General features: G+C 44.3%; 2 protein-coding genes across 2 annotated transcripts; one reads left to right on the top strand and one right to left on the bottom strand.

Annotated features, from left to right (window-relative positions):
• The first annotated feature begins 18,673 nt into the window (after positions 1 to 18,673).
• palb2 (partner and localizer of BRCA2) lies at positions 18,674 to 37,540 on the top strand. Its single transcript, XM_084198830.1, has 16 exons — positions 18,674 to 18,926; positions 19,143 to 19,216; positions 19,342 to 19,401; positions 19,614 to 19,797; positions 19,950 to 20,595; positions 28,198 to 28,385; positions 28,503 to 28,679; positions 29,513 to 31,050; positions 31,414 to 31,464; positions 31,579 to 31,731; positions 32,495 to 32,577; positions 33,072 to 33,221; positions 33,307 to 33,423; positions 33,812 to 33,899; positions 34,807 to 34,958; positions 35,962 to 37,540. The coding sequence occupies exons 2-16, from the start codon at positions 19,169 to 19,171 to the stop codon at positions 36,170 to 36,172; spliced, it is 3,846 nt and encodes a 1,281-aa protein (XP_084054956.1). The 5' UTR covers positions 18,674 to 18,926; positions 19,143 to 19,168; the 3' UTR covers positions 36,173 to 37,540.
• A 3,354-nt stretch (positions 37,541 to 40,894) lies between these two features.
• On the bottom strand, positions 40,895 to 61,581 carry LOC311124710 (myosin heavy chain, fast skeletal muscle-like; the record flags this gene model as incomplete). Its single annotated transcript, XM_084198815.1, has 40 exons — positions 61,535 to 61,581; positions 61,176 to 61,403; positions 60,712 to 60,858; positions 60,171 to 60,327; positions 57,542 to 57,569; positions 57,178 to 57,286; positions 56,921 to 57,013; positions 56,685 to 56,745; positions 56,360 to 56,458; positions 55,919 to 56,022; positions 55,492 to 55,630; positions 55,009 to 55,127; positions 54,691 to 54,840; positions 54,426 to 54,596; positions 53,896 to 54,199; positions 53,474 to 53,538; positions 53,293 to 53,380; positions 53,059 to 53,176; positions 52,782 to 52,905; positions 52,209 to 52,345; positions 51,484 to 51,739; positions 51,046 to 51,288; positions 50,521 to 50,697; positions 50,279 to 50,424; positions 50,011 to 50,101; positions 49,330 to 49,719; positions 47,045 to 47,171; positions 46,747 to 46,865; positions 46,074 to 46,270; positions 45,740 to 45,923; positions 45,464 to 45,629; positions 45,024 to 45,148; positions 44,570 to 44,878; positions 44,145 to 44,348; positions 43,880 to 44,005; positions 43,571 to 43,741; positions 42,155 to 42,259; positions 41,966 to 42,061; positions 41,230 to 41,361; positions 40,895 to 40,915 (listed from the first exon to the last, which is right to left on the bottom strand). The coding sequence occupies exons 2-40, from the start codon at positions 61,389 to 61,391 to the stop codon at positions 40,895 to 40,897; spliced, it is 5,814 nt and encodes a 1,937-aa protein (XP_084054941.1). The 5' UTR covers positions 61,392 to 61,403; positions 61,535 to 61,581.
• Positions 61,582 to 72,089: the final 10,508 nt, after the last annotated feature.

Below are 72,089 nucleotides of genomic sequence, written 5' to 3'. Positions count from 1 at the left end.
TTGAGAGTGGTTACTATGGTTTTTGAGAGTGGTTACTATGGTTTTTGAGAGTGGTTACTGTGGTTTTTGAGAGTGGTTACTGTGGTTTTTGAGAGTGGTTACTACATGTCCTCAGCATTGGACTGAAACACACAGCAATGATTGCACCTTTAAATTGTCTGAAATTACAGTGTTGTGTTGTATACATACACACCTGACAGGTGTAGGATCAGGTTCTCCTCCCCAAATCCTATCCTTAAGCATTAGTGGGGAAAATGCTAAACTGACACAAGATCAGCATCTAGGGGCAACTTCATCCTCCACTTGCCCCTTCCCTGGAGGCTGTTCCAGATAGCAGATTCATTGAGTTACAGTCCTAAAGATTCTGAAGTATCATAATTTGTTCTACAAATATAGACTTTAAATCGGCATGGGGTCATTAACTTGCCAATCAGCAACACATATATTCATGTTTAGCTTTCAAAATAAACTCCTGAATTAAGAGATGTCATCAAAATGGTTTGAGTTAATTTAAGGATCCTGCTCTCTGGAACACCCCACTGCTCCCAGTCACAGTAGAGTAGGAGTAAATTCCTCCATGACAATTTCAAGTCCTTATATTCCTTTAAAAAAATATGGTGAAGTTATTTCAGAATATTTAGGACTAAATATGTTTCCATGGTAACTTAAATATTCATGCAGATCTCATGTGAGCATTTGAGATAAAGATTTCTGTCTTGCAAAAAATGCATTTATTAATTAAACTAACCAGGATAAAATGTGAAGTTTAAAGGCGTAATTAAATGAAAAACATGTCTTATCTGAAATCTGTTTTATAGTTCACAAGTGAAATAGTTCTGTTATAGGTTACATGTGTAGCCTAGGTCTAGGGCATGTTAAAGGCTACAGTCCTCGAATTATAAATGGTTGTATAAATATATGTTGTGTTATATATATATATATATATTTTGTTTATATAAGTAGAGAACAGTAGTAGTAGTAGTAGTACATATACAGGTAAAATAAAGGAAACGCCAACATAAATCTTTACGGCCACCACGAGCCACCAGAACAGCTTCACTGCACCTTGCCATAGATTCTACAAGTGTCTGGAACTCTATTGGAGGGATGCGACACCATTATTCCACCAGAAATTCCATCATTTGGTGTTTTGTTGATGGTGGTGGAAAACGCTGTCTCAGGCGCCGCTCCAGAATCTCCCATAAGTGTTCAATTGGGTTGTGATCTGATGACTGACACACACTTTAAACCCCCCCTATGCTCCTTTGAGACCCCTTTATCAAAGTCACAGAGATCTCTTCTTCTAGCCAAAGTAATGGGCAAGTGGGCATTTTTATATGGGATGTTAATTAACTCAGAAAACCACACCTGTGGAAGCACCTGCTTTCAATATACTTTGTATCCCTCATTTACTCAAGTGTTTCCTTTATGTTGGCAGTTACCTGTATACCTCAGAGATCTCACACACACCTGTATGTATTGCACCACATATGCATGTACACAAACACACACATGCAACACACACGCAACACACACACGCACGCAAACACACACACACACATGCAACACACACATACATGCAACACACACAATTAAACAATGAAAGCACATGGCAAAAGACAGCTCAATATTACTGATAACAAATAATTGATGAACAAGCTTTTTTATTTGTATTTTACATTGCTTAAACATACCTAGTGTTACATTGTTAATGTTGTGTACCTTGTGACTGAAATCATGTCAAATACTTTATCTGGGCTTGATTGAGTTTGACGGGCGTGAACCCAGGTCTGACGTTGTGTATATGAATACATTACAGTAGGTCTACATGAAATAAGATGAGGACTGCAAGTGATTATGGATGTGTAAGTACCTAGTGACCCCCTTCACCCACATATCATTACAGAATTCACGTGTGTTTTCAATGGTGTCTATGGCAACCTTAAGTCTTCCCACACGGCTTAGGCTTCTCTCCTGTGTGCGCTGGTGTACTTTAAGATGGGTTGATTGAGCAAAGCATTTCCCCACAGACAGAGCAATAGTAAGGCTTACATTTACATTTGAGTCATTTAACAGACGCTCTTATCCAGAGTGACTTACAGTAGGGCGCATACATTTCCCACAATATTTCAAACTGGTCCCCCGTGGGAATTGGGAGACTCTTCTCTGCCTCATCAGCATCATGATGTTTCCCAGAGGATCCACAATAGTCACGTCTCTCTTCTGTATGAACGAGAACATCAGACAAACAGTAAATACAGGTCATATCTGCATACAGTGGATATCAATGGATCATTTGAAGTGTCAACCAATATTAGCTATGAGAGTAGCAGCATCAACCATCACATTGGACATCACTTGGACTAGAATGAGGAATTGGCGTGCTCAACTCAAAAGTATACAGTAACAAAAAGTATTAAGACTGCCGGGTACAAAGGGCATATTTACTGGAAAGGCTGTTCTTTAAGTTTTCATGTCTGATGAAGGCTGTCGCAGAAACACAGCCGTTTGCTCTGACCTCTGCTGCTTAAAAAGACCTTAAAACGTAAAGGATATTTCCGTGAGTGAAGGTTTTTTCTTTTTCACTTGTACTGCTGTGGAAAAGACACTGTAGTAACACTTTTGTCATGACTCTCCTTGGTGAGGATCAAAGGTGCCAGATCAGCTTGGCAAATGGCTGACCGATAGCCAGACCTCCCCCACAGGAGAGGAGAAGGGGGAGTTGGGCCAGATCAGCTTGGCAAATGGCTGACCGATAGCCAGACCTCCCCCACAGGAGAGGAGAAGGGGGAGTTGGGCCAGATCAGCTTGGCAAATGGCTGACCGATAGCCAGACCTCCCCCACAGGAGAGGAGAAGGGGGAGTTGGGCCAGATCAGCTTGGCAAATGGCTGACCGATAGCCAGACCTCCCCCACAGGAGAGGAGAAGGGGGAGTTGTGCCAGATCAGCTTGGCAAATGGCTGACCGATAGCCAGACCTCCCCCACAGGAGAGGAGAAGGGGGAGTTGGGCCAGATCAGCTTGGCAAATGGCTGACCGATAGCCAGACCTCCCCCACAGGAGAGGAGAAGGGGGAGTTGGGCCAGATCAGCTTGGCAAATGGCTGACCGATAGCCAGACCTCCCCCACAGGAGAGGAGAAGGGGGAGTTGGGCCAGATCAGCTTGGCAAATGGCTGACCGATAGCCAGACCTCCCCCACAGGAGAGGAGAAGGGGGAGTTGGGCCGGTTTTATGACTTAACAGCTGGTCATAAATAGTTTGCAGAAAAGGACTCCTTTTGGTCTCTAGATTTTCTTTGTTCCAGAGACTCTTTGCTGCCTAAAAACTCTTACGTCAATAAAAGTGGACATTATTCCTGACCTCCAAATGTTTGGAATGGTCAGTGGGGATCTAAAGAATAATCATGTCATATTGTTTATTATTTTGTGATGTCATTAAGGATGGTATCAAGAAATAACTAACTCGGAAAGTGTACATATTCTATCTATCAAGTTTACATCTAAATGTTTTATAAAATATATGATTAAGTATGAGAGTATTTTGGTGAAGATAGGAATGTGATTTTAGTCTTCTAATGAGATAATAGTTTTTCATATAAACTATGCACATTGTCTAGCCACGCCCAGAGTGATATCAGAGATCGTGTCATCACGATGGAACGCCCCATTTTACCCAGAGGTCATAAAAAGCCTTGAAAAACAAGTCAACCTTCAGACCAGAAAACTTGAAAGTGGCGACTGCACGTTTTAGAATGGTTAGAACTTTGAATGAGAAAGACCAGGAAGCGTGGAGCTGTGGCTACACGGCTTAAAATGGTAAGACCAGAAAGACCAGCCGACGTGAATCAGAGCTGAACGTTACAAATGGTTGATACTCTAAGACCAGGACACGTGAGACGTTCGTCCACACATTTGAAATGGTGAGAAACTCTCAATCTCTACACAAGAAGAAGACACTCACTAGACATTTTACATTTACATTTTAGTCATTTAGCAGACGCTGTTATCCAGAGCGACTTACAGTTAGTGAGTGCATACATTATGTTTTTCATACTGGCCCCCCGTGGGAATCGAACCCACAACCCTGGCGTTGCAAACGCCATGCTCTATCAACTGAGCTACATCTCTGCCGGCCATTCCCTCCACTACCCTGGGCGACGCTGGGCCAATTATTCGCCGCCCCATGGGCCTCCCGGTCGCGGCCGGCTACGACAGAGCCTGGATTCGAACCAGGATCTCTAGTGGCACAGCGCCACTCGTAGCCACTCGTAGCATTACCAGTCTGCAGCTGGCAAGTAAAGTTGTCTAGAACTTTCACGAAGGACAATCCCATCTCAGACAACCGTGAGCGGTGGTTTCCAAATGTAACAAGGATAAGTTGAATCTCTGTCTCTCCCTTACACTCTCTTTCTATTGACCCCTCCTTCCCCTAACCAAGCAGTCATGCTGTTGTTAGTCCACTAGGGACCTGTTTTCATTGTATTACGTTAGTAATCAATAACCTATACTGTGTGTGTGTGTTTATGTATTCTGGGTTATTATTTAGTTAGTAAATAAATAATTAAGCCAATTTGTGTATTGCTGATTCATCAATAAGGTTAGGGTTCTTGCAGGTTCAAGGATTACATTTTAGTCATTTAGCAGACGCTCTTATCCAGAGCGACTTACAGTTAGTGAGTGCATACATTATTCTTTATATATTTTTTTATTTATATATATATTTTTTATACTGGCCCCCCGTGGGAATCGAACACACAACCCTGGCGTTGCAAACGCCATGCTCTACCAACTGAGCTACATCCCTGCCGTCCATTCCCTCCCCTACCCTGGACGACGCTGGGCCAATTGTGCGCCGCCCCATGGGTCTCCCGATGGGCCGGCTACGACAGAGCCTGGATTCGAACCAGGATCTCTAGTGGCACAGCTAGCACTGCGACGCAGTGCCTTAGACCAGTGCCTTAGATTATTATTATGTGACATTCAGAATGAGACTGATATGAGGTAATGATTAGTTTCGTGACTGTTATCGATATATCTATATATCTTCTAAGAGTTTAGTTCGGGAGATAATAACTCGTTAAACAACTTCTTCCGTGGTGCCCCAAAATCCTAATGAGTTAATTGTTACATTATTACTTTAATTGAGTGAGAAATAAACAGTTAGTTGATGGGATAAATAACAGCCATCAGATTAATGAAAGACACGTCACGACGTATTGGAACCCTGTGCGAGGAATCTAAGACAGAGTGAGGCCTTACTGTTGAATTCAGTCTATATGAATTGTGAAGCACATTACATTATACACCCAGATTACGTTATACACCATTAGAGCTGTAGGCAGGATTTGTTGTTGAGATGTGTTTCCTTTTGAATAACATACTAGAGGTTGCCTCCGGTGTTGTTTATCTGACGAAGTCAGCGTGTAGGGTGAGTTATACAATTTCTAGCGCTAGGTCAGGGACAAGCCAATTATAGAAATTTGAGAAATAGACTCGTTGGGCCAAAACGTAATACTATTTCTGTCTCGTGTTTCAGGAGCGAGTAGACTCAGTCATTATTAATTTCTAGATCGAGGACATAGGGCCAGCCAATTATAGAAATTTGACTAGATATATTCGCTTGACGGGAGCGAAGGTATTATCTCTCCGTCTATCGTGCTTCAGTAGCGTGGGTAGGTCACGGCGTATATATCTTCTATGTTACCGCGCGTTCCGGTAAAACATTGCTAGCAAAGGAGATGCCGACTTGGTTGACCGTGAGACGTCATTAGTAAACCTGTTCCCCTATTATAGGGGGATCCTGTTGTGCTTGGAACTGAGATTCCTGTACAAGTAGGGCTAGCTTTGCATTAGATGCTAAAGCTAACAGAGGGAGAGCAGCCATTTTTCCTTTGTTCACAGTGAAATCCTGTGCCTTGCTGGAATCCCGTGTGGTTTCAGCCAGTATATATATAAAAAAAAAACGGTTACACTTATGATATCCAGCCAATCCCAACTGATTGGATATCGTTGTCTCATTGAATTTAACAAGGAAGTTAAATTGCCAAACAAACCTTCAGGGTGATCATTTGGATAAGGACCATTAAATTGTTCCAACCAATGAGACATTTTTAACTTTTCCACATTAACCTAGATACAGCGACGCTTTCAGGTTAATTAAAGTTTAATTCCCAGGTAGCCTATACAGGTACGATTTATCATTAAAATTTGATTAATCAATTACATTTGCTTTTGTAAATTCATTCACGTCCAACTCCCACATTACTGATCCAGTATTGTTGGTTCTTTAACGTATATAAAACTGTTGGAAAAGCATTCCAGGTGAAGCTGGTTGAGAGAATGCCAAGAGTGTGCAAAGCTGTCATCAAGAGAAAAGGTGGCTATTTGATGAATTTCAAATATAAAATATATTTTGATTTGTTTAACACTTTTTTGGTTACTACATGATTCCATGTGTTATTTCATAGTGTTGATGTCTTCACTATTATTCTACAATGTAGAAAATAGTAAAAAAATAAAGAAAAACCCTTGAATGAGTAGGTGTTCTAAAACTTTTGACCGGTAGTGTATATGTTTTGAGATTATGAAATGGTGGTATACCAGTGGAGGCTGGTGGGAGGAGCTATAGGAGGATGGGCTCATTGTAATGGCTGGACTGGAATACATTTTTATTTAACCTTTATTTAACCAGGAAGGGCTCTCTGAGATTTGAAATCTCTTTTTCAAGAGCGTCCTGGACAAGATAGGTAGCACCAAGTCAATACACAATTACAGAGACCGACAACATGAAAAACTACAAGTAATCTAGTAAAAACCATAGAAATCACAGGAGTATAACGAAATCATAAAACATTGACAGCTCAAGGAATCAGTCTCAAAATCCTTCATCAATTATTTAAAAACACCAATCGGGACAAGTTCTTACAGTTTAAATCTACACTGCTCAAAAAACTAAAGGGAACACTAAAATAACACATCCTAGATCTGAATGAATTAAATAATCTTATTAAATACTTTTTTCGTTTTAAGGACAAGTCAAAATGAGGCTCAGTAGTGTGTGTGGCCTCCACGTGCCTGTATGACCTCCCTACAACGCCTGGGCATGCTCCTGATGAGGTGGCGGATGGTCTCCTGAGGGATCTCCTCCCAGACCTGGACTAAAGCATCCGCCAACTCCTGGACAGTCTGTGGTGCAACGTGGCGTTGGTGGATGGAGCGAGACATGATGTCCCAGATGTGCTCAATTGGATTCAGGTCTGGGGAACGGGCGGGCCAGTCCATAGCATCAATGCCTTCCACTTGCAGGAACTGCTGACACACTCCAGCCACATGAGGTCTAGCATTGTCTTGCATTAGGAGGAACCCAGAGCCAACCGCACCAGCATATGGTCTCACAAGGGGTCTGAGGATCTCATCTCGGTACCTAATGGCAGTCAGGCTACCTCTGGCGAGCACAAAGAAATGCCACCCCACACCATGACTGACCCACCGCCAAACCGGTCATGCTGGAGGATGTTGCAGGCAGCAGAACGTTCTCCACGGCGTCTCCAGACTCTGTCACGTCTGTCACATGTGCTCAGTGTGAACCTGCTTTCATCTGTGAAGAGCACAGGGCGCCAGTGGCGAATTTGCCAATCTTGGTGTTCTCTGGCAAATGCCAAAACGTCCTGCACGGTGTTGGGCTGTAAGCACAACCCCCACATGTGGACGTCGGGCCCTCATACCACCTTCATGGAGTCTGTTTCTGACCGTTTGAGCAGACACATGCACATTTGTGGCCTGCTGGAGGTCATTTTGCAGGGCTCTGGCAGTGCTCCTCCTGCTCCTCCTTGCACAAAGGCGGAGGTAGCGGTCCTGCTGCTGGGTTGTTGCCCTCCTACGGCCTCCTCCACGTCTCCTGATGTACTGGCCTGTCTCCTGGTAGCGCCTCCATGCTCTGGACATTACGCTGACAGACACAGCAAACCTTCTTGCCACAGCTCGCATTGATGTGCCATCCTGGATGAGCTGCACTACCTGAGCCACTTGTGTGGGTTGTAGACTCCGTCTCATGCTACCACTAGAGTGAAAGCACCGCCAGCATCCAAAAGTGACCAAAACATCAGCCAGGAAGCATAGGAACTGAGAAGTGGTCTGTGGTCACCACCTGCAGAACCACTCCTTTATTGGGGGTGTCTTGCTAATTGCCTATAATTTCCACCTGTTGTCTATTCCATTTGCACAACAGCATGTGAAATGTATTGTCAATCAGTGTTGCTTCCTAAGTGGACAGTTTGATTTCACAGAAGTGTGATTGACTTGGAGTTACATTGTGTTGTTTAAGTGTTCCCTTAATTTTTTTTGAGCAGTGTATTTTGTAAGGCGTTCCAAGCCGCTGGCGCAGAGTACATAAAAGCCCTTTTACCAAATTCAGTTCAGACATTTGGAACAGTTAGCAGGATCAAATCCTGTGAACGTAGAGAGTACCCACCACATTTCTGAAGAATAAAAATGCCCAAATAAAATGGTAGTAAACCCAAAATGGCTTTGTAAATAAAAGTTTACCAGTGACTGAGCCTACGAGTGACTAGAGAAGGCCAGCCAACCCTGGTATATAAAGTGCAATGGTGCGTTAGGGTTTTGCAGTTTAAAATACATCTCAATGCTCCATGGTAAAGGGTGTCTACTGATCTCAAACACTGAGCAGAAGCATTCATATATAAAATATCACCATAGTCTAGTATAGGCGTAAATGTATATGATACTAGCCTCCTTCTAGTTTCAAAAGAAAAAAACGGCCTTATTCCTAAAGTAAAATCCCTACTTCAGCTTCAGTTTTTTTGTAAGGTGTTCAATATGCAATTTAAAAAGAGGCCTTCATCAGTTAAAATTCCAAGATATTTATATGAGGTTACAGCCTCAATCTCATTGCCCTGACAGGTAGTAATAGGTGAAAGGTTCAGAGGTCTGTTTCTTGCTTTAGAAAACACCATTAGTTTAGTTTTGTCAGCATTGAGGATAAGCTTCAATTGACACAAGGTATGTTGAACAGGATAAAAAGCAGTTTGCAAGTTCTGGAAAGCTTTAGTGAGAGACGAGGCACAACAATAAATAACAGTATCATCAGCATAAAAGGGAAGTTGCGCATTTTGCACATTTTTGTCTAAATTATTTATATAAATAGTGAATAAGAGGGGACCAAGTACAGAGCCCTGGGGCACACCATTACAGACAGACAACTTAACAGACATGAGCCCATCAAATTGAGTGCACTGAGTTCTAGCAGACAGATAGTTAGCAAACCATGCAACTGCATGCTCCGAAAGACCTACGCTTGACAATCTCTGCCTTAGTATAGCATGATCAACTGTATCAATAGCCTTAGAGAGATCAATAAAAAGTGAGACACAGTGCTATTTTTTGTCAACGGCTTCAGTGTTATCATTTAAAACCTTCATGGCTGCTGTAATTGCGCTATGCTTCTTCCTGAAGCCCGATTGGTACATTGATAAAATAGAGTTAGTATATTTTAAAAAATTCAACAGGGGTGACAGCTTTGAGATTGGCCTATAATTATTTAAAGAGTTGGATCTCCCCCTTTTAAAAGTGGTAGGACAAATGCTGATTTCCAGATCCTTGGAATTTCATTACATTCCAGGGATAGCTTGAACAGATATGTAAGTGGTTCAGCAATGAAATCAGCTGCCAGTTTTAAAAAGCAGGGATCAAGAAGATCAGAACCTGCAGACTTTCTCTGATCTAAGGATTTCAGGGCTTTATGTACCTCTTGCACTGAGAATGGCGAAAAGCTAAAAGTTTGACCAGCTCTCACCGGTGCATCCACACAGGGTTGTACAGAGACAGAAGATACTGACTCAAACAGCCTACCAGATGATACAAAGTGTTCATTGAAATAACTCAGCGTTTCAGTTTTGTCATATACAGCAACAGTCCTTCAATACACATGACGGTAATTCATTAACATTACTGTTACCAGACATAGACTTAATAGCCTTCCAAAACGTTCTAGGGTCATTCAGGTTATCAGTGGTAACAGACATAAAATATTCAGACTCGGCCTTCCTGAGAAGAGAAGAACACTTGTTTCGTAGCTGCCTAAAAAGCCAATCATTACATTTTAGTCATTTAGCAGACGCTCTTATCCAGTGCGACTTCCATTATTTTTTTAAAATTATACTGGCCCCCCGTGGGAATCGAACCCACAACCCTGGCGTTGCAAACGCCATGCTCTACCAACTGAGCTACATCCCTGCCGGCCATTCCCTCCCCTACCCTGGACGACGCTGGGCAAATTGTGCGCCGCCCCATGGGTCTCCCGGTCGTGGCCGGCTACGACAGAGCCTGGATTCGAACCAGGATCTCTAGTGGCACAGCTAGCACTGCGATGCAGCGCCTTAGACCACTGCGCCACATGATTTCCTTGCCTTAGTCCAGGCTAGATTACATTTGTGAATAATACAAGACAACTCAGAAGATAAACATGGATTATCCCGCCCTTTAACTCTGAACCTGCGGAATGGGGCAAATTTGTTTACTATTTGGAAAAAAACATCATGAAAGAATTTCCAGGCAGTTTCCACATCAGGAATACGCTCAGTCTTGCTCCAGTCAAAATAAAACACATCATGAAAGAAAGCCTGCTTATTAAAACTCTTAACATTTCTCTTATGAATAAAGCGTGGGTTTGTCTTAGGAACCTTAGTATTTCTAACAGCAAAAACAGCACAATGGTCACTTAAATCATTACAGAAAACACCAACCGCATAATATTTGTGGAACATTTGTCAATATCAAATCAATCAGGGTAGATTTCTCTGGACATTTGAGATTTGGGCTGGTGGGTGAGTTAATCAACTGGGTAAGATTCATAAATTACAATTACAATACATTTTAAAATCATCAGACACCGGCTTTAACCAACACCAGTTGAGATCACCAATCAAGATCATTTCACTGTAAAGAAGTTTAGACATAAGGTGCATCAGCGAAGACAATGCATCACCGAGAGCAGAGGGGGGTCTATAACAGCCAATCACAGTCATAGAGAGACCCTTTGGAACCTCAAGATTCAAAGCAAGAAATTCCAACTGTTTATAAATAGTTTCAGACTTTACCACACTTACAAGGAATTTAGTCTTTACATAAATTATATAGCCACCCCGCCCTAACTTTCTTAACTCGATCAGTGCGATACACATTGTAACCATTTATACAAATATCCTTATCAAGAACAGACTTGCTGAGCCAGGTTTCAGAAAACACAATTACATCTGTCACGTTCGTTCATCGACGGGTCAGACCAAGGCGCAGCGTGATATGCGTACATGTTTATTAAATATTAAACACAACGACAAACCAATCCAAACGAAACGTGAAGTCCAAGGCAGCGCAACACAACATACCTTAACTGGAACAAGAGCCCAAAACCCACTAGTGCCAATAGGCTGCCTAAGTATTGGCCCCAATCAGAGACAACGAGCTACAGCTGCCTCTGATTGGGAACCACACCGGCCAACATAGAAATACACATAATAGAACACCAACATAGAAATACCCAACATAGAACATACACACCCTGACTCAACATTTAAGCGTCCCCTGAGTCAGGGCGTGACAGTACCCTCCCCCCCCAAAGGTGCGGACTCCGACCGCACAACATAAACATAACAGGGTAGGGGCCGGTTGGGCATTCCGCCTCGGAGGCGGATCCGGCTCCGGGCGTGACAACCACCGATTCTCCGCCTCCCTGTTGCGCCCCTGGTCTGGTCTGGACCTCGGCGCGCTGCTTGCCCTCTCCTTCCTCCCACGAAGTACCAAGCCCTGTCTGGACCCTGGTGTGGGAGACCCCGAACCTGGAGAGGGGCTGACGTCTGGGTCTGGACTGGAACCGCTGACCGGAGCTGGATCAGGCACCGGTGGAGCGGACTGCTCTGGCTCCGGAGTGGAGCTGCTGACCGGAGCTGGACTGGACCCCGGTGGAGCGGATTGCTCTGGCTCCGGAGTGGAGCAGCTGACCGGAGCTGAACTGGGCACCGGTGGAGCGGACTGCTCTGGCTCCGGAGTGGATCCGCTGACCGGAGCTGGACTGGACCCCGGTGGAGCGGATTGCTCTGGCTCCGGAGTGGAGCAGCTAACCGGAGCTGGATCAGGCACCGGTGGAGCGGACTGCTCTAGCTCCGGAGTGGAGCAGCTAACCGGAGCTGGATCAGGTACCGGTGGAGCAGACTGCTCTGGCTCCAGAGTGGAGCAGCTGACCGGAGCTGAACTGGGCACCGGTGGAGCGGACTGCTCTGGCTCCGGAGTGGAGCAGCTGACCGGTGCCGGACCAGGCACCGGTGGAACAGGCACGGGCCGTGCCGGACTGGACACACGCACCACTGGCTTGGTGCGAGGAGCAGGAACAGGCCGGACCGGCCTGGCGACGCGCACCACTGGCTTGGTGCGGGGAGCAGGAACGGGCCGTACCGGACTGGCGACGCACACCACTGGCCTGGTGCGGGGAGCAGGAACAGGCCGGGCCGGGCTGGCGACACGCACCACTGGCTTGGTGCGAGGGGCAGGAACAGGCCGGGTCGGGCTGGCGACGCGCACCACTGGCTTGGTGCGAGGTACAGGAACAGGCTGGACCGGGCTGGCGACGCGCACCACTGGCTTGGATCCGCCTCCGAGGCGGAATGCCCACCCGGCCCCTACCCTGTTATGTTTATGTTGCGCGGTCGGAGTCCACACCTTTGGGGGAGGGTACTGTCACGCCCTGACTCAGGGGACTCGTATATGTTGAGTCAGGGTGTGTATGTTCTATTATGTATATTTCTATGTTGGCCGGGGTGGTTCCCAATCAGAGGCAGCTGTAGCTCGTTGTCTCTGATTGGGGACCATACTTAGGCAGCCTATTGGCACTAGTGGGTTGTGGGATCTTGTTCCAGGTAAGGTATGTTGTGTTGCCTTGGACGTCACGTTTTGTTTGTTGTTGTTGTGTTTAATATTTAATAAACATGTACGCATATCACGCTGCGCCTTGGTCTGACCCGTCGATGAACGATCGTGACAACATCAGCATAAGTTGATTTAGCCCATCAATTTTAGACAACAGGCTGCGTACATTTAAATGAAAAATACAAAGACCAGATCTAGATTTAAAATGAGAGGGGGTTTGGAGACATTGCATATCAGAGCCAGGGTTTGGTTGCACGTTACCTGATGTCAACAAAAAAAGAACTAGGCACCTCTGTTTAATAACCTTGCACGGCTTCTCTTTTTTTAAGAGACCTACTGCAAGCCAATTCTACAAGTGAGTTTCCAGACAATACAAAACAGTCATTTAAAAACATTAGACTTTGGTAGTGACACAAGTTCGTACTGTTCACATCATGACACAACTGCATCGGCACTTGGACGAGTGGACCGAGTGAAAAAGAGCGAGTTCCCGCAGACACAATGTATTTATTTTAATTTTATTTAACCTTTATTTAACCAGTGAGGCCAGTTGAGAACAAGTTCTCATTTACAACTGTGACCTGGCCAAGATAAAGCAAAGCAGTGCAATAAAAAATACAACAACACAGAGTTACATATAGGATAAACAAAACGTACAGTCAATAACACAATGGAAAATCTATATACAGTGTGTGCAAATGTAGTAAGTTATGGAGGTAAGGTAATAAATAGGCCATAGTGCAAAATAATTACAATTTAGTATTAACACTGGAATGATAGATATGCAGAAGATGATGAGCAAATAGAGATACTGGGGTGCAAAATAAATAACAATATGGGGATGAGGTAGTTGGGTGGGCTAATTACAGATGAGCTGTGTACAGGTGCAGTGATCGGTAAGCTGCTCTGACAACTGATGCTTAAAGTTAGTGAGGGAGATAAGTGTCTCCAGCTTCAGAGATTTTTGCAGTTCGTTCCAGTCATTGGCAGCAGAGAACTGGAAGGAATGGCGGCCAAAGGAGGTGTTGGCTTTGGGGATGTCCAGTGAGATATACCTGCTGGAGCGCATACTACGGGTGGGTGTTGCTGTGGTGACCAATGAGCTAAGATAAGGTGGGGATTTGCCTAGCAGTGATTTATAGATGACCTGGAGCCAGTGGGTTTGGCGACGAATATGTAGTGAGGACCAGCCAACGAGAGCGTACAGGTCACAATGGTGAGTAGTATACAGTGAGGGAAAAAAGTATTTGATCCCCTGCTGATTTTGTACGTTTGCCCACTGACAAAGAAATGATCAGTCTATTATGTTAATGGTAGGTTTATTTGAACAGTGAGAGACAGAATAACAACAAAAAAATCCTGAAAAACACATGTAAAAAATGTTATAAATTGATTTGCATTTTAATGAGGGAAATAAGTATTTTACCCCCTCTCAATTAGAAAGATTTCTGGCTCCCAGGTGTCTTTTATACAGGTAACGAGCTGAGATTAGGAGCACACTCTTAAAGGGAGTGCTCCTAATCTCAGTTTGTTACCTGTATAAAAGACACCTGTCCACAGAAGCAATCAATCAATCAGATTCCAAACTCTCCACCATGGCCAAGACCAAAGAGCTCTCCAAGGATGTCAGGGACAAGATTGTAGACCTACACAAGGCTGGAATGGGCTACAAGACCATCACCAAGCAGCTTGGTGAGAAGGTGACAACAGTTGGTGCGATTATTCGCAAATGGAAGAAACACAAAATAACTTGTCAATCTCCCTCGGCCTGGGGCTCCATGCAAGATCTCACCTCGTGGAGTTGCAATGATCATGAGAACGGTGAGGAATCAGCCCAGAACTACACGGGAGGATCCTGTCAATGATCTCAAGGCAGCAGGGACCATAGTCACCAAGAAAATAATTGGTAACACACTACGCCGTGAAGGACTGAAATCCTGCAGCGCCTGCAAGGTCCCCTTGCTGAAGAAAGCACATATACATGCCCGTCTGAAGTTTGCCAATGAACATCTGAATGATTCAGAGGAGAACTGGGTGAAAGTGTTGTGGTCAGATGAGACCAAAATCGAGCTCTTTGGCATCAACTCAACTCGCCGTGTTTGGAGGAGGAGGAATGCTGCCTATGACCCCAAGAACACCATCCCCACCGTCAAACATGGAGGTGGAAACATTATGCTTTGGGTGTGTTTTTCTGCTAAGGGGACAGGACAACTTCACCGCATCAAAGGGACGATGGACGGGGCCATGTACCGTCAAATCTTGGGTGAGAACCTCCTTCCCTCAGCCAGGGCATTGAAAATGGGTCGTGGATGGCTATTCCAGCATGACAATGACCCAAAACACATGGCCAAGGCAACAAAGGAGTGGCTCAAGAAGAAGCACATTAAGGTCCTGGAGTGGCCTAGCCAGTCTCCAGACCTTAATCCCATAGAAAATCTGTGGGAGCTGAAGGTTTGAGTTGCCAAACGTCAGCCTCGAAACATAATGACTTGGAGAAGATCTGCAAAGAGGAGTGGGACAAAATCCCTCCTGAGATGTGTGCAAACCTGGTGGCCAACTACAAGAAACGTCTGACCTCTGTGATTGCCAACAAGGGTTTTGAAACCAAGTACTAAGTCATGTTTTGCAGAGGGGTCAAATACTTATTTTCCTCATTAAAATGCAAATCAATTTATAACATTTTTGACATGCGTTTTTCTGTATTTTTTGGTTGTTATTCTGTCTCTCACTGTTCAAATAAACCTACCATTAAAATTATAGACTGATCATTTCTTTGTCAGTGGGCAAACGTACAAAATCAGCAGGGGATCAAATACTTTTTTCCCTCACTGTATGGGGCTTTGGTGACAAAACGGATGGCACTGTGATAGACTACATCCAATTTGCTGAGACTACATCCAATTTGCTGAGTAGAGTGATGGAGGCTATTTTGCAAATGACATCGCTGAAGTCAAGGATCGGTATGATAGTCAGTTTTACGAGGGCATGTTTGGCAGCATGAGTGAAGGAGGCTTTGTTGCGAAATAAGAAGCCGATTCTAGATTTAACTTTGGATTGGAGATGCTTAATGTGAGTCTGGAAGGAGAGTTTATGGTCTAACCAGACACCTAGGTATTTGTAGTTGTCCACATATTCTAAGTCAGACCCGCCGAGAGTAGTGATTCTAGTCGGGCGGGCGGGTGCAAGCAGCGTTCGATTGAAGAGCATGCATTTAGTTTTACTAGTGTTTAAGAGCAGTTGGAGGCTACGGAAAGAGTGTTGTATGGCATTGAAGCTCGTTTGGAGGTTTGTTAACACAGTGTCCAATGAAGGGCCAGATGTATACAACATGGTGTCGTCTGCGTAGAGGTGGATCTGAGAGTCACCAGCAGCAAGAGTGACATCATTGATATACACAGAGAATAGAGTCAGCCCTAGAATTGAACCCTGTGGCACCCCCATAGAGACTGCCTGAGGTCCAGACAACAGGCCCTCCGATTTGACACATTGAACTCTATCTGAGAAGTAGTTGGTGAACCAGGCGAGGCAGTCATTTGAGAAACCAAGGCTATTTAGTCTGCCAATAAGAATGCGGTGATTGACAGAGTCGAAAGCCTTGGCCAGGCAAGTTGCAGCGGAGGGTGCAGAACTGGTGGCCAGGGTAGGGGTAGCCAGGTGGAATGCATGACCAGCCGTAGCAAAATGCTTATTGAAATTCTCGATTATCGTAGATTTATCGGTGGTGACAGTGTTTCATAGCCTCAGTGAAGTGGGCAGCTGGGAGGAGGTGCTCTTATTCTTCTTATTCTTATGTCTAATGGACGGGAGAGCACATTGTCAGATGTACTCACCCAGCGACATTGTTCGTTTTCTCCAAAGTTCAGTAAAGTCAGTGCGCAAAGCAATGCCACCAAAATTGTCATTTTCTCTGAGAGATGTAAGAAATAGAGGCCAAGGAAAAGTAAGGGGAGAGAGGGACTGTGTATGTATGAGTCTGTATGTGAGTAGATTGGGGGTGGAGGTCGATTGAGAGAGCGGGTTGGGGATTGTTGAGCTGCCGCTGACAGCCAGGCGGAGAGCGAAGAGTAGCAGCTTGGACGAGACACTCCGCGGAGGGAAACATAGGATAGAAGAGGGTTAATTTGGTAAACTTCGCGTAGGGAAGTGCAAATAGCTATTAAAATTATCCAAGTTGAGGGAGACCCGCGATCTTTACACCAGCAACACTAAATCATTTGCACTACACAACAAGGAAAGTGTAGATTTGCTGCACCATAAATGAATAGGTTATTAGTAGGTTAAAGACTACTAGTCACAGACAAACGACTTGACATGCTGCCATCTTGGACTGGGATGTAACAGTGAACACAGCCTGCAACACATTAAAATGTACACGGAGCCGGCGGACAGGCAGTCAGACACACTCTGGCATTAGGTACAGTAACTCAGTCCCTCTGCATTGATTTGTTAAAGTAATTACTTATCAAAAAAGTTACGTTACACGTTATGTTGGCTGATAATTTGTTAGCTACGCTATCCTTACGAACCGCATAGCATTACAGCAGTATGTAACGTTATGTTAGCTAGTTACCTAACGTTAGTTGGCTACTAATACGTGAAACTTGCCAGGCAGTATATTAACTATAATCTAACTAACTACCCAACGTTTATTGACTACATTATTCACGTAATTCTTAGCTAAGTGGTATAGTTGTGCGTTCTCAATGGACATAGCCAGAATTAACTATCTACTCCGATTTCAGAGCACTCTCGCTTGAGTGTACCAGAGCGTAGAATACATGATGAATTTACGAACGGTCAACACTGGTTGAATATAATATGGCAGGTGTCAGTAAACGTCGGCAAAAAAAAAAAATTGTTGCCAGCAGCACAGTTACAGTCACCAACGCTCTGGATAACATGAAAACATTCTAACCAGCTCTGCTAGGGCGAGTAAAATGGTCAGAGTGAGGTGTTCTCTCATTTGTATCTGGAAGTAGCTAGCAAGCTAGCCAACGTTAGCCAGTTAGCTTGGGTGCTTGACTGCCGTTGTGAGGTCAGAACGCTCGGATCAACCTACTCCTCGGTCAGAAGCTCTGCATTTACGAACGGACAATCTGACAACACTCTGAGCGCACTATGGCACTCCAGATTGAATTTACGAACACACCCGAAATCGTAAAATGTCTAGCTATACATTATTATGCTAACAAGCTAGCAAGAGGTTGCATAGCAACAGCATCAACTTCCGGTAGACAGACGAAGCGCTAGTACGGTCAACTGAAAGGATACCGTTCGTTTACAATATACTAAAATGAACTAAAATGTAGCATCTACTCATTAAGTTTGTACTATACAGTATGTTAGTATGGGTATTCGAACACAGCTGTGGTTTCTATATGTTTGATAACGTCCCATTTATTCCATTCCAGCCATTACAATGAGCCCGTCCTCCTATAGCTCCTCCACCAGCCTCCTCTGTGTTATACAGGTGTAGGGTTGGTTGGGGTTGCAATCTTTTCTACCTCTGTTTTATTTGTTTGTATCACAAATGTAACGTGATTGAACACACACCACCGCACAGTAGGTGGCAGCATGCACAAACAATGTGTGAACACCATGATACCAAAGAAGAAGAAGATATACTCCACCCTCGCAGTCCTTCCTTCTGAGAAGCAGTCAGTGTAATGCGGCAGTGAATCGGCGGTTGCATTTTCGGTTATCCACTGGTCTTGTCTGGACCGTGAAGTCGCGGGAGAGTTTGGACAAAAATGGGGGATAAATAAATATAGTTCACTCAGGCCGTTTACCATTTAAAAAAATGATCAGTTCAGGTCTCCTTAACAGGGTGGCTCTCCCATAGACACCAATGCGATACCAGCTGGGTCTGGTCTGCTTTGTTCATTGACTGAACCAGAAAAAACAGCGAATGGATTGAAATCCTTCCTTAGTCAAACGTGATTTACTAGCGTATTGACGCCGATAAATATAGAAACAAATGGCTTTGAATCGTACGTTTATCCAAAGATTATATTGTATTAAGACTGTAGCTACAAGCTAATATTCTGAAAATGTCAGCTAGTTAAAGTAATTTGCCAACTAACACTAGTTAGCTAGCTAGTTTGTCAGCTAACGCTAGCTATGATTCTGTGACTTGTAGGCTTGTTCACTTGCTAAATCTATTGTTTTTTGGAAAACGTCTCTTGTGTGTTAACTAACTGTCAAAGGTGACCGTTAGGATCGCGTGACAAGAATGGAGGATAATTTGGAGAGCGTGCTCCATTGCGATGACAAGGAGAAGGTAGGTGTATTATTGACATATAGTAGGGCCCTGTGTAAGCTATCTTAAAATGTAATGTAGCTAGGCCTACCTTCCTTCTCAAGTAGCTTGGTAAGTGTGTGTGTTTACACTTGTATGTGTCCCAGTTGAGGCGGAAACTGGCCCTACTACAGAGGGAGTACTCCAGGACAGTGCAGAGATTACAGGTGAGAAATACTGTGTCTAAAGGCGTCAGCAAGTGTGTGTGGGGATGGGAGGGGAGGGGGGCATGCACTGGTGGGGTTAGGTTAGTGTGTGTAGTAATCAGTCATGATTGTGATGCTATCTGTGTTGTGTGTGTGTGTGTGTTACTGCACATGTGTTTGCCAACATTGATGTACATTATCCCCCCTACACACACACACACACACACACACAGCGAGCTGAGCGTTCAGATGCCGTGCGGAAGCATGTGAGGAGCCGGATTTCTGAGCAGAACCTCCAGGACCAGACAGACCCAGGCACAGCCAGCACCTCTCCCAACCCAGCTCTACCCTCCCTCTCCCTGGTTAGCCCTGCTAGGACAGCCCCAGGTTCGGCCTCACCACTAGGCCTCGCTGGAGGTCAGTCTGCCTGTATTAGAAACTAAGTGGTGTAAATAGTTTTTTGACGTTAGCATATTTGAGCTTACCACTATGATATCATTAAGGTGGTAGTGTGTGGGTTCAGGTTGTAATGTGTATTGGGAATGACGTTGTAATGTGTGTGTGTCCAGATTCGACTGTGGCGGCATCGTGTCTGGTGGAATCTGAGAACCCCAGGTGGAGGAGTCCGTCCGTCCGCTTCCTCCTCTCTGTCGATGACTCTTGCCCTCGGACCCCTGACCTTAACCCTGACCCGGCAGGGGGTCACAGACGAAGCCCCTCCCTCCGGCTGAGGTCACGGAGAAGCCGGCAGCGCTGGGAGCGGAGGGGGAGGGCCCAGGGCGGCGAGGGGGGACGGGCAGGGTCGAGGTATGACACGGAGACCAGCGAGGATGGACTGGAGCCGGACGCACGGACAGAGAAAGAGGAGGAGGAGGGAGAGAAGGGAAAGGAGGAGGAGGAGAGGGAAACTCCAGATAAAGAGGCAATGAAGGAAAGGAGAGCTGGAGAGGAGAGAGAAGAACAGAGGAAATATGGACAGAAGGAGATAGAGAAGGAAGGGGTGAACCTGAGGAGAGATGGAGAGAAAGAGAGAGAAGAGGGAGGTGATTCAGGAGCTGTGGGCGCCTCAGAGTTAGGGGCCGTTGGGTTGTGTGACCTGTCGCTGTGTGACACTGGGGGTGCACTGGACTCGTGCACTCTGGTGGAAGGTCTGCCGTTCCCTGTAGAATACTACATCAGAACCACAAGACGCATGGCCTCCTCACAGAGCCACAGGTTAGTGGTCGCTTTTAATATCTATTACTGTTCTATTCTACTTGATTGCATTGTTCTCTATTCTATTGTGGAGGACTACGTCAGAACCACAAGACGGCTACGCATGGCCTCTTCTCAGAGCCACAGGTTGCTAGAGTGGTTCCACGCCAGGGTGGGATGAAAATATTACCAGTACCAGTACCAGATCACTGTGCAGCTATATACAGGGAGTACCAGTACCAGATCACTGTGCAGCTATATACAGGGAGTACCAGTACCAGATCACTGTGCAGCTATATACAGGGAGTACCAGTACCAGATCACTGTGCAGCTATATACAGTGAGTACCAGTACCAGATCACTGTGCAGCTATATACAGGGAGTACCAGTACCAGATCACTGTGCTGCTATATACAGGGAGTACCAGTACCAGATCACTGTGGAGCTATATACAGGGAGTACCAGTACCAGATCACTGTGCAGCTATATACAGGGAGTACCAGTACCAGATCACTGTGCAGCTATATACAGGGAGCACCAGTACCAGATCAATGTGGAGCTATATACAGGGAGTACCAGTACAAGATCACTGTGCAGCTATATACAGGGAGTACCAGTACCAGATCACTGTGCAGCTATATACAGGGAGTACCAGTACCAGATCACTGTGCAGCTATATACAGGGAGTACCAGTACAAGATCACTGTGCAGCTATATACAGGGAGTACCAGTACCAGATCACTGTGCAGAGGTACGAGGTAGATACAGTGAGGGGAAAAAAGTATTTGATCCCCTGCTGATTTTGTATGTTTGCCCACTGACAAAGAAATGATCAGTCTATAATTTTAATGGTAGGTTTATTTGAACAGTGAGAGACAGAATAACAACAAAAAAATCCAGAAAAACGCTTGTCAAAAATGTTATAAATTGATTTGCATTTTAATGAGGGAAATAAGTATTTGACCCTCTCTCAATCAGAAAGATTTCTGGCTCCCAGGTGTCTTTTTATACAGGTAACAAGCTGAGATTAGGAGCACTCCGTTTAAGAGTGTGCTCCTAATCTCAGCTTGTTACCTGTATAAAAGACACCAGTCCACAGAAGCAATCAATCAATCAGATTCCAAACTCTCCACCAAGGCCAAGACCAAAGAGCTCTCCAAGGATGTCAGGGACAAGATTGTAGACCTACACAAGGCTGGAATGGGCTACAAGACCATCATCAAGCAGCTTGGTGAGAAGGTGACAACAGTTGGTGCGATTATTCGCAAATGGAAGAAACACAAAAGAACTGTCAATCTCCCTCGGCCTGGGGCTCCATGCAAGATCTCACCTCGTGGAGTTGCAACGATCATGAGAACGGTGAGGAATCAGCCCAGAACTACACAGGAGGATCTTGTCAATGATCTCAAGGCAGCTGGGACCATAGTCACCAAGAAAACAATTGGTAACACACTACGCCGTGAAGGACTGAAATCCTGCAGTGCCCGCAAGGTCCCCCTGCTCAAGAAAGCACATATACAGGCCCGTCTGAAGTTTGCCAATGAACATCTGAATGATTCAGAGGAGAACTGGGTGAAAGTGTTGTGGTCAGATGAGACCAAAATTGAGCTCTTTGGCATCAACTCAACTCGCCGTGTTTGGAGGAGGAGGAATGCTGCCTATGACCCCAAGAACACCATCCCCACCGTCAAACATGGAGGTGGAAACATTATGCTTTGGGTGTGTTTTTCTGCTAAGGGGACAGGACAACTTCACCGCATCAAAGGGACGATGGACGGCGCCATGTACCGTCAAATCTTGGGTGAGAACCTCCTTCCCTCAGCCAGGGCATTGAAAATGGGTCGTGGATGGGTATTACAGCATGACAATGACCCAAAACACATGGCCAAGGCAACAAAGGAGTGGCTCAAGAAGAAGCACATTAAGGTCCTGGAGTAGCCTAGCCAGTCTCCAGATCTTAATCCCATAGAAAATCTGTGGAGGGAGCTGAAGGTTCGAGTTGCCAAACGTCAGGCTCGAAACCTTAATGACTTGGAGAAGATCTGCAAAGAGGAGTGGGACAAAATCCCTCCTGAGATGTGTGCAAACCTAGTGGCCAACTACAAGAAACGTCTGACCTCTGTGATTGCCAACAAGGGTTTTGCCACCAAGTACTAAGTCATGTTTTGCAGAGGGGTCAAATATTTATTTCCCTCATTAAAATGCAAATACATTTATAACATTTTTGACATGCGTTTTTCTGGATTTTTTTGTTGTTATTCTGTCTCTCACTGTTCAAATAAACCTACCATTAAAATTACAGACTGATCATGTCTTTGTCAGTGGGCAAACATACAAAATCAGCAGGAGATCAAATACTTTTTTCCCTCACTGTATACAGTTGAAGTCAGAAGTTTACATACACCTTAGCCAAATACATTTAAACTCAGTTTTTCACTACTCCTGACATTTAATCCTAGTAAAAATTCCCTATTTTAGGTCAGTTAGAATCACCACTTTATTTTAAGAATGTGAAATGTCAGAATAATAGTAGAGAGAATGATTTATTTCAGTTTCTATTTATTTCATCACATTCCCAGTGGGTCAGATGTTTACATACACTCAATTAGTATTTGGTAGCACTGCCTTTAAATTTTTTTAACTTGGGTCAATCGTTTCGTGTAGCCTTCCACAAGCTTCCCACAATAAGTTGAGTGAATTTTGGCCCATTCCTCCTGACAGTGACAGAGCTGGTGTAACTGAGTCAGGTTAGTAGGCCTCCTTGCTCGGACACACGCTTTTTCAGTTCTGCCCACAAAGTTTCTACAGGATTGAGGTCAGAGCTTTGTGATGGCCACTCCAATACCTTGACTTTGTTGTCCTTAAGCCATTTTGCCACACTTTGGAAGTATGCTTGGGGTCATTGTCCATTTGGAAGACCCATTTGCGACCAAGCTTTAACTTCCTGACTGATGTCTTGAGATGTTGCTTCAATATATCCACATAATTTTCCTTCCTCATGATGCCGTCTATTTTGTGAAGTGCACCAGTCCCTCCTGCAGCAAAGCACCCCCACAGCATGATGCTGCCACCCCGTGCTTCACGGTTGGGATGGTGTTCTTCGGCTTGCAAGCAACCCCCTTTTTCCTCCAAACATAACGATGGTCATTATGGCCAAACAGTTCTATTTTTGTTTCATCAGACCAGAGGACATTTCTCCAAAAAGTACAATCTTTGTCCCCATGTGCAGTTGCAAACCGTAGTCTGGCTTTTTTATGGCGGTTTTGGGCAGTGGCTTCTTCCTTGCTGAGCGGCCTTTCAGGTTAAATCGATATAGGAGTCGTTCTACTGTGGATATAGATACTTTTGTACCTGTTTCCTCCAGCATCTTCACAGGGTCCTTTGCTGTTGTTCTGGGATTGATTTGCACTTTTCGCACCAAAGTACGTTCATCTCTAGGAGACAGAACGCATCTCCTTCTTGAGCGGTATGACGACTGTGTGGTCCCATGGTGTTTATACTTGCATACTATTGTTTGTACAGATGAACGTGGTACCTTCAGGTGTTTGGAAATTGCTCCCAAGGATGAACCAGACTTGTGGAGGTCTACAATTTTCTTTCTGAGGTCTTTGCTGATTTCTTTAGATTTTCCCATGATGTCAAGCAAAGAGGAACTGAGTTCGAAGGTAGGCCTTGAAATACATCCACAGGTACACCTCCAATTGACTCAAATTATGGCAATTAGCCTATTAGAACCTTCTAGAGCCATGTCATCATTTTCTGTAATTTTCCAAGCTGTTTAAAGGCACAGTCAACTTAGTGTATGTAAACTTCTGACCCACTGGAATTGTGATACAGTGAATTATAAGTGAAATAATCTGTCTGTAAACAATTGTTGGAAAAATTACTTGTGTCATGCACAAAGTAGATGTCCTAACCGACTTGCCAAAACTATAGTTTGTTAACAAGACATTTGTGGAGTGGTTGAAAACCGGGTTTTAATGACTCCAACCTAAGTGTATGTAAACTTCTGTATAGATGAAGGCAGGGTAAAGTTACTAGGCATCGGGATCGATAATAATAAGTGTAAATTAAAGAACAGACTAGCAGCAGCATATGATGAGTGTGAAAGTGTGTGTGTCTGTGCGTGCGTATGCAGTGAATATGTGTGGGATTGTGAGAGATAGTGTGTGTGAATGTAAATATAAATATATGCAAGTAACTGGCAAAATAAAGGAAACACCAACGTAGTGTCTTAATAGGGCGTTGAGCCAGAACATCTTTAATGTGCCTTGTTTTCATGCAGATCTCATGTGAGCATTTGAGATAAATTCATGTTTTCCAAGACAAAACTCTTTATCAATGAAACTAAAATGTAAACGTTAAATGATTAAATCAATGAAATTCATGTCTTGTCTTGAAAATGTATATTTCGTGGTTCAGAAGTGAAATAGTTCTGTTATAGGTTACCTGTGTAGCCTAGGTCTAGGGCATGTTAAAGCCCCTAGGCTACAGTCCTCGAATTACAGGACCAGTCAAAAGTTTGGACACGCCTACTCCTTCAAGGGTTTCTCTTTATTTTTACTATTATCTACATTGTAGAGCGTGCAAAGCTGTCATCAAGGCAAAGGGTGGCTACTTTGAATAATATAAAATGTATTTTGTTTGTGTAACACTTTTTTGGGGGGTTACTACATGATTCCATATGTTTTATTTCATAGTTTTGATGTCGTCACTATTATTCTACAATGTAGAAAATAGTAAAAATAAAGAAAAACCCTTGAATGAGTAGGCGTGTCCAAACTTTTGACTGGTCCTGTATATATGGTTATATAAGTTATATGTTGTGTTATATACATTATTTATATAAGTAGAGAACTGTAGTAGTTGATATACAGGTAACTGCCACAATAAAGGAAACCCCAACATAAAGCTTAGGCCACCAGGACATCTTCAGTGCGTCTTGGCATAGATTCTACAAGTGTCTGGAGCTCTACTGGAGGGATGCGAAACCATTCGTCCACGAGAAATTCCATCATTTGGTTTGTTGATGGTGATGGAAAACGCTGTCTCAGGCGCCGCTCCAAAATCTCCCATAAGGGTTCAATTGGGTTGGCCTCCTGTAGCTCAGTTGGTAGAGCATGGTGCTTACAATGCCAGGGTTGTGGGTTCGATTCCCACGGGGGGCCAGTATGAAAAATGTATGCTCTCACTAACTGTAAGTCGCTCTGGATAAGAGCGTCTGCTAAATGACGACAACAACAACAAAAAAAATCTGGTGACAGACGGTCATGGCATATGGTTTACATCAGTTTCCTGCTCATCAAACCATTTAGTGACCATTCATGCCCTGTGGATGGGGGTATTGTCATCCTGTGAAGGCATAGCCATGGTAGCCAAAATAATGGCCTGCCCAGCATGACCCTAAGCATGATGGGATGTTAATTGCTTAATTAAGTCAGGAACCACACCTGTGTGGAAGCACCTGCTTTCAATATACTTCATCCCTCATTAATGGCTTTTCCATTATTTGGGCAGTTACCTGTAGTCTTGTGCGTGTGCATAGAGTCAGTGCAAGATCGGATCAATGCAGTCTTATGGCTTAGGGGTGCCCGGTACTGTTTGCCGGACGGTAGCAGAGTGAAGTCTATTGCTTGGGTGGCTAAAGTCATCGGTAATTTTTCGGGCCTTCCTCTGACGCCTGATATAGAGGTCCTGGACGGCAGGGAGCTCAGTCCCAGTGATGTACTGGGCCATCCGCACCGCCCTCTGTAGCGCTTTGCGGTCGAGGGCGGTGCATTTGCCATACCAAGCGGTGATGCAGCCAGTCAAGGTGCTCTCGATGGTGTAGCTGTAGGACATTTTGAGGATCCGAGGGCCCATGCCAAATCTTTTCAGATGCCTGAGGGGGAAGAAGCGCTGTTGTGCCCCTCGTCACGACTCTGCAGGTGCGAGAGGACCATGTTAAGTGATGTGGACGCCAAAAGGAACTTAAAACTCCCCCCTCTTTCTCTTGTAGTCCACGATCAGCTCCTTGGCGTTACTCACGTTGAGGGAGAGGCTGTTGTCCTGACCACACTGCTAAGTCTCTGATCTCATCCCTGTAGGCTGTGTCATCACCGTAGGTGATCAGGCCTGCCACCGTCGTGTCGTCAGCAAACTTGACGATTGTGTTGGAGTTGTGCGTGGCCACGCAGTCGTGGATGAACAGGGAGTACAGGAGGTGACTAAGCACACACCCCTGAGGTGCCCCTGTGTTGAGGGTCACTGTGGCAGAGGTGTTGTGGCCTACCCTCATCACCTCGGGCCGGCCCGTCAGGAAGTCCAGGATCCAGTTGCAGAGGGAGGTGTTCAGTCCCAGGGTCCCCAGCTTGGTGATGAGCTTAGAGGGAATTATGGTGTTGAACGCTGACAATGGTGGTCAGCTTGAAACATGTTGGGATTACAGACCGGGACAAGGAGAGATTGAAAATGTCTGTGAAGACACTTGCCATCTGGTCTGCGCATGCTCTGAGACTGCGCCCTGGTGTTCCGTCTGGCCCGGCGGCCTTGCAATTGTTTTTAACCTGAGTGCAAGATCACACAGTCATCTGGAGCAACAGGGGCTTTCATGCAAGTGTTGTTTTCCTCGAAGCGAGCATAAAAGGCATTTGGCTCGTTTGGGAGTTCCGCGTCACTGGGCATCTCACAGCTGGGTTTCCCATTGTAGTCCGATGAGCGTCGGAGCCGGTGTAATAGGATTCCACCTTCCTCCTATACTGTCCTTTTTCATGTTTGATGTCTCGTCGGAGGTCGTAGCGACCTTTCTTGTATTCGTCCGTGTGCCGTTCCTTGTAAGCGGTAGCTCTATACCTGCCTCCTGTAAGACCCTATGATCCGTGAACCGTACATGATACAGACAACATCTTGGAGTCATTATACTCCTAATAGTGTGCTTTTGGAGTATGTCTAGATTCTGAAATACAAATTTCCACATTTAATTTTTTCAACATAATTTTTTAAAATCAAAGTACCCTTTTGGATTTTTGGACTCTACAAGTCAAATTTCCAGAGTAGGCTCTCTGCTACTTTTGATGTATGGACCAGCTAACTACACTGAACAAAAATATAAACGCAACATGTAAAGTGTTGGTCCCATGTTTCATGAGCTGAAATAAAATATCCCAGAAATGTTCCATATGCACAAAAAGCTTATTTATCTCAAATTTTGTACACAAATATGTTTACATCCCTGTTAGTGAGCATTTCTCCTTTGCCAAGATAGTCCATCCACCTGACAGGTGTGGCATATCAAGAAGCTTGATCATTACACAGGTGCACCTTGTGCTGGGGACAATAAAAGGCCACACTAAAATGTGCAGTTTTGTCACACAACACAATGCCACAGATGTCTCAAGTTTTCAAGTCCACCAGAGCTGTTGCCAGAGAATTTTATATTCATTTATCTACTATAAGCCGCCTCCAACGTTGTTTTAGAGAATTTGGCAGTACATCCATCCCGTGGCTGAATCTAGTTGAATTTGGCATTTCTATTTCTGTAATTTGAATGTGAGGGTGTGTCCATGTGTGAGCCTGCTCTGTCTCGTGTGTGTGTGTGTGTGGTTTACAAATCTAATGTAACGTGTTTATTAATGCTACTTTCAGAGACCTGCAGGCCATCATTCTGAACCAGCTCAACAGGGGGCGCCACAGAAGGAGCAGGGGCCGGACGTCCAACACACACACACTCTCAGACTCACTAGCACAACCCTCCAACTCACAGACCAATCACACATCAGTCGAGGGGCCATCAGCCAATCAGATGCTTACCTCGGAGTCGGGGACCAATCAGAGTGAGTGTTTACCTTCCAGAGCCTGCAGTGTTCGGCCTATCAGAGGCCGGAGGAGGCGAGGGAGAGGAAGGAGGCCGAGACTGGGCCGCTCTCTAAGTTTGGACTCGGAACCTCCAGCACCAGGCCCAGACAACACCCAGACCCCGGCCACTCTTAACCTAGCCTCACAGCCTCTCCCTGGCGGTGGAGGTCCGGAGTGCTGGCCTCTCTCTGGAGGTGTGGAGGAACAGCTTTATCCCATCTTCAGAAGGAGCTGTGGCTCTCCCCTCATTCACACACCAAAGCAGCGCAAAGGTGGGACTGAGCCGTGTCTGTGGTGTATCTGAAGGTTTTTACCTTTCAGTATGACTTCACTTATCAACTAACATTTTCATCCTTTCTGTCTGTGTTGTTCTGTCCATGTGTTCTGTCTGTGTTGTTCTGTCCATGTGTTCTGTCTGTGTTGTTCTGTCTGTGTTGTTCTGTCCATGTGTTCTGTCTGTGTTGTTCTGTCTGTGTTGTTCTGTCCGTGTGTTCTGTCTGTGTGTTCTGTCCATGTGTTCTGTCTGTGTTGTTCTGTCTGTGTTGTTCTGTCTGTGTTGTTCTGTCTGTGTTGTTCTGTCCATGTGTTCTGTCTGTGGTGTTCTGTCTGTGGTGTTCTGTCTGTGGTGTTCTGTCTGTGTTGTTCTGTCCATGTGTTCTGTCTGTGTGTTCTGTCTGTGTTGTTCTGTCCGTGTTGTTCTGTCTGTGTTGTTCTGTCCAAGTGTTCTGTCTGTGTTGTTCTGTCTGTGTTGTTCTGTCCATGTGTTCTGTCTGTGTTGTTCTGTCCATGTGTTCTGTCCGTGTTGTTCTGTCCATGTGTTCTGTCTGTGTTGTTCTGTCCATGTGTTCTGTCTGTGTTGTTCTGTCCATGTGTTCTGTCCGTGTTGTTCTGTCCATGTGTTCTGTCTGTGTTGTTCTGTCTGTGTTGTTCTGTCCATGTGTTCTGTCTGTGTGTTCTGTCTGTGTTGTTCTGTCCGTGTTGTTCTGTCCGTGTTGTTCTGTCTGTGTTGTTCTGTCCAAGTGTTCTGTCTGTGTTGTTCTGTCTGTGTTGTTCTGTCCATGTGTTCTGTCTGTGTGTTCTGTCCATGTGTTCTGTCTGTGTGTAGAGAGTGTGAGGTCCCTCCTCCTGCCCTACTCTCTCCCCTCCCTCTCCCCTGGAGGACCAGCAGTGCACCCTGGGAGTCTGGGCCGCGTCATCTCAACCTTTGACCTCCAGGATTTCCATCTCCCCGACGACCAGTTCGGACGGCTAAAGCTCCAGAAGCTACGCGCCTCGTCTGCCGTTGCCGTCCCTGAACCGGAACCCTTCTCCCCTTACAACATGCGTCGTCGCCGCGGCAAAGACTCGGTCCACGGTCTCCACGGTGACACGGGCGGTCTGACGTCTAAAGCGCCTACGTCCGAGCCCATCTCTCTCAGCCTCACCCCTCCTGTCACAGACTGGGTCGCTCCGGTAGAATCAGTAGAACAGTCTATAGATAGATCAATAGGCCAGCATCTTACAGACCACCCTATAGACCAGCAGTCTACAGACTCACTAGGCCTGTCTACAGACCTCCATTCAGAGTACCATTCAGTTTGCCAGTCTACAGACCACCCTGTAGACCAGCCTATAAGCCATGAGTCTACAGACCACCCTGTAGACCAGCCTATAGGCCATCAGTCTACAGACCACCCTGTAGACCAGCCTATAGGCCATCAGTCTACAGACCACCCTGTAGACCAGCCTATAGGCCATCAGTCTACAGACCATCAGCTTACCGTTTTAGTAGGCCAGTCTACAGACTTTCCTTCAGTAGACCAGCAGACAGGCCTACTCCCTGCTGAAGGCCCTTCCCTTCGCACTGAAACAGAGACCGAGTGCCCTACCGAGTGCCTTACCAAGTGCACTACGGAGTGTCCATCCTTCCACACAAAGACAGATCCTAAGTGCCCTTCTACGTGCCCTACGGAGTTCTCTATCGACTGCCTTACCAAATGTCCTGCCCTTCGGACGGAGACAGATGCAGAGTGTGCTGTCCCCCCCAGCCCCTCCCTGCTCCTCCTTAGCCCCTCCCTAACCAGCCACACCCCTCACGGACACACCCTCTCCTTTCCCCTCTCCTCCAGCCCCCCCTTACCTTCCTTAGGGATGACCCCTAACCTCTTGACCCCTAACCCCTTGAGCCCTAACCCTGACATACCCCTCTCTCTCCCTGACAGCCCTCAATTACCTTCTTTAGGGGCGGTGACCCTCCCCCTCTCCTGCGCTCCCTGCCCCCCCACTCTGCCCCTCCCCCTCTCCTGCGCTCCCTGCCTCCCCACTCTGCCCCTCCCCCTCTCCTGCGCTCCCAGCCCCCCCACTCTGCCCCTCCCCCTCTCCTGCGCTCCCTGCCCCCCCACTCTGCCCCTCCCCCTCTCCTGCGCTCCCTGCTCCCCCACTCTGCCCCTCCCCCTCTCCTGCGCTCCCTGCCCCCCCACTCTGCCCCTCCCCCTCTCCTGCGCTCCCTGGCCCCCCACTCTGCCCCTCCCCCTCTCCTGCGCTCCCTGCCCCCCCACTCTGACCCTCCCCCTCTCCTGCGCTCCCTGCCCCCCCACTCTGACCCTCCCCTTCCCCTATAGTCCCTCCACCCAAGCTCTGTCTCCTCCCTCCCTCTCTCCCTGCCCCTCTCCTGCCATCTCTCTCTCCTCCTCCCCTCCCTCCGTCGCTCCCTGCCGCCCCAGCCTGGTTCATTCCCTGCCCCAACTGTTGCTCCAGCCCGCTCCTCCACTACTGCCCCAGACTCTCCCTCCAACCCCAAATACGCCCCCTCCTCAGCTTCTACCCCAGCCAGCTCCCTCTCTCCACTCAACCAGACAGGCCACAGAAGAGGAGAGATGGGAGGAGGAGGAGAGAGGAGAGGCAATAGAGGAGGAGATGAGGGAAGAGGAGGAGATGAGGGAAGAGGAGGAGATGAGGGAAGAGGAGGAGATGAGGGAAGAGGAGGAGATGAGGGAAGAGGAGGAGAGGAGGGAAGAGGAGGAGAGGAAGGATAGGATGAGAGAGGAGAGTGTCTTAAACCTCTCATACACACTGAAGGTCAATACCGTGATGTCACTGTTGTGTATTTCAACATCCATGTCACAACTCACTTCAGAGAATAATGTCTCAGCGTGTGTAATAATATTCTGGTGTGTGTGTGTGTGTGTGTAGTCCCCTGCAGGAGGCAGCCTGGTGGATGTGTGCTGTGTGTCGTGGCCGTCAGTAGGGGTGTGTGTGGCGGTGGCAGGAGAGTGGGAGGTGTGTGTTTGGGGTCAGATCACCCCCCCACACTGGAGACGACTGCACACCTGGACCTTCATAGAAGTAACTTTGTGTGTGTGTGTCTGTGTGTGTGTGTCTGTGTGTGTGTGTCTGTGTGTGTGTGTCTGTGTGTGGAACAACTGTGAGTTTTATATTGTTTATGGGTGTTTGTGTGTTTAATGCGTGTGTGTGTAACAACTGTTAAATACAGAAGTAGTTGTGTGTGTGTACACATACATACATACATACATACATACATACATACATACATACATACAGTGCATTCGGAAAGTATTCTATTTTTCCACATTTTGTTACATTACAGCCTTATTCTAAAATGGATGAAATAGTTTTTCCCCCCCTCATCAATCTACATACAGTATATACAGTACCCCATAATGACAAATCAAAAACAGGTTTCATAGAAGTAACTTTGTGTTTGTGTGTTTAATGCGTGTCTGTAACAACTGTGTTAAATACAGTAGTAGTGTATGTGTGTATATATACAGTACCAGTCAAAAGTTTGGACACGCCTACTCATTCAAGGGTTTTTCTATATTTTTACTATTTTCTACATTGTAGAATAATAGTGAAGACATCAAAACTATTGAATAACACATATGGAATCATGTAGTAACCAAAAAAAGTGTTAAACAAATCAAAATATATTTTATATTTAAGATTCTTCAATTAGCCACCCTTTGCCTGGATGACAGTTTTGCACACTTGGCATTCTCATTCATAATGTTTGTGTGTTTAATGTGTGTGTGTGTGTGTGTGTGTGTGTGTGTGTGTGTGTGTGTGTGTGTGTGTGTGTGTGTAACAGTCAGTGATGTCAGTGTTTCCTGTGCCGGACGCTCCTGGGCTTCTCTGTGTGACTCTGGGACAGCTGGAAATCAGAGAGGCCAGGTTCTCTCTCTCTCTCTCTCTCTCTCTCTCTCTCTCTCTCTCTCTCTCTCTCTCTCTCTCTCTCTCTCTCTCTCTCTCTCTCTCTTTCTCTTTCTCTTTCTCTTTCTCTTTCTCTTTCTCTTTCTCTTTCTCTTTCTCTTCTCTGCCTCTCTCTCTCTCTCTCTCTCTGCCTCTCTCTTCTCTGCCTCTCTCTCTCCTATTCCTCTCTCTTCTCTGCCTCTCTCTTCTCTGCCTCTCTCTCGCTCTTCTCTGCCCCTCTCTCTCTTCTCTGCCTCTCTCTCTCTCCTATGCCTCTCTCTCCTCTGCCTCTCTCTCTCTTCTCCCTCTCTCTTTTCTCTCTCTTTTCTCTCCCTCTCGCTCTCTTCTTTCCCTCTCTTCTCTCTCTCTCTCCCTCTTCTCTGTCTATGTGCATCTGTAAATGTTTCTATTAATATTTGTGTGTGTACACATGTGCGTCTGTGTGTGCCTGCCTGCCTGCCTGTGTGTGTGTGTAGGGTGCTGTGCTGCTCCAGTCTGTCCCAGGCGGTGCTGTGTGAGGGGGAGGTCCAGACGGTGGTGGGCATGTCCAACCGAAGGCTGGTTAGCTCCTCCCACTCTGCAGCCACACCCCCGCTGCAGGTCTACACACTCACAGAGGACGGCAGGTAACCACGGGCAACTAGGGTCTTCTCTCGTCTGGCCTGGTTTGTGTTCTGTGTGTCTGTCTCTCTGACCTCTGACCTCTCGCAGGCTGCAAGCCTCCCTGTCTCTGGTCTGTCCTACTGAGCGTGTGCGGACCGTGGCTGCGGTAGAGGGACAGACTGACGCTCTGATTGGCTCAACCCACAGCGGACATCTTGTTCTATGGTGAGAAAGAGACCGTAGCTAATTCAGTGCTTCCTGGTCCTGGGGACCTAAATGGGCACCCTTGAGGTTATTTGAATAAGCGGTGTAGTTCTAGAGCCAGAACACCCCTTTGGGTCCCGAGGACCAGGATGGAGAATCATTGCTCTAATTGAAAGGCTTTCAAGACACTTGCACTGGTTTTGCAGACAGCTGCTTTATCGAAGAACGATTTTACTTCCAATGACTGTGACATGTGGTTGTCTTACCGATCTTAGTTGAATGCACTGACTGGAAGTCGCTCAGGATAAGAGCATCTGTTTTTTTTTGCCTTCTCCAACATATGTTTACAGTTGAGGGAGAATCATCTCTGCTAACTGTGTGTGTGTGTGTGTGTGTGTGTGTGTGTCAGGAACGTGACGACGGGGCAGCTGCTGCGGAGCATCACTCTGGGAGACGGTTTCACGGATACGGCCTGCCTCCGAGGATACTCCCTCTGCGTGAGTGTGTGTGTGTATTTATTGTGTGTGTGTGTGTGTGTATTTACTGTGTGTATTTACTGTGAGTATTATCTGTAGCAGAAAGGGTGTGTTAGTTCCTACTATAATGTGTGAGAGAACCTACAGGACATTGTTCTGTGTGTTTTCTCACCATGTGATTCCCCATGTCTAACCAACAGAAGAGTGTCTGATCATTGTTCTGTGTGTTTTCTCACCATGTGATTCCCCATGTCTAACCAACAGAAGAGTGTCTGATCATTGTTCTGTGTGTTTTCTCACCATGTAATTCCCCATGTCTAACCAACAGAAGAGTGTCTGATCATTGTTCTGTGTGTTTTCTCACCATGTGATTCCCCATGTCTAACCAACAGAAGAGTGTCTGGTCATTGTTCTGTGTGTTTTCTCACCATGTGATTCCCCATGTCTAACCAACAGCCTCAACCCACCTTGACTGAATAGTGATGATGTTGTCATGTCCCCCTCCGTTCTACAAAACCACCCAGTATCTGCGTCCCAAACTGCCCAATTCTCTGCCCTTTTTCTGTGTGCACTTGTGCACTCTCTCTCCCACACACACAAAGCATTAGTGTCCATAACCCATCCATGGGTTAGAGGGAGTGTCCACTATCTTTATTATGACACTCCTTTCCTTCTAAGTCCATGAAGAGAAGTGAACAAGTGTACACTTCAAGAGAGGACAGAGAATTGAGATAATGTAGAACTCTGTCCACCTTTGTAGGTATAGTGATGGTATGTATAGTCATGATGTCCTGATTTATTGGTTGTTTCTTGTTTTTATTGATTCGTTATTCTTTTTTTAAATGATATTTTTCTGTGAAGTGTGTTGATACCTGGAGAAATACATACATTTTGATTTTGATTTGTCATGTCCCCATTCGTCCTACAGGGGGTGCTGTTTGTTCTGCTGCAGCACCCGTCCCTGTGTGCTCTGGAGGAGGAAGAGGGAGGGGCTCTGTTCTCTCTGGTCGCCACCAACCCTCTGACTGGCACCGTCGCCCTGGCAACCAGACTAGGCCTGCCCAAATCCTGCACCGGGAGGTGAGAGGGGGAGTAGGCAGGAAGATGGGGAGGAGGAGGGGAGTAGGCAGGAAGAAAGGAGGAGGAGGAGGGGAGTAGGCAGGAAGAAAGGAGGAGGAGGAGGGGAGTAGGCAGGAAGAGGGGAGGAGGGGGGGAGTAGGCAGGAAGATGGGGAGGAGGAGGGGAGTAGGCAGGAAGAAAGGAGGAGGAGGGGGGGAGTAGGCAGGAAGAGGGGAGGAGGGGGGGGAGTAGGCAGGAAGAGGGGAGGGGGGGGAGTAGGCAGGAAGAGGGGAGGAGGGGGGGGAGTAGGCAGGAAGAGGGGAGGAGGAGGGGAGTAGGCAGGAAGAGGGGAGAAGGGGGGGGGGAGTAGGCAGGAAGAGGGGAGGAGGAGGGCAGTAGGCAGGAAGAGGGGAGAAGGGGGGAGTAGGCAGGAAGAGGGGAGAAGGGGGGGGAGTAGGCAGGAAGGGAAGGGAGTAGGCAGGAAGAGGGGGGGAGTAGGCAGGAAGAGGGGAGGAGGAGGGCAGTAGGCAGGAAGAAGGGAGAAGGGGGGGGAGTAGGCAGGAAGAGGGAGGAGTAGGCAGGAAGAGGGGAGGAGGGGGGGAGTATGCAGGAAGAGGGGAGAAAGGGGGGAGTAGGCAGGAAGAGGGGGGGGAGTAGGCAGGAAGAGGGGGGGGAGTAGGCAGGAAGAGGGGGGGGAGGAGGAGGGCAGTAGGCAGGAAGAAGGGAGAAGGGGGGGGGGGGAGTAGGCAGGAGGAGGGGGGAGGGGGGGAGTAGGCAGGAAGGGAGGAGAAGGGGGGGGAGTAGGCAGGAAGGGGGGGAGTAGGCAGGAAGAGGGGAGGAGGGGGGGAGTAGTTAGAGAAAAGGAGTAGAGAGAGAGTGGTGGTGGTGAGACTGATAATTGTGTATGTTAACCTCTCTCTCGTTTGTTTGTTTTTGTGTGTGTGTGTGTGTGTGTGTGTGTGTGTGTGTGTGTGTGTGTGTGTGTGTGTGTGTGTGTGTGTGTGTGTGTGTGTTCGCTCCCTAGGCTGGTGGAGGTTGATGTCCATGGCTCCAGTGTGGTTGGGGTGTTCCGGTCTGGCTCCATATGTGTGTGGCAGCTGGGGGGGCATCAGGGCCAGCGGGGTGTCTGGTTACCAGAGATGGGGTGTCTGCTCGCCCGTTGGGGGGCACAGGGAACAGTCCTGACGGCACACCTCAATGGAGATGTCTGCTTACACCGCTACAGACCACTCTGAACTACTATAGACCACCACAGACCGCTCTGAACTACTATAGACCACCACAGACCACTCTGAACTACTATAGACCACCACAGACCGCTCTGAACTACTATAGACCACCACAGACCACTCTGAACTACTATAGACCACCACAGACCACTCTGAACTACTATAGACCACCACAGACCGCTCTGAACTACTATAGACCACCACAGACCACTCTGAACTACTATAGACCACCACAGACCGCTCCGAACTACTATAGACCACCACAGACCACTCTGAACTACTATAGACCACCACAGAACGCTCTGAACTACTATAGACCACCACAGACCGCTCTGAACTACTATAGACCACCACAGACCACTCTGAACTACTATAGACCACCACAGACCACTCTGAACTACTATAGACCACCACAGACCACTCTGAACTACTATAGACCACCACAGACCACTCTGAACATACATAGCACATTTCTATCTAAAGGTTGGCCAACGTTGTGTCCTGCTGAATGCAGCCCAGAAGGGTATACTACAAAGCATGATCAATGAGTTAGCATGCTAACTTTGATAAGCAACCAGAAATAACTATTGATTTTCTTGTTCATTAAGAAAGCTAAACATAGCTATGTGTTTTGGGTTGTTTTATTATACCTTGACCTTTCTATAAAACAAGTTATTTCAGAATATTTAGGCAAGTTATCTGGATAACTCATTGATCCTGCTTTGTAGTAACCACCTGTAACCATGACCACTCTGGTGCTGAATCACTTTCTACTACTGAATCACTTTTTGATTCTGATTCTTCTGAATTGCTTTCTGCCACATACAAATGACATGGTTCAACTGTCTGGTTCCTGAATCTGTGGTCCATATGTGCTGCATATAAATGACATGGTTCAACTGTCTGGTTCCTGAATCTGTGGTCCATATGTGCTGCATATAAATGACATGGTTCAACTGTCTGGTTCCTGAATCTGTGGTCCATATGTACATACATAGCACAACTTTCTTACAAGATGAAAATATGTTTTATAAAAGCTCTGTAAATTGAAGTGCTGTTGAATGCTCATTATATATTTAAGCAATAAGGCCCGAGGGGGTGTGGTATATGGCCAATATACCACGGCTAAGTGCTGTTCTTATGCATGGCACAACATGGAGTGGCTGGACACAGCCCTTAGCCGTGGGATATTAGCCATATACCACAAACCCCTGAGGTGCCTTATTGCTATTATAAACTGGTTACCAATGTGATTAGAGCATTAAAAATACATGTTTTGTCGTACCCGTGGTATACGGTCTGATATACCACAGTTGTCAGCCAATTAGCATTAAGGGCTCGAACCACCCAGTTTATAATAAACATTTATTTTTACATTCTGTGTTTGAGATATGATGTGGTATTTCTATGGTGTGGATGACTTTAAAGCAACAATACAACATTTAAAGGGAACTTTGAGGTATTTTTTATGACATCTATTTAGTGTTTTTTCACCTCACACAATGCTTTAATGAAACATTGCCTGTTAATTGTGAACAAAGCACGATCGTATTGAATCTCATACTTTTTTCTTAACCTCTTCGGGATCTGTGTCCTGTATACAGGACGGTTGAGCTAACGTGCACTAATGTGATTAGCATGACTGTTGTAAGTAACAGCAAACTTTCCAGGACATAGACATGTCTTATATGGGCAGAAAGCTTAAATTCTTGTTAATCGAACTGCACTGTCCAATTTACAGTAGCTATTACAGTGAAAAAATACCATTACATTTACATTTTAGTCATTTAGCAGACGCTCTTATCCAGAGCGACTTGCAGTTAGTGAATCCATTTTTTTTTATTTAATTTTTTTTATTTATTTATTTATTATTATACTGGCCCCCCATGGGAATCGAACCCACAACCCTGGCGTTGCAAACGCCATGCTCTATCAACTGAGCTACATCCCTGCCGCCCATTCCCTCCCCTACCCTGGGCCAATTGTGCGCCGCCCATGAGTCTCCCGGTCGCGGCCGGCTGCGACAGAGCCTGGATTCGAACCAGGATCTCTAGTGGCACAGTTAGCACTGCGATGCAGTGCCTTAGACCACTGCGCCACATCCTATTGTTTGAGGAGAGTGCACAACAACAAAAATCTTATCATGGCAACTGGTTTGATACATTCACCTCTGAAGGTAAATAATGTACTTCCATTCAGTAATCTTGCTCTGATGTGTCATGCTAAGGGTCCCAGAGATAAAATGTAGCATAGTTTTGTTTGATAAAATCCATTTTTATATTCAAATGTAAGAACTGGATTCTACAGTTTGAACCCTCTCTGGCTCCACACCCACCCCGCCCGGCCATCTAGATTAGTGTATAAGCTAATGATCCATCATGTATGACATTCCTGGGAATGCGTAAACTTACATTTTGTATTACCATATCATTTTTGTATGTTCTCTATAGTTATGTACTTGAAAATGTATAAATTGACCAATTTGGCACATTTGGGCAGACTTGAAACAAAATAGTCCAGTATTGCAATGCTTCACTGGATCAATCTGAAACTTTGCACACACACTGCTGCCGTCTAGTGGCCAAAATTAAAATTGTGCCTAAACTGCAATATATTGTGGCCTTTCTCTTGAATTTCAAAGATGATGGAACTAAACAATAAATAGAAAACACATGTTTTTTTGTTTGTATTATCTTTTACCAGATCTAATGTGTTATATTCTCCTACATTAATTTCACATTTCCACAAACTTCAAAGTGTTTCCTTTCAAATGGTATCAAGAATATGCATATCCTTGCTTCAGGTCCTGAGCTACAGGCAGTTAGATTTGGGTATGTCATTTTAGGCAAAAATTCAAAAGAAGGGTCTGATCCTTAAGACATTAAATGTGGCTCTATTTTCTAGAATTTTGGATTTGAGATCAAATGTTTCATGAGGCGACAAAATGCCACCTTTTATTTGAGGGTATTTTCATACATATCTGTTTTACCGTTTAGAAATGAAAGCAGTTTATGTATCTAATCCGCCTATTTGAAGAAGTCATAAGTATTTGGACAAATACACTTATAGTTTATTAAAGTAGTCAAACGTTTAATATTTGGTCCCATAATTCAAGCACGCAATGACGACTACATCAATCTTGTGACTCTATGAACTTGTAGTTTGTTTTGGTTGTGTTTTGCCCAATAGGAACTGAATGGTGAATAATGTATTGTCATTTTTGGAGTCACTTTTATTGTAAATAAGAAAAGTAGATGTTTCTGAACACTTGTGGATGTGCCATATTGAGTCTGTTTCTCTGATGTTTAATAAGCACATCTCTTTCCCCCTCCCAGTGTTTGTTTTGAAGAGCAGCAGTTGAACCCTAAAGACAAAGTGGACATGCCCGCGTATCGCCCACGTTGACACCCCCACCAGAAACTACCCCTTCCCGGATACAGTCTGACTTCACTACACAGTTAAAGATTGGCCTCATCGTGTCAATGAAAATGATACAGGAAGTGTTCCACAAAAGCACAAGGTTTATATGTGGAATACATTATACATACTGCTGTAGTATCAGTTATCCCTGAATGACACAATGCAGAGATGATAGAGTGGTGAGGAGGAGGAGTCTACTGTGTCTGGAAGTGACTTCACCATCCATTTTCTGGATTCAGGTTAATTTAAACATGGTTTTAAAGCTTTGTTTTACTTGACAGTTACAGATGATTTATAATGTACAGAGAAGAGAGGTTCCGAAGTTTATTTTGTGAAAATGTTGTCCATGTATATATAGTTCATCAAGTGACTTTAAGACTACAGTGTTCTTCAATCAAATAAATTATGATTAATGAGATATCTAATTATTTTTCATAATTTCGTGAGGACTTATGGTGCTTTCAATTGGGAACTTAAAAAAAAAAAAAAAAAGGTCAAATCATGACGTCCGTGATCTTCAGGTCGTAATGTTGGCGCTGTAGAAAGATGCCAGAGTTTACGACTTGGATGACCGTTTTTTCCCCCAGAGTTCCCAGTGGTCTTGAACGCACTGAAGTCAGAGATTTCCGAGTTCCCAGTTGTTTTGAACTCTGCATAATCAGACTATTCTATAGCCTATGAAAGTGACATTTTCCAGGAATGAGGAGCTATAGGAGGACGGGCTCATTGTAATGGCTAGAATGGAATAAATGTAATTTGGTCAGATGCTCGATCACCATTTATATGTATGTAGTGTGTCCACAACAGATTCATGTGTGCATAATCTGTGAAAAAATTCAAATGCAGAAATCCAGTCCATCTCCAAAGCGGTCCCTTTCAATTGCTACCATGGTTATGCATATGCTTCTCGTATATTTTTCTTTCAGAAATATTTACATTTGGGCCTGTCCATATAGGCCAATTCCCCTGAGTGTAAAGGGTTAAAACTATCATTTAGACGTTTAGCTGGTCAGTCCTTACATCCATAGCTCAGTATATGAATTTGAGTGGTTATATTTCTCCAGCCTCATCCCTCAGCTGATGTGAACGCTTTGTCGGGGTGACCACTTGGTTGTTGTTGGAATCCCAGATTGCTCCATTATGTAAAGTACAATATTTGTATGGTATGAAAAAGCTGTTTGCTAAGTAATAAGTCCACATTCACAAAGGAAGTGTATGTAGGTCTACATGTTTTTAATCAATGCTCAACATTTCACCATGAAAATCATATTTTATGCAACACAGGAAAATGATAAGACTTGGTCTTGTTTATTCAGCAACTTCTTTGCCCTGTAAGAAGAAAGAAAGAATATAATGGATCAGTAATAATAATGAACATGATAAATATATGGATAGACTTGGATAGAATATAATGGATCAAGCATTTAATGCTCAGCGCTCAGCTTGGATTTTCAGGGTGAAGTACCAACTGAATTAATCTTATTAGATGTTTTTGCCCTGAAATGTGCTTCTTAGAGGTCTTAAATACAGTTGAGTGAGTGTAAAAGGTCAGTATTGACCTCTGTGAAGACTGAATCATAGGTGGTGTTGATGTGGTCATATTTGAACATGAGTCAGGTATAGGTTTAGCAGCAGTTCTGTACCTTTCCAGTGTCACGGGTCTTGGCTCTGAGCTTGTTGACCTGAGTCTCAGCGATGTCAGCACGCTCCTCAGCCTCCTCCAGCTCATGCTGAACCTTCCTGAACTTAGACATATGGCTATTGGCTGCTTCCTCCTGGGTGAAGAAAAGAGATGGAGAGCGAAACATCAGCATTTAAAGTTTGAAGCTTCAGGTAGCAAATTAATATTCTGTTTTTAAAGGTATTTTCAACAACAAAAATATTGACAGATTTAGGATAGCAACGTATATAGGAAGATAGATGATACAGCAGAGAAAGTGAGTGGAGGAACAGGGTATCAGGTTAACCGTGTGGTCGGTGTATCAAACTAAGCAGCTCATTCGCGAAACCCTGAATATTGTATTGAATGCAATTTGAAGAGATTAGTATGAAGATGTATTCACTAACTGTAAGTCGCTCTGGATAAGAGCGTCTGCTAAATGACAAATGTAATGTAAAATGATGTATCAAACCGCTGCCTCCAACACCACCACTAGACCAGCAAATTATTATTCAACCCCCTCTCCTTTAAGTTAGTAACACATAGGCATAGGAGGCACTCAGAAATGTGTATAATTTCTTCAGTAATGACTTGTAATATCCATTGAGTCATTGTTGACTGATGTGCTGTAGCAACACTTCAACTAAACCGTATGGACATTACGTTTTGTAGGGAGAAAATACATTTTCAAATGTATGCTTTCAGAGTATTTGACTCACCGCTTCCTCAGAATTCCTCTTGTAGGCCTTCACTTTCAACTGCAGCTTATCTACCAGGTCCTGAAGTCTGCTAACGTTCTTCTTATCCTCCTCAGTCTGTGGGAGAAGATCAAATAATCAATGTCAGTATAGTTTTATACACAAACTCTGTGTTAGTGTCAAGTGTGTGAAGAAGGCACTTTCTCTTACCTGGTAAGTGAGCTCCTTGACTCTGCGCTCATACTTGCGGACTCCCTTGACTGCGTCTACACCTCTTCTCTGCTCGGCCTCCACCTCAGTCTCGAGCTCACGCACCTTTGTGGAAGAAATAAACGTATTTGTTTGAGGTGGTGAAATCAGACGTAACAAATCTTTGTAACACAGAAGTGTAGTGTTCTACCCAGTCAAGGAGGCACAATTGTTATCTGTTCCTATGTACTTTTAAACATTTAATTGAAGGGGTCTGTAATAATAACAACAACTTTTCATTATCAGTGGTTCCCAAAGGGGAATTTACATTTAAATGTGTTTAAACAACCAGGGATCTGTGGGAAAAGTTTAGAAAGTGCAATACAGTACATATTAATAATCCACAATTTATGTTCTTAACTATTAGATGCACAACGGGTCTGGGAGGCTCACAACTCAATTCTTCTTGTATTTGTAATATGACTATTTATCCATTTTGTCATGAGTTTAGTAGTTTCTGGTGCAGCACCAGTATGGCCACTAGAGGACGCCACTCGCATGTTTTAATGTTATGAGATTTCTTCTATTATGGGAGGCTCGCGCTATGACAGTTGAGAGAAGTTTGCAAAGTGAGCCAACAGCAAGACAGAAGCACCGACATAAAAACATTGGTATATCTTTATTTTGAAGGTAAGCGACTGGAAAATCACTATATTCGAGACGGTAATGTTTCTGTAGTATGTACATATGTTTGTTAAGATGTTATGTTGTGTTTTCAGGTTTTATGAACTTATTAAAGTCCGCTAGCCTACAAACCAATTCAGCCGTTAGCCTGCTGGCTGGTAAACCTGCATAGCAACGCTAGCTTCCCTAGCAACGGCCGGTGAATGAGACATGTCGCTATAGAGAGAAATGAAACAAATGTAACTAGATGTAACAAATTATTACTATGAGATAAAGTGGATGAATGTACATTATATTGTGTGTTGATATTTATTGTGAATTTGTTTTTGTATTATTACTACTAATGAAATGAAAGTTTAGAAGAAGTCTGCTGAGACAACTGTACAAGCCTGAACGAAGCAACTAGATTAATACATTTGTATTTATTTGAAGATCTTGGCTCAACTCCACTAAATAAGTGTACAATTATTATAATTTGTTTTGTTATGATCATAAATGCACCATCATTTAACATTTAAAAAGGCAAAATGTGTAGAATTGCAGGAAATTAGCTTTAAAACGGCAACATTTTCTCGCTAATGCCAAGAAGGGGGACTTAACATTTCCCAGGGCCCGAGACTTGATTAGTCATGCCATGCACTATAGAAGTAACAGTAAACCTGCATGGAGGCTATTATGTATTTTTATATGATCAAATTAATTTCCAGCAATCTGTCTTTCAATCCACCCTAATCCACCCTGCTGTTAACTCACCCTGGACTCCAGTTTCTGGAGCTGCTTCTTGCCTCCCTTCATGGCCAGATTCTCAGCCTCATCCAGGCGGTGCTGCAGGTCCTTGACTGTGACCTCCAGGTTCTTCTTCATCCTCTCCAGGTGAGAGCTGGTGTCCTGCTCCTTCTTCAGCTCCTCAGCCATCATGGCCGCCTGGAAAAGTAGTTTGTTTAATTTATGCACCAATTGGCACCAATCATAACGTCCCTCTAAGATCTTTGTTGTTCTTAACCAGCCCAGCTACCATTGGCACTTGGGGACAAATCAAGTCGATGTAATTAAAGAACTCACGTCAGTGATGGCCTTCTTGGCCTTCTCCTCTGCATTCCTGGCCTCCTGGACAATATCGTCCACCTCTCCCTGCACCTGCACCAGGTCAGTCTCCAACTTCTTCTTGGTGTTCAGAAGGCTGGTGTTCTGAAGGAGGAAACAAGACGATTTGTTTGACTCTCAAGAGAGTCACAAGGCTGAAATTATGAAACTCTAAAATCAAGCATTGTCGAATTCCAGGTGTGTAAATGGTATGCTTTAATTGGAAATGGCTTTTGACCCATACCTGGGAGTGCAGCAGTCCAACACGCTCGCTGGCGTCTACCAGCTCAGTCTCAGCCACTTTGCGGCCTCTCTCTGTCTGCTCCAGAGCAACTCTCAGCTCCTCGATTTCAGCCACCATCAGACCGTTTCTGCGCTCCACCATGGCTGCCTGTTCCTTCATGTCCTCTGCGACACGAACAGCGTCATCAAGGTGCAATTGGGCATCCTGGGGTTCACAATGACATACATTCATTAGGTCTTGGGGAAGTAGGGGCGATAGGATCAATCAGTGATATAAATGTAAATTCGTACGAATTTCCCCAGTATGGCTACCTTTAGTACATAAACCACTCTATCCAATTCCTCTGTTCTATTATTTTCTGCAGACTCACAAACAAATCCCTCCCCATGTTCAGATTTTTTATCCTGATGTCCCATTCCCTTTACCTTGAGCTGTCCCTGGACATTCCTCAGCTGTTTCTGGGCCTCAGCGGCCTGCCTGTTGGAGTGGCTCAGCTGGATCTCCATCTCATTCAGGTCTCCCTCCATCTTCTTCTTCACCCTCAGGGCCTCATTCCTGCTCCTGACCTCAGAGTCCAGGGTGCTCTGCATGGAGTCAACCATCCTCTGGCTGTTCCTCTTGATCTGCTCCATCTCCTCGTCCTTCTCAGCAATCTTCCTGTCCACCTCACCCTTGATCTGGTTGAGCTCCAGCTGCACACGCAGAATCTTGGATTCCTCGTGCTCCAGTGTGCCCTGGACAAACAGAAGTGTTCAATACATTTGGATGTAGGAATTAAATATGTATGACTACAATAAACACCAATACAGGGAGCATTAGACTGTAGCTGGCATTGCTAGTGTAACACTGCTTTTCCCATCAAACAGCTGTAGTTTGTACCTCAGCCTCCTCCAGAGCGGTCTGGATCTCAGACTTCTCTGTCTCCACGGTCTTCTTGGCCTTCTCCAGCTCATGGATGCTCTTGCCAGTCTCTCCGATCTGCTCAGTCAGGTCAGAGATCTCCTCTGCACACACACACACAGGAGCAGTTTAGACTTGGGAGATTTTCAGTGGATATCGCCAATGTACTGAATTTTACATTAAATCATATTAACAGTTAATTCATTAACAGCACTTCATAGGGTCTTGCAAATCTAATCGCCTTTCACTTCTTTGGGTTGTTCAAAGGAATACCGACTACAAGTTAAAATTAAGAAATAAATTATACTGTACATGACATATCTGAAATGGTGTAATAGTAGTTTTGATGATTACAGTTCCCCTCACTTTCAAAACACTAGTCAAACATGAGCCAAAATTAATTGCTGTTAAATGCTCACGTTGCAGGTTCTTGTTCTCTCTCTTCAGAGTCTCCAGATGATCCAGAGCCTCCTCGTAGGAGTTCTTCATCTTGAAGAGTTCAGTGCTCATAGAGCGAGCCTCCTTCTGAGCTCCTTCCAGCTCAGCCTGACCCTCCTCATACTTCTGCTTCCACTCTGCCAGAACCTAGGGAAATACATGGGATTTTCATTAGAAGTCATAGATGAAGAGTTTTTAAATTAGTAATATGCAACAATTATACAATTGATAGAAAATATAGGTTTATTCATTTTTACCTTGTCAAAGTTCCTCTGCTTCTTGTCGAGGTTGGCGGCCAATGCGTTGGCTCTCTCAACGTCAATCATGAGGTCCTCCACCTCTCCCTGCAGCCTCTGCTTGGTCTTCTCCAGGGAAGCGCACTTGGAGTTGGTCGCCTCAATGGTCTCCTCAGCATCCTGAAGACGCTGGGCCAGCTTCTTCCTGTTGGACAACAGAGGGTGGTTTTATGGTGTATTTTTATTTTATGTTGACAAACAATACATATTGACGTAACATTTTCTCTGAGCCCCCCTACCACCCTCAACATCCACACCATATATATATTATTTATTTCTGTTGCTTGCGACTCACTTGGCCTCCTCCAGCTCCTCTGTGCGCTGGACGGCATCAGTTTCATACTTAGTCCTCCACTGAGCCACCTCGCTGTTGGCCTTGGACATACCGCGTTGCAGCTCTGCCTTGGCCTCCTGCTCCTCCTCAAACTGCTCCCTCAGGAGGTCACAGTCATGACGGGCAGACTGGACACCATGGGCCAGTGCGTTTTTAGCCTGTGAAAGAGAAAGACAAAGAGAGATTAGAGAGATAGACAAACAAATGACATTAGAAGTCTCTGAGGGTGGAGAGACAGTAGGAGTCTCTGAGGGTGGAGAAACAGTAGAAGTCTCTGAGGGTGGAGAGACAGTAGAAGTCTCTGAGGGTGGAGAGACAGTAGGAGTCTCTGAGGGTGGAGAGACAGTAGGAGTCTCTGAGGGTGGAGAGACAGTAGGAGTCTCTGAGGGTGGAGAGACAGTAGGAGTCTCTGAGGGTGGAGAGACAGTAGGAGTCTCTGAGGGTAGAGAGACAGTAGGAGTCTCTGAGGGTGGAGAGACAGTAGGAGTCTCTGAGGGTAGAGAGACAGTAGGAGTCTCTGAGGGTGGAGAGACAGTAGGAGTCTCTGAGGGTGGAGAGACAGTAGGAGTCTCTGAGGGTCACGTAGATATGAAGATATTGCTCTAAACTCTATGGACAGTGGAGTCCATTTTACCTTGACCTCCTCCTCAATCGCCCTCTTCAGCTCCTCCACCTGCTGGGTGAAGGCCTGTTTTCCTCTGGTCAGCTGAGACACCAGGGCTTCCTTCTCCTCCAGCTGGCGGCCAAACTCACCTGCAGGGATAGAGGGATATCTAGTTAATAGGGTCTCTGTTCTCTAAGATTGAAAATGGTATCATAGGGCAATGTTAGGTGGTGAATAGTACAGTAGAAACTATGTGGATACAGCCCCCAACACGTTATTGTGTTCTACTGAAGGAAAGCATTGGATTGTTGTTCATTGTTGACGGTACCATTTTCTGTCAGGAGTCTGGCCCTCTGTCCGCTGATGTCGTTGACCTGGCGAACATTCTCATCATTCTTAGTCTTGAGCTCGCTCAGCTGGTCCTCTAGAGTACGGCACATCTTCTCCAGATTGCCCTGTTAGTGAAACATGTTCCATCATTCGTTTATATATGGGACTTTCATCACTTCCGTTTTGAGTGTGTCACTTGTCTCTGTGCTGCTGTGCTGTTTGTTTCTACTTGGCTACCTACTTGGCTACCTACTTGGCTAACTTAAAAAAAAGAAAAAAACGTTGAATTCCATTCCAGTGTCTGTTGAATTCCAACACAGGCACACCTTATTCTACTGAATTAGGTACTGATTAGGTGATCACCTGAACCAAATCTTATTTAACGAGGAAAAGTATAAAAACCACTGCTGTGGTGTTTGATTCTACTTGGATACCTACTTGGCTACCTACTTGGCTAACTTAAAAATAAAAAAACTTAACGGTTGTAACTTTTTAAAAACCATTTAATCAATCTTCATTTAACACATGACCAATTATCGACTTTTTTCATTTCAACATTTGATCATATTACTCCAGTGCTAGCCTCTCTACACTGGCTTCCTGTTAAGGCTACGGCTGATTTCAAGGTTTTACTGCTAACCTACAAAGCATTACATGGGCTTTCTCCTACCTATCTCTCCAATTTGGTCCTGCCGTACATACCTACACGTACACTACGGTCACAAGATGCAGGCCTCCTTATTGTCCCTAGAATTTCTAAGCAAACAGGAGGAGGCAGGGCTTTCTCCTATAGAGCTAAATGTTTATGGAATGGTCTGCCTATCCATGTGAGAGACGCAGACTCGGTCTCGACCTTTACATCTTTACTGAAGACTCATCTCTTCAGTAGGTCCTATGATTGAGTGTAGTCTGGCCCAGGGGTGCGAAGGTGAACGGAAAGGCACTGGAGCAACGAACCGCCCTTGCTGTCTCTGCCTGGCCGATTCCCGTCTCTCCATTGGGAATCTCTGCCTCTGACCCTATTACGGGGGCTGAGTCACTGGCTTACTGGTGCTTTCCATGCCGTCCCTAGGAGTGGTGCGTCACTTGAGTGGGTTGAGTCACTGACGTGATCTTCCTGTCCGGTTTGTCACCGCCTCTGGCTCGTGCAGTGGAGGAGATCTTCGTGGGCTATAATCAGCCTTGTCTCAGGGTAGTAGAACCCTGACCTGTTCACCGGACGTGCTACCTTGTCCCAGACCTACCGTTTTCAACTCTGTCTCTCTACCTTACCTACTATTTCAACCTCTAAATGCCCGGCTATGAAAAGCCAACTGACATTTACTCCTGATGTGCTGACCTGTGTGATCCTCTGTAGCTCAGCTGGTAGAGCACGGCGCTTGTAACGCCAAGGTAGTGGGTTCGATTCCCGGGACCACCAATACACCAAAAAAAAAAGGTATGCACACATGACTGTAAGTTGCTTTGGATAAAAGCGTCTGCTAAATGGCATATTATTATTACCTGTTGCAACCTCGACAACCACTGTGATTATTATTTGACCCTGCTGGTCATCTATGGACGTTTGAACATCTTGGAGAAAAATATGGCCTTAATGGCCATGTACAGTTATAATCTCCACCCGGTACAGCCAGAAGGGGACTGGCCACCCTTCAGAGTGTAGTATCGAGTAAATGCTGGCAATTATTGCTGATAAACAAAGGAGTCCGCTCATACTGAACCTTGATCATAAGTTTATTCATATCACAAGCTTTCAGCATGAGTTACAGGTGTCATGCCCACCCGGAGAGCGACGCCCCAGATTGCAATGGTCGCCCTAACCTCTTCTTCGCTTTTTACCCAGTATATATAATCTCCCCAAGATGTGGGTGGCTCCCTCTACTGTCCAATCCCCTGTCTACAACACACTTCCTGTCTGTTGTATGTGGCGTTACACTAAAACATTCCCTCTTGATACTAAAATAAACGTCCTCTCCGGTTCCACTTAAAAACATTAACAACGTCATAATCTTCGTATACGACAAGAGCCTGGTTCCTCTCTAGGTTTCTTCCTAGGTTTCTGGCTTTCTAGGGAGTTTTTCCTAGCCACCGTGCTTCTACATCTGCATTGCTTGCTGTTTGGGGTTTTAAAATCAGTTTCTGTATAGCACTGTGTGACATCTGCTGATTTTAAAAGGGCTTTATAAATACATTTCATTGATTGATTGATTGAACTTCAGTTCACTTGAATGGTAATGTAGTTGACCCTCCTCAACACTGCTTGACCAAAACATCACTACTCACCTTAGCCTTGGCGACGGCCTCCATGTTGCTAGAGAGGTCATCAATCTCCATCTTGTACTCGCTCTTCTCCTTCTCCAGCTTCTGCTTGACGCGCTGCAGGTTGTCGATCTGCTCCCCGAGCTCAGCCACACTGTCGGCCTGCTTCTTTCGCAGAGCGGCGGCTGTGGCCTCGTGCTGCAGGGTGGACTCTTCAAGATCACGACGCAGCTTCTGGAACTCAGCCTCACGCTTCTTGTTCATCTCAATCTGAGAAGCAGTGGCGCCTCCGGCCTCTTCCAGCCTCTCGCTGATCTCCTCAAGTTCCCTGGAGAGATCGGCCCTCTGCTTCTCAACCTTAGCCCTGGCAGCACGCTCAGCCTCAATTTCCTCCTCCAGCTCCTCAATACGGGCCTAGAACAGGGGGCAGGAGCAGGGAGGATGAACACTACAATACAATTGAAACAAATGAACCACACAAAATAATAATAGTATGTATATTTTGCATAAATGTGTTAATACAAAGCCAGTTACAGTAAAATATTCAGTAGACAGTGTCCCATGCAGGAACCAAAACCACAATGGTAAGAAGCACCATCTTCTAATCTACAGAAGCAACTGGGAAAAATGTGTGCTACCAGAATAATGTTTTTCAGGAAATGATTGTGTGCTTTTCTGTACTGGAGCGTATATCCTGTACTGTACCTGGAGTTCCTTGATCTTCTTCTGCAGCTGAGCTCCCAGAGACTGCTCATCCTCAATCTTGCTGAGGAGCTGAGTGGTCTCAAACTCCTTCCTAAAAAACACAAACACGTTGATTGCAGAGTTGGTTTAGGTTTGTTAGTGTAAAGGGAGTATAATACCATTCACATTGCTTTTAAGAATCACATGCAAATGCTAATTCATAATTACAAGAATTAGTCAAGAACAACCATTATAGCAGCTGATACTGTTGTCATTTGTTTGTGTTTACTTCTTGATTTTCTCATCAGCTTGCTGCTTGTCATTCTCCAGGTCCATTATGGACTCCTGGGCCAGTTTCAGATCTCCCTCCAGCTTTCTCTTGGATCTCTCAAGGTCCATACGGAGCTTCTTCTCTTGCTCCAGAGAACCCTCAAGCTATAAGATAAAAACACATATATTGTTTAAATCTAAACAACAGAAGATAATATCATCTTGCATTCTATCATGGTTAAAATGTCAAACTCCACTCACGTCATCCACTTGCTGTTCCAGCTTGGTCTTGGCCTTGGTCAGAGTGTTGACTTTGTCCTCCTCTGCCTGCAGGTCGTCCAGTGTCTGCTGGTGGGCCTCTTGGAGGGCTTTCTTCTCCTTGGTCAGCTTGGCAACACTCTCATCCATAGATGCCATCTCCTCTGTCAGGTTTTTAACCTGAAAATGGTCACAACATAATTATACTTCACCATAAAGGGGAGATTTAGTTTGTTATGTATTGCGTTCTATTAAATTATAAATGTGTCAACAAGTACTGTACTATAGATTCAACACTAGATGGCAGTGTACACCATGCCAGTGTACTGAGTGGAAGTCATAAATGAGGGGGAACAGAACATGCAATGAATGTGGGGAGTACCCCGAAACTGAAATTTCACTATTTTGTGTCTTATTTTTTCCTGCACCCACAATACAACTTGAATTCCATTTCTGTTAAGCTATGTTTTGAGTTGATTATTGTTTGGATTATTGTTTGGTTAGACTGTCTATGGTAAAACACAATACCTTGTTTTCAGTGGCGTGCTTCTCCTTCTCCACTTTGGCCAGGGTGAGCTCCAGGTCATCAATGTCCTTCTTCAGCTCAGAGCACTCATCCTCCAGCTTCCTCTTCTTGGCAGTCAACTCAGCATTGATCTCCTCCTCATCCTCCAGCCTCTCGGTCGTCTCTTTGAGTTTAGCCTCCTGCTGGATCTTGCTCTTGATGAGCCCCTCGCACCTTTCCTCAGCATCGTTCAGACTCTCTACTTCCTGGTTTCAGAACACAAGAAAAGATCAGCGGCCTCACTTTGTATATTCAAGGTCAGAGCAAATCAATAGAAATTCATTAAATATATAACATGGGCAATACAAATGTGTGAGTTAGCCACATACTTCACAGTGTGTTCATACATATGTATTCATGTGTGTGTAAATGTGCCCATATGAGGGTTGTTTTTCACTCACAGATGCGGCTTGGAGTGCCAGGTCATTCTTCTCCTGCGTCAGGGACACCAACTTCTCCTCCATTTGCTTCTTTGTCGCCAGAGCCTTGGCCAGGTCTGTCTTCATCTTCTCATAGTTCTCCTTCATGTTGGCCAGCTCCTTCTCAGTCTCTGCGCTCTGCAGCAGGGGCTTGATCTTGAAGTACAACTTCATCCATGGCCAGGTTTTCACATTCATGAATGAACGGACGTTGTACTGGATGGCGTAAATGGATTCTCTGGTCGACAGAAAGGATAGGGTGGCATGGTGAGTGACATGCTTAAAGCTACATTCTGTGATTCAAAGAACAACATAACGGAACACCCCCGCCACTGTTTGTTTACAGCTGAGGAATGGGGCTAGGGAAATGTAACCCCTCTTAAATTCACAGACAGCGGTCTAGATGCAACGACTGACGGTCATGCTAAGCTCATGATTCATTTTATATTCTTCAAGAATGAATGGTTAAATACCACAAATTTAAATGACAATTGAACAGCCAAACCCCAAACTGAAGCTATAAAAATCTTTAGTTGCTACATCAATCTTTTGACTTTATAAATGAATTAACCCAAAAGCTTTAATAGAGCATTATAAGATGTACTTTCTCATTCTGAACAACTCAGAGCATATACAGCATGTCATCATAATGCATTAGATACAGGTGGTTGACAGAAAGCTTTGCCAAGATGTCCACTATTCCTCACCTCCTCTCCATCATCTTGCTAAACTCTCTCCTCATGAGGAATCCACGGCTGAGAGCCTGGAGCATGCCGACCAGAGAGGCCAGCTTCTCATCTCTCATCTCCTCCAGGACACCCAGAAGACCGGCTTTGAAGAACACCTGAGACACAGGTAAACATGGTCAATGGAACCACAGATGGTGACAGATAGAAAGGGTTGAATCAAAAGAGGGGAACAACTCCACTAGATAGTTTTGAACAACATTAACTTTGCAATGGTTACAAACAAACCATGGGATAGGATGTTTCTAAGTTGTTAGTTATTGTACAGTTGTAGATTAATAATGTCCACAGATACAGATAACTGCAGTCATACCCCTCTAACACAATGCACATGATAATGAGTTTAGTTTCTCTTCTATACATGATTTTGAAGAAAAAAACACTACAATGTTTTTCCACCTTTTCCTTTAGTTAAATGAAGAAGAACGAACAAAAGGATGGATAGATCAACTGGAGAGATTTTATATGGTAAGGGTTTAAATTATCATTGAAAATGTGTTTTGTTGTCAGCTTTTGCTGGGGTATTTGACTGACCTTGGTGTGTCCAAACTTGTAATCTTCGTGATTCACATCAATGGACCCAAGCAGCTTCTCAGAAGCCTTCTTGTTGTCCATGAACTGGCCCTCGGGGATGACACTGGCATTCAGTACTTTGTACCTGAATGAAGAGACAGTTTAAAAATATGTCAAGCTGTAATAGGTTGGTTATATTACGTAAAAGGAAAGCCTATTCTGATGCTGGGGAATCCCTTGGAGCAGATCTTTCTGTGTGTGTGTGTGTGTGTGTGTGTGTGTGTGTGTGTGTGTGTACCTCTGCTTGAAGTCAGCATAGATGATTCTGCTGGGGAAGCCCTTTCTGCAGATCCTGATACCCTCCAGTACACCATTACACCTGAGCTGGTGGATAACCAGGAAGTTCTCCATCAGACCTGGTAAAACAAACCAAGTCTCTTTTAATGCCCGTAAACAGGTTAAAGATTGGGATTGTTAAAGTCACTGATAATGTACTGATAAGATTACATATTTAACTCAATATTTCTTGTACCTGGAGTCTTTGACTCGTTGGGGATCAGGCAGCGCACAAAGTGAGGATGAGTGCTCCTCAAGTTGGTCATCAGCTTATGTAAGTTCTCCTGTAAGAGGGTTACAAACCATTTTCAGATAAATTATTTATTATAATCAATGCACCTTTTGAGGGACTGAATATACACGTTTCAAAAGCTCACCCTGAACTGGGAGGACACAGTCTGCATGGAACCACCCTTCTTCTTGCCTCCTTTCTTGGCTTTATCTGTTAAAATGGGGAATAGTTGAAGATAACTAGAAAAGTACATTTCCTAGAGCGGGTGGAATAAATAGAATAATAATAAGAGTATGTAAGAAATCTAGAGTGGTCTTGTCTTCAGCAAGCACATTAATTATAAACCAGAGAATCTCTGGTTAACTTCACACTTATCTAGAGGCAAATGCTGCCAATGAGATTATGTAAAATAACACTTATTGTATGATTGAATTAACCGAGTGTATGAGTAAATCAACTCAGTGATAAACCCTGAGAAATTGTCTTTCATTCAAAGACTTTAAAGAACATTTGGTCTGAGTTATAACTGGTGCTTAATTAAATATTTTGACGTGATGCTAGTCTTACCCTCAGGTGGGGGAGGAGGATACAGGGCAGCCAGAATTTTGACTCCAGACTTCCCGTATAACTGACAAACTGAGTCGTTCAGGGGATCCTTGTTCTTCTCCAGCCAGCCAGTGATGTTGTAGTCCACAATACCAGCGTAGTGCACCAGGGAGAAGTGGGCCTCTGCCTTGCCTTTGGCAGGCTTGGGCTTCTCAAACGCCTTTGTTTTCCCAAGATGTTGGCAGTACAGCTTGTCCTTGAAGGTAGTGTCTGAAGACTTGGGGAACATGCACTCCTCTTCAAGGATGGAGAAGATGCCCAATGGCTTTACGAAAAGAGATGAATATCAAATGAGTGATATTTACATTTAGGATTACATTCATTCCTTTAGTAAACATGCTATTATAGGATTATATTAATTTAGGGACATAATAGGAAACATATTGAGTTCTCAACAGTCAGATACGTTGTAAAACTGTGATAATGTCTCACACAGCGCTCCCTATGAGCTTTGCTGTTGCGGTCCAGTATAATCCTCACAGACAGTTTACCTTCTCAATAAGCTCAATGCAGGCAGCCAAGTCCATGCCGAAGTCAATGAAGGCCCAGACGATTCCCTCCTTCTTGTACTCCTCTTGCTCCAGGACGAACATGGTGTGGTTGAAAAACTGTTGCAGTTTCTCATTGGTGAAGTTGATGCACAGCTGTTCCATGCTGTTGTACTGTTGATGGAGTTTTAAAAGGGATAATTTCATCATACAAGGCTGTAATCCATCTCAATCAAAATGAATTATCTTGTTCTGGTCTCATACTCACGTCAAAGATCTCAAAACCGGCAATGTCAAGCACACCGATATAGAACTGCCTTGGATTCTTGGTGTCCAACATCTCGTTGATACGGATGACCATCCACAAGAACATCCTCTCATAGATGGACTTGGCCAGAGCACTGACTGAGTTATTAACCTGCAATGATAATCCATCAAATTAATACATGAGATATTGACCATGTCCAGTGATAAGGTGATAAGAGCTTGGGAAAAACAACATCACTATTCAAAAAAAGCAATACACTCGTTCCCTAAATAATTATGGTGCTCAGAAAATGGTAGATGCTGTGTTTGGCCGCCTTACCTGAGCCACAGTCTGTCCCTTGGTCACATACTCGTTGCCGACCTTCACTCTGGGGTAGCACAGAGCCTTCAACATCTCAGCTGAGTTCAGGCCCAGCAGGTAGGCGATTTTATCAGCCACTGGAGAGAGAACCAACAACAACAGACTCAGGCACACAAGATGGCTTGTTTCTGATGTCACACTGACAAAATAGTTTGGCTAACTTCTTTGTGGGTTAGGTTTTGATTCACCCACATCCATCATTTCTGGAGGTTGGAATTTGTTCTCTAGAAATGATCTCCTGCCTGACTTTCATGTGGCACTGTCTGTCTTACATGTTCTATTTCTATGTTTGGGACTGGGAATGGGACTAATGCTTTACATATTATATATCTATGAGTGGGACTGGGAATGGGACTAATGCTTTACATATTGTATATCTATGAGTGGGACTGGGAATGGGACTAATTATTTCAATATTTTATATCTATGAGTGGGACTCACCCTCTGTGCCGTCTGGCTCGGCCTGCTCCTCACGCTGTTTCTGCTTGAATTTCAAGTTGCCATGGTGCAATACAGCTCCTGTCAGCTTGTAGATGCCAAGCTTCTCTTCATTAGTGAAGCCCAGGATTGTAATGGCATCCTGGCATTAAAGAGGGAGTACAACAGTGATGAACTGAACTGTAGTTCGCTCAGTTACACTACAGTGCTGCTCACTCCAGAATGAATGGTATGGATAGCTTTGACTCTTGACCAACACACTAGTAGATGGAGACACAAAAGGAGTTTTACAGGGCACTTAGTTGCGCTCTCTTGTGGACGTCTTACGTCTTGCGAAATGTGAAGTCATGAAGAGTTCCTTGAGGCACATGCCCAACTAACATAAGGCATTTAGAATCAAACAATAAAAATAACCCTTTGTTTGACTCACGTCTGTGGCATCCAGCTCTTCCTTGTCGTTGATGCTGGCCACAGCGATCTGACCCTGGCTGCACATGGGGAAGTCGTAGGGGTTGGTGGTGATGAGCGTCATTTCTGTGGACAATGGAGAACGGCTTGTCACATAAATCTCTTAGAATTGTGCTGTCCTACCTTTACAGTATCTCTCCCTCCTTTACTCAATAGATGGACTCAAGGATACATGTAGTATATAATAAATAGCATCAAAAGAGGGGACTGAGACTTGTGGACTAGTGTGATCACAGTGCATTACTTGATAGATCTTTCCCAAAGACCTGACCCATGTCTAGATGCCTTGCTACCTTGGATGTAATCATTGTAATAGTATTATTAGTGTGGACTATGAACATTTTTAATAAGTTCCACAGATGGGGGTGGGAATAATTTCCCATGAACCTCTACTTTGCCGTACCAACTATCTCAGGTTTGTGGCCTGTCATCATCTGGAAGAAGATGTGGTAGCCTCTCTCATCGGGCAGCTGGAAGGACACTCTGGACTTCTCCAGCAGGTCTGAGGGAGAAAGATTGAGTGAGTGAGTGAGTGAGTGAGTGAGTGAGTGATTGAGTGAGTGAGTGAGTGAGTGAGTGAGTGAGTGAGTGAGTGAGTGAGTGAGTGAGTGAGTGAGTGAGTGAGTGAGAGAGAGAGAGATTGTAATATTAGATAACATTTGAGGATCTCCAACAAAGAATCTGTGTGAATTTAGGAAAGCATTGAGAAACAATCAAAACCAACTCACAGGTCTCAATGTCAGCTTTAGCCAGTTTACCAGCTTGGAAGTGAATCCTGATGAATTTACCCTATAGTAGATCATGGGGGTTAGAAATAGGTCAACAAATACATCTAACATTATACTTGGATAGACCCCTTTAAATGTTACAGTTTGTTGGACATTTATTGATATAACAATCGGGAACTACTGAATTACATTTTTCCAATATAAGGTAACTTCCACAGTATGCCCTTCATACTTACAAAGCGAGATGAATTGTCATTCCTCACTGTCTTGGCATTACCATAAGACTCCAGCAGAGGGTTAGCTGCAATGATCTGATCCTCAAGAGACCCCTGATTGAGAAGAACACAAGTTGCTCAGAAATTAGTAAAGTGGTAAAATGTGTTTTTGTCGATTGCTTGAACACTTTTCTTGAAACAGGATTCACCACTGGATTTTTTTTACACAGCCAGCCAACCTGAAATGTGTTAAAAAGCCAAACATGAGCACAACCTACCTGCATTTTGCTGGGGTCTACTTCCTTCTTGCCACCAGACACTGCAATGGTGGCAAAGTACTGGATGACACGCTTGGTGTTGACAGTCTTTCCTGCACCGGATTCTCCACTGGTTTATATGACAGAGGGGTTTTAGGTACATGTTTGAGTGTTGTCTTTTACCAAGAAATAGCATAGAAAATACACTGTTGACCTGTTTTCTAACATAAGTAAATCTTTAACAAATACTCCTTCTCATCAACTCATTATTACACATAGCCTAATGCTCTAATCCATTCATAATGTAATGTATTTCATCACACCAAGAGACCCAACTTATTACAATAGAAACACCTTCTCAATGACATTTTAGTAAACAACTTACGTAATCAGGACGGACTGGTTCTCCTTATCTGTAACCAAAAAACATATTGCTTATCATACTCAAGCAACATTATGGGGACATTATTGCATTCATAGCATCATCACGAATTTCAATTTGGAACATTTTTCATTCAAGGGTAGTGAAATCAGATATTCCCAGCAAACTGTTTTAACCTAGACTAGAAAACAGTAGATACATCTCTAAAGTATATTCTATCTATCCATCTATCCATCTATCCATCTATCCATCTATCCATCTATCCATCTATCCATCTATCCATCTATCCATCCATCCATCCATCCATCCATCCATCCATCCATCCATCCATCCATCCATCCATCCATCCATCCATCCATCCATCCATCCATTCATCCATCCATCAGCACTTATGGACATCAATAGAGCTTCATATTTATCTATCCATGGTCGTGACCTTTAAGTCTTTACTGAAGACTAGGGCTAGGGTCAGCCTGTCCTATCTGGTGAAATTCTCCTGTCTTATCTGGTATCCTGTGTGAACTTAAGTACTGTCTCATGCCTCAGGACTACCTGGCCTGATGACTCCTGGCTGTCCCCAATCCACCTGGTCGTGCTGCTGCTCCAGTTTCAACTGTTCTGCCTGCGGCTATGGAACCTGACCTGTTCACCGGACGTGCTACCTTGTCCCATATATATATATATATATATATATATATATATATATATATATATATATATATATCTCTCTCTCTCTCTCTCTCTCTCTCTCTCTCTCTCTCTCTCTCTCTCTCTCTCTCTCTCTCTCTCTCTCTCTCTCTCTCTCTCTCTCTCTCTCTCTCTCTCTCTCTCTCTCTCTCTCTCTCTCTCTCTCTCTCGCACCTGCTGTCTCGACCTGTGAATGCTCGGCTATGAAAAGCCAACTGACATTTACTCCCATAATGACAAAGCCAAAACAGATTTTTAGAAGTTTGAGCAAAGTACTCAGACCCTTTTCTATGAGACTCGAAAATGAGGTCAGGTGCGTCCTGTTTCCATTGATCATCCTTGAGATCATTTCTACAACTTGATTGGAGTCCACCTGTGGTAAATTCAATTGATTGGACATGATTTGGAAAGGCACACACCTGTCTATATAAGGTCCCACAGTGGACAGTTCATGTCAGAGCAGAAACCAAGCCATGAGGTCAAAAGAATTGTCCGTAGAGCTCCGAGACAGCATTGTGTCGAGGCACAGATCTGGGGAAGGGTACAAAAGAAATCTGCAGCATTGAAGGACCCCAAGAACACAGTGGCCTCCATCATTCTTAAATGGAAGAAGTTTGGAACCTCCAAGACTCTTCCTAGAGCTGCCGCCCGGCCAAACTGAGCAATCGGGGGAGAAGGGCCTTGGTCAGGGAGGTGACCAAGAACCTGATGGTCACTCTGGCAGAGCTCCAGAGTTTGTCTGTGGAGATGGCAGAACCTTTCAGAAGGACAACCATCTCTGCAGCACTCCACCAATCAGGCCTTTATGGTAGAGTGGCCAGACGGAAGCCACTCCTCATTACAAGGCACATGACAGCCCCCTTGGAGTTTGCCAAAAGGCACCTAAAGGACACTAAAAGACTCTCAGACCATGAGAAACAAGATTCTCTGGTCTGATGAAACCAAGATTGAACTCTTTGGCCTGAATGCCATGCTTCACGTCTGGAGGAAACCTGGCACCATCCCTACGGTGAAGCATGGTGGTGGCAACATCATGCTGTGGGGATGTTCTTTCAGCAGCAGGGACTGGGAGATTAGACAGGATCAAGGGAAAGATGAACAGAGCAAAGTACAGAGAGATCCTTGATGAAAACCTGCTCCAGAGCGCTCAGGACCTCAGACTGGGGCGAAGGTTCACCTTCCAACAGGAAAACGACCCTAATCACACAGCCAAGACAATACAGGAGTGGCTTTGGGACAAGTCGCTGAATGTCCTTGAATGGCCCAGCCAGAGCCCGGACTTGAATCCAATTGAACATCTCTGGAGAGACCTGAAAATAATTGTGCAGCAACGCTCCCCATCCAACCTGACAGAGCTTGAGAGGATCTGCAGAGAAGAATGTGAGAAACTCCCCAAATACAGGTGTGCCAAGCTTGTAGCGTCATACCCAAGAAGACTTGAGGCTGTAATCGCTGCAAAAGGTGCTTCAACCAAGTACTGAGTAAAGTGTCTGATTACTTATGTAAATGTAATATTTCAGGTTTTTATTTCTAATACATTTCTAATAATGTCTAAAAACCTGTTTTTGCTTTGTCATTATGGGAAAAAACAATTTAATTAATTTTATAATAAGGCTGTAATTTATCAAAATATGGAAATAGTCACGTTGTCTGAATACTTTCCGAATGCACTGTAATCTCCACCCTGCAGTGCCAGAAGAGGACTGGCCACCCCTCAGAGCCTGGTTCCTCTCTAGGTTTCTTCTTAGGTTCCTGCCTTTCTAGGGAGTTCACCGTGCTTCTACATCTGCATTACTTGTTGTTTGGGGTTTTAGACTTGGTTTCTGCTATTGTAAAAAGGGATTTATAAATAAATGTTATTGATTGATCCAACCTCCTATCCAATCCATCCAATCCACCCAATCCATCCAATCCATCCAATACATCCATCCATGAGATCTCGTACCAATCATCATGAACTGAAAGGCGTTGTCAGAGACGGAGAAGATATGGGGTGGAGCCTCCACCCTCTTCTTCCCTCTGTAGGCGTTGACAACCTGTTCATCGTACACTGGGAGCCACTTGTAGGGGTTCACCGTGGCACAGAAGAGCCCAGAGTATGTCTGGATGAAAGTGATTAAATTAAATTAGGAGATTAGTAAAGTCAGATGGACTTTTACCTGGATTTATGTGAGGATGTACTTTGGTATATTATGGTATACTGATGTGGGTCTACTGTATTGATATGTTTTGGTTTCTGTTTACATTTTAGTCACTTATATTTAGACCGACTTACATGAGCATTTAGGGTTAAGTGCCTAGCTCAAGGGCACATCGACAGATTTTTCACCTAGTTGGCTCAGGGATTAGAACCAGCGACCTTCCGGTTACTGGCACAACGCTCTTAACCACTAAGCTACCTGCCGCCTATCATTCATTATGTGTAGGACTGTATTTGTGTATTTATTATGTTCGTGTGTGTGTGTTTGTATGTGCAGGTTTCTTACATAGATCATCCATGCTGCATAACGCTCTTTGAGGTTATACAACACAGAGGCTTCATTCAGGTAGGTCATCATGGCCATGTCCTCAATCTTGTCATACTTAGGGGGGTTCATCTCATAGATGTCTGCATCTTTGAACTCTTTTCCTTCCTGAAACAGTCAGACATATAGATTACACGCAGATCAAAGTGGACATGACTGAATGTTTTTTGCTAATGAAATAGTTGAATCAACAAAAATCAACAACTTTTTTATCACCCACTGACACTGGTGATTCTTGACTAGTCAATAACAAAAAAATAATTTTAAAGCCATCTTTAAATAGCAGCAATAAAAATGATCTGTTTGAAGGTTATATTCTGCTAGCATAAAAACATTGGTATTTGTTTTTTTGCATTTAGTTGATTTTTCAAGTCTTAGAGTAATTGCACAAACTTGAATTTGAATACTTTTCAGATCAGGCTTACCTCCTTAGAACCGTCAGGTTTGGTGACTGTTACAGTACACTTCCCATCGGCCCTGGCAGTGACCAGACCCTTAAGGTACAGCTCCACCTTGTCTGTCACATAGCAGGAGTTCTTTGAATCAAAGGGCATGGCTTGTGCCTCCATCCTCTCCTTCTCAGACTTGCGGAGGTATATGGCAGCCTTGCCGTAGATTTGCATCTCAGCGTCCGTACTCATGGTGACGGATCACTAGGAAAGAGATGAAACAAGAAACATGATTGACTCTGTGGTGCTTCCTCCCCAGTCAACAGAGTTAGATGAGCGGTATCTCTCAGAATATTCTCATCACTTTTTATGTGAAGACTCAAACCATGTCTCACCTTCTTTTTCCCCTTCTACAGATGAATGTGTACTTCTTGGAGGACCCTGTGAAACATTAGGGTGTTGTGAAAACACACAAGTCTAAAGCCTTATCATTTAGCACCCAAAGGGCTAGAAAACATTTAACTCAATCATTACAGCCATGTCAAATTCAACTACAGGTGCAACTGATAACTTTCATTTTCCTAGTGGCATCTCACTTCACTACACATCTACACATTCCGTCAGGAATTCTAATTTAAACAAAAACTAGAAACCCAGTTCCATTCTAAAAACCCAGTTACATTCTAGACCAAGTGCAGGAGCACCACCTTTGCCCGTACATGAAAGTTACAGATTGAAAGCAAAACATTTTTTAAAAAACATTTTAAATCAATGCCACTTGATTGCATATTGTCAAATCTTACAAGAGACATGCAGAACTCAATTCAAACATTGCAGATAGCTACGGCATCAGATGCTGAGTGCAAAGATGAGACAAATGTAAAAATCTAAGGTGGAGAGGTCTTACCACAGAGGAAGAAGGTATCTGTCTTGTCGATGCTGGGGCCTCAGCCTCCTTATATCTGGTTGGAAGTGCCAACCAAGCAAAAGTTAATTATGGACCACTCTGGGAAAGGACATGAATTGGATGAGAGACCTCAGTGTGTCTGTGTCTCACTAGCACCTCCCACTTCCAGGAGCGCCACACTCCCATTACATGACTTTTTAATGTCATGTTTGCCTCTGAATTGAATTTCACTGAATTTACGTAAATGAGAGATGTCATTACTAATAATTATGACAATATCAAAAGTTTGATTCATCCCAATGTTACTTCTACTGAACCTTATATACTGTAATGGAGTGAGTCCATGTTTACCCACTACTCTAAAATAGGTTTCATGAAATCTAATCTGACCTTATTTAGTTCAATTTTATTGGCATTAATCCTCATCAACAACTTTATATATACAATGCCAGTCGAAAGTTTGGACACACCTACTCATTCCAGGTTTTTTCTTAATTTGTATCTATTTTCTACATTGTAGAATAATAGGGAAGACATCACAACTATGAAATAACACATATGGAATCATGTAGTAACCAAAAAAGTGTTAAAAAAATCCAAATATATTTTATATTTGAGATTCTTCAAATAGCCACCCTTTGTCTTGATGACAGCTTTGCACACTCTTGGCATTCTCTCAACCAGCTTCACCTGTAATGCTTTTCCAACAGTCTTGAAGGAGTTCCCGCGTATGCTGAGCACTTGTTGGCTGCTTTTCCTTCACTCTGCGGTCCGACTCATCCCAAACCATCTCAATTGGGTTGAGGTCGGGGGATTGTGGAGGCCAGGTCATCTGATGCAGCACTCCATGACTCTTATTCTTGGTCAAATAGCCCGTACACAGCCTGGAGGTGTGTTGGGTCATTGTCCTGTTGAAAAACAAATGATAGTCCCACTAAGCCCAAAATAGATGGCATGGCGTATCGCTGCAGAATGCTGTGGTAGCCATGCTGGTTAAGTGTACCTTGAATTCTAAATAAATCACAGACAGTGTAACCAGCAAAGCACCCCCACTCCATAACACCTCCTCCTCCATGCTTCACGGTGGGAACTACACATGCGGAGATCATCCATTCACCCACACCGCGTCTCACAAAGACACGGCGGTTGGAACCAAAAATCTCCAATTTGGACTCCAGACCAAAGGACAAATTTCCACCGGTCTAATGTTCATTGCTCGTGTTTCTTGGCCCAAACAAGTCTCTTCTTCTTATTGGTGTCCTTTAGTAGTGGTTTCTTTGCTGCAATTCGACCATGAAGGCCTGATTCACACAGTCTCCTCTGAACAGTTGATGTTGAGATTTGTTGAACTCTGTTAAGCATTTATTTGGGCTGCAATTTCTGAGGCTGGTAACTCTAATGAACTTATCCTCTGCATCAGAAGTAACTCTGGGTCTTCTATTCCTGTGGCGGTCCTCATGAGAGCCAGTTTCATCATAGCGCTTGATGGTTTTTGCGACTGCACTTGAAGAAACGTTCAAAGTTCTTGACATTTTCCGTTTTGTCTGACCTTTATGTCTTAAAGTAATGATGGACTGTCGTTTCTCTTTGCTTATTTAAACTTTTCTTGCGATAATATGGACTTGGTCTTTTGCCAAATAGGGCTATCTTCTGTATACCACCCCTACCTTGAAACAACACAACTGATTGGCACAAACGCATTAAGAAGGAATGAAATTAAACAAATTCACTTTTAAGAAGGCACACCTGTTAATTGAAATGCATTCCAGGTTACTACCTCATGAAGCTGGGTGAGAGAATGCCAAGAGTGTGCAAAGCTGTCATCAAGGCAAAGGGTGGCTGTTGAAGAATCTCAAATATAAAATATATTTTGATTTGTTTAACACTTTTCTGGTTACTACATGATTATTATACAATGTAAAAAATAGTAAAAATTAAGAAAAACCCTTGAATGAGTGTGTCCAAACTTTTGACTGGAAGTGTATGTTCACCTATTATTTTTATAATTTAGCTTGCAAACACATCTGAACTGTCTCCTCACCTCATGCTTGTGACGGAGTTGGCCGATTTGATTTATCACCCTGGTGGAACCATAAACAAATTATATTTTAAAGCTAGAAAATAAACATTTAGGCTATCATTTAAAACTTTTATAACTTTTAAAACTTCTAATGTGTAGTTACACTATCTATACACAGGTATGTGGACAAGCCTTCAAATTAATGGATTCGGCTATTTCAGCCGCAGCCGTTGCTGACAGGTGTTTACATTTGAGCACACAGCCATGCAATCTCCATAGACAAACATTGGCAGTAGAATGGCTTTACTGAAGAGCTCAGTGACTTTCAACGTGGCACCGCCATAGGATGCCACCGTTCCAACAAGTCAGTTCATAAAATTTCTCCCCTGCTAGAGCTTCCCCGGTCAACTGTAAGTGCTGTTATTGTGAAGTGGAAACGTATAGGAGCAACAACGGCCGCAAAGTGGTAGGCCACACAAGCTCGCAGAACGAGACTGCTGAGTGCTAAAGCATTGCAACACTCACTACCGAGTTCCAAACTGCATCTGGAAGCAACGTCAGCACAATGTTTGTCGGGAGGTCATGAAATGGTTTTCCATGGCCGAGCAGCCACACGCAAGTCTAAGATCCCCATGCCCAATGCAAAGCGTCGGCTGGAGTGGTGTAAAGATCGTCGCCATTGGACTCTGGAGCAGTGGAAACGCGTTCTCTGGAGTGATGAATCACGCTTAACCATCTGGCAGTCTGACGGACAAATCTGGATTTGGCGGATGCCAGGAGAAGCTACCTGCCTGAATGCACAGTGCCAACTGTAAAGTTTGGTGGAGGAGGAATAATGGTCTGGGGCTCTTTTTCATGGTTCGGGCTAGGTCCCTTTGTTCAGCATGACAATGCCCCCATGTACAAAGCAAGGTCCTTATAGAAATGGTTTGTCGAAATCTGTGTGGAAGAACTTGACTGGCCTGCAAAGAACCCTGACCTCAACCCCATCGAACACCTTTGGGATGAATTGGAACTCCGACTGCAAGCCAGGGCTAATCGCCCAACATCAGTGCCCAACCTCACTAATGCTCTTGTGGCTGAATGGAAGCAAGTCCCATCAGCAATGTTCCAACATCTGGTGGAAAGCCTTCCCAGAAGAGTGGAGGCTGTTATAGCAGCAAAGGTGGGACCAACTCCATAATAATGCCCATGATTTTGGAATGAGATGTTCGACGAGCGGTCCACATACTTTTGGTCATGTAGTGTATTTATCTACAGTATGATAGTCCTTCCGCGAAATGAGCCCTTTAGCATCCCTTTGACATTTTAAGTAGAAATTGTGTACCAATATTTGAATTTTAAAAGCCTGTTATATTAAATGAAGTGCTCTGATTTATAATATGAATAAAGATTCTAATTCTAAATTATAAATGCTAATTAGTGTATTTTGGAATGTCCCTCTGTGACTTTGTTGATTATAGCTCCCTAAACCCCAAAATTATCATTGCTAGTTATTTTGTTGCTTTGAACAAATACATTTTGCAAGATAATTATTTATTTCACGTGATTCATTTTAAGGTCAATGTGAACTGAACTCTCGTTTTAATATGATGAATCTATTCCTTTTAAAATATATTTTTCAAAGCAAACGTTTAACATCTAATAGTCAAATCTTGGTGTAAAAGCAGGTGAGCTGGTTCTACTCTTTTTGGCCATTTTCTGGTGTTTTGTGGTGGAAAACTGAGCGTGTCGAGAATAACACGTCAACCCTTTTACCCATAGATAGACAGGCTAGAAATGTTATAACAATTTACATTTTTTTGTGAAGCTTGCATTCAATTGCCCTTCCCTGTTCCACACAACAAGCTTCCATACCCCCTGTCACGAGGGGATTGATGGCTGACTTCAGATGAAAACATCAACCCTGTTACATTCCACCCTGTTATGTTATTTGGCACTTAATATGCACTTACTATAGTATGTTTTTTATTTAACCTCTTGAGATGGTTAAACATGTGTTTTATTAAGTTGAACATCTGTTCTCTATGACGGAATGTTAAACTTACGTGAAATAAAACGTTTTCTTTCACCAAGTTTCACTACCCAAAAGGGACTCATTTCGTGGAATGACCCATGATCTATTGAAGATGCTGGAGGTGCTTTTATTTGTCTCACATTTCAGTTGGCTAAAACGGTCCAGTAGGATTCTTATGACTTACATACCAGTACAGTATTTCAATAATCTTATCCACTCATATTGCTGACAGCGATATAACTGCCTCAAACTTTTATTACACTCTGATATAAACCGCTTAGCAGCTGAGCTAGCTTCAATGATGACCTTTATTCATGACCTTTTCTGTTGGCCATGAATTTTCTGAGCAATGACTGAGCATCACTCAGGACAAAATATACATGCCATGCAAAGGGATAAATGTACGGAAATAAATGTGCCAAATTATTTTCTATGCTCTGAAATGGCACGCAGAACACTGTTAGAACTCATCGAAACTCTGCTTGGATGTCGAGAGACCCAATTTGATTTAGACGTGTGGTATGAAACATTTTGTGATATCATATATTTTGAAATGAAAATTATGTGAAAAATTATGTGAATAAAGAGTACATCCCCAACAGAGAAAAGTTTACAAGCCGAACAGGCCTTATTGGAATGATTAGTTAAGGGACCTATGGTCTGTAATGCACAGAGCGGAGCACTTATTTATACAGTGTAAAGATAGGAATACAAGAGGCCATCTTAGAAAGGAATTTAAGAAAAAACAGCATGTGTTTTATAAAAGACTGCCTATTCTAACACAGATATCAGATTACACCTTGAGCAGATACAGATAAGAGATACAGTGAGGGAAAAAGGCTGTGTGTCTTGGGTCATTGTCATGCTGGAATACCCATCCACGACCCATTTTCAATGCCCTGGCTGAGGGAAGGAGGTTCTCACCCAAGATTTGACGGTACATGGCCCTGTCCATCGTCCCTTTGATGCAGTGAAGTTGTCCTGTCCCCTTAGCAGAAAAACACCCCCAAAGCATAATGTTTCCACCTCCATGTTTGACGGTGGGGATGGTGTTCTTGGGGTCATAGTCAGCATTCCTCCACCTCCAAACACGGCGAGTTGAGTTGATGCCAAAGAGCTCGATTTTGGTCTCATCTGAACACAACACTTTCACCCAGTTCTCCTCTGAATCATTCAGATGTTCATTGGCAAACTTCAGACGGACATGTATATGTGCTTTCTTGAGCAGGGGGACCTTGCGGGCGCTGCAGGATTTCAGTTCTTCACGGCGTAGTGTGTTACCAATTGTTTTCTTGGTGACTATGGTCTCAGCTGCCTTGAGATCATTGACAAGATCCTCCCGTGTAGTTCTGGGCTGATTCCTCACCGTTCTCATGATCATTGCAACTCCACGACGTGAGTCTTGCATGGAGCCCCAGGCCGAGGGAGATTGACAGTTACTTTGTGTTTCTTCCATTTGCGAATAATCGCACCAACTGTTGTCACCTTCTCACCAAGCTGCTTGGCGATGGTCTTGTAGCCCATTCCAGCCTTGTGTAGGTCTACAATCTTGTCCCTGACATCCTTGGAGAGCTCTTTGGTCTTGGCCATGGTGGAGAGTTTGGAATCTGATTGATTGATTGCTTCTGTGGACAGGTGTCTTTTATACAGGTAACAAACTGAGATTAGGAGCACTCCCTTTAAGAGTGTGCTCCTAATCTCAGCTCGTTACCTGTATAAAAGACACCTGGGAGCCAGAAATCTTTCTGATTGAGAGGGGGTCAAATACTTATTTCCCTCATTAAAATGCAAATCAATTTATAACAATTTTGACATGCGTTTTTCTGGATATTTTTGTTGTTATTCTGTCTCTCACTGTTCAAATAAACCTACCATTAAAATTATAGACTGATCATTTCTTTGTCAGTGGGCAAACGTACAAAATCAGCAGGGGATCAAATACTTTTTCCCTCACTGTATATACAGGGGGTACTGAGTACTGTGCGGGGGTACAGGTTAGTCGAGGTAATTTGTACATGTAGGTAGGGGTAAAGTGACTATGCATAGATAATAAACAGTGAGTAGCAGCAGTGTAAAAACAAAGGGGGAAGAGATGCTTCCATCCAGCCACTCTACCATAAAGGCCTGATTGGTGGAGTGCTGCAGAGATGGTTGTCCTTCTGGAAGGTTCTCCCATCTCCACAGAGGAACTCTGGAGCTCTGTCTGTGACCATCGGGTTCTTGGTCACCTCCCTGACCAATGACCTTCTCCCCCGATTGCTCAGTTTTGCCGGGCGGTCAGCTCAGGAAGAGTCTTGGTGGTTCCAAACATCATTTAAGAATGATGGAGGCCACTGTGTTCTTGGGGACCTTCAATGCTGCAGAAATGTTTTGGTACTCTTTCCCAGATCTGTACCTCGATACAATCCTGTCTCGGAAATCGACAGACAATTCCTTCGACCTCATGGCTTGGTTCTTGCTCTGACATGCACTGTCAACTGTGGGACCTTATATAGACAGGAGTGTGCCTTTCCAAATAATCTCCAATTAATTGAATTTACCACAGGTGGACTCCAATCAAGATGTAGAAACATCTCTAGGATGATCAATGGAAACAGGATGCACCTGAGGTATATTTGTTTTTTATTTTTAATACATTTGCAAAAGTTTCTAGAAACCTGTTTTCACTTTGTCATTATGGGGTATTGTGTGTAGATTGATGAAGAAAAAAAAGTAATTTCATCCAATTTAGAATAAGGCTGTAACGTTACAAAATGTGGAAAAAGTCAAGGAGACTGAATACTTTCCGAATGCACTGTATTTATTTGATACCTCTCTAGAGTTAATGTTATTGTTGGATATTGATTAATTCTTTATGCCCGGTGTCCACCCAGCACATCAGTACAAGAAGCCCTATAGGGGGGAGCTGACGGATGCAGTAGTTGAGCAGGGGGCTGACCATCTGGAAGGACCCCATCAAGGCCTTTTCATTTCTTGGACTGTGCTCTCGTCTTCACTGCAGCCAACTGGAAATGCAGAAACATAAAGTTGTATTTTAAAACATTAGACAAACCACTTCCCATGAGACATTAGCTTGTCATTTAGTGGGTGAGGCCAATAGTTTCCCCTTTTGCAGTGTGACTTATCAAGGAAACTTATCACGTGTGTACAACTGGTGTTGGAACTTTATTAGATGTGCAGTGAAATCAAGTGGGACATTTATCCTAACTGAGTGCAGTGAACCACTTCTACATGGAAATTAAAAGGATATAAAAAGAGATTAGGTGGGACAATTTTAGCCAATGAGAGGGCAGATAATCGTGTGTACAACAGATAGACTCATATTTGTATCTGTGCCATTATAGTGTCTTTGACACCATGGGCAGTGCCATTGAAGCTATCTCCATTTTGGAGTAGTCAATTATATTCTTCTTAATTGGCTGATGGCTCCCAACTCATAGGAATCCCAACCTGATTTCAAATAAATGAAGGTTATGATAATTTGATTTAGCTGAACCCGCTGTGTTAGAGCTGGGGTGGAATAAAAGCCTGCACACCATGTGGATGGGCTGTCCAGGACAGGGGTTGCAGGACCCTGATATACTGTTATTAACTGTCCAGTGTTATTAAGCAGTTGAGTAAACTGTCATTATAAAACTGTTATTGTACATTTGTATTTTAGCAGGGCCTTGGTGGGATTCGATAGTAACTGTTGATCCAATACATTTTGCTCTGTAAAACGACCCGCAAAGTAGTTTTGCCTGAGTCACCCCAGCGCCTTGGCTCACGTCAGCATTTTTTAAACATGATTCAATCCATTAAAATGTCAAACCCACTGAAAATCTAAATCTGGATGTGGTATGTCACATGCTGTGGCATGGATCCACAAAACAACCAAGCTTGGCTCAGATAATTCAGATCTTATTTTCCAGGTCACAAATTTCACTGTAAATCTATTACGGTGTCAGCAATGTGAGGGCCTCATGGTTGACTAATAATTTCAAAATAATGTGCTGGCCTGTATCGGATCTCCCTGTGTTCCATAGTATAGGTATGAGGTCTTCACTTTTCAGTATTCAGTGTGAAGTTAATGGTGGGCTAAATGTAATATTAATCTAATACATTTACAAGGATAAACACTTGGATCAAATGGGGAGCTGTTGTGTTTTTCAGCAAGCTTTACAGATCTTTGGACAAACAAGTGGTCCACAATTATTACCCCGTCAGTGACCTTCTCCAAACTGGCCATGATCCGGAACTGGCAGCCTAAAATCATTTGGTATTTCTTCATGCTTTATGACCCTGCGTCATAGAGATGGTATTAAACAACATCTGCTGAGCTGTTCTTGAAACTCCAAGTTGATCCCAAACGGTCCATGACAGAGATACAAGAAGCGAACCAAAGCAACAGATCATTTACAAGCCCAAAATGGTCATGTTTAGAAACGGGTGTGTCAGAAATACATCCAGCTTTCCACAGCAATATATCTAAAGAAATGTGGCTTTGCTATATTGGCAAATCTGCTGCCATTTGCACCAGAGGATATGACCATACAGACTCCACTAGATGGCCCCACCAATGATCAATGTTGAGAAGTGAAACCCATCACATTCAGTAGCAAAATTGGAAGACTGATTTAAATCATGGGGAAAATGGAAGGTGTTCCTGTCAGCCTGTGAATGAGTTGAATAGAAGGTGTTGAATAGAAGGTTGTCCAGTTTAACTGCGGCTTTGATAATAGCCTTGACCTCTATGGCAGGAGCCTCTGCTTCATAGTCCTGCAATTTATCCCATGGACAGGGCCGTGTACCAAAAAGTCATTTGTCAAACAGTCATAATAACAGTCAACTTTAATGTCGCAATCATCTCAATAATGTTGTACTCAACCGTCCTGAAGCCACTCCTGCATTGCCACGGCTGCGTGCTTAGGGTCGTTGTCCTGTTGGAAGGTGAAACTTCGCCCCAGTCTGAGGTCCTGAGTGCTCTGGAGCAGGTTTTCATCAAGGATCTCTCTGTACTTTTCTCCATTCATCTTTCCCTCGTTCCTGACTAGTCTCCCAGTCCCTGTTGCTGAAAAACATCCCCACAGCATGATGCTGCCACCACCATGCTTCACCGTAGGCATGGTGCCAGGTTTCTTCCAGACGTGACGTTTGGCATTCAGGCCAAAGAGTTCAATCTTGGTTTCATCAGACCAGAGAATCTTGTTTCTCACAGTCTGAGAGTCCTTTAGGTTCCTTTTGGCAAACTCCAAGCGGGCTGTCATGTGCCTTTTACTGAGGAGTGGCTTCTGTCTGGCCACTCTACCATAAAGGCCTGATTGGTGGAGTGCTGCAGAGATGGTTGTCCTTCTGGAAGGTTCTCCCATCTCCACAGAGGAACTCTGGAGCTCTGTCAGAGTGACCATCGGGTTCTTTGTCACCTCCCTGACCAAGGCCCTTCTGCCCCGATTTCTCAGTTTGGCCGGGCAGCAGCTCTAGGAAGAGTCTTGGTGGTTCCAAACTTCTTCCATTTAAGAATGATGGAGGCCACTGTGTTCTTGGGGATCTTCAATGCTGCATAACTTTTTTGGTACCTTTCCCCAGATCTGTGCCTCGACACAATCCTGTCTTGGAGCTCTACGGACAATTCCTTCAACGCCATGGCTTGGGTTTTGCTCTGACATGCACTGTCAACTTTGTGACCTTATATAGACAGGTGTGTGCCTTTCCAAATCATGTCCAATCAATTGAATTTACCACAGGTGGACTCCAATCAAGTTGTAGAAACATCTCAAGGATGATCAATGGAAACAGGATGTACCTGAGCTCAATTTCGAGTCTCATAGCAAAGGGTCTGAATACTTATGTAAATAAGGTATTTCTGTTTTTACTTGTAATAAATGTGCAACAATTTCTATAAACCTTTTTTTGCTTTGTTATTATGGGGTATTGTGTGTAGACTGATGAGGAAAACATGTAATTTAATTCATTTTAGAATAAGGCTGTAACATAACAGAATGTGGGGAAAGGGAAGGAGTCTGAATA

This window comes from Coregonus lavaretus, assembly GCF_964263955.1.
Source record: "Coregonus lavaretus genome assembly, contig: HAP1_SCAFFOLD_79, whole genome shotgun sequence".
Lineage (NCBI taxonomy): Eukaryota > Metazoa > Chordata > Actinopteri > Salmoniformes > Salmonidae > Coregonus > Coregonus lavaretus.
The sequence above is the reverse complement of the archived record's forward strand: the minus strand, read 5'-3'. Positions and strand labels throughout refer to the sequence as shown.

Excerpts from the sequence above, each read along its gene's own strand:
- palb2 (XM_084198830.1), top strand. The coding sequence starts at position 19,169 with ATGGAGGATAATTTGGAGAGCGTGCTCCATTGCGATGACAAGGAGAAG. Across the intron at positions 20,596-28,197 it reads GCCTCCTCACAGAGCCACAG|AGACCTGCAGGCCATCATTC; the intron begins GTTAGTGGTCGC and ends TGCTACTTTCAG. Across the intron at positions 33,900-34,806 it reads TCCGAGGATACTCCCTCTGC|GGGGTGCTGTTTGTTCTGCT; the intron begins GTGAGTGTGTGT and ends TTCGTCCTACAG.